At 53.6% G+C, this 69,483-nt stretch overlaps 7 protein-coding genes across 7 annotated transcripts; 3 read left to right on the forward strand and 4 right to left on the reverse strand.

Moving 5' to 3' along the window:
* Positions 1-4,614: 4,614 nt before the first annotated feature.
* On the forward strand, positions 4,615-7,646 carry ASPHD2 (aspartate beta-hydroxylase domain containing 2; the record flags this gene model as incomplete). Its single annotated transcript, XM_079543763.1, is given in 4 exon segments — positions 4,615-4,680; positions 4,683-5,493; positions 6,781-6,894; positions 7,537-7,646. Coding segments are annotated over 4 exon segments (1,101 nt in total).
* A 3,217-nt stretch (positions 7,647-10,863) lies between these two features.
* On the reverse strand, positions 10,864-21,648 carry HPS4 (HPS4 biogenesis of lysosomal organelles complex 3 subunit 2; the record flags this gene model as incomplete). The annotated part of the gene is made up of 13 exons (XM_079544041.1): positions 10,864-11,035; positions 12,440-12,548; positions 13,193-13,325; positions 15,879-16,785; positions 17,247-17,334; positions 17,940-17,973; positions 18,606-18,678; positions 18,990-19,084; positions 19,231-19,347; positions 19,733-19,840; positions 20,729-20,872; positions 21,233-21,323; positions 21,617-21,648. 13 exons carry the CDS (start codon positions 21,646-21,648, stop codon positions 10,864-10,866), a joined length of 2,103 nt encoding a protein of 700 aa, XP_079400167.1.
* A 128-nt stretch (positions 21,649-21,776) lies between these two features.
* On the forward strand, positions 21,777-23,466 carry SRRD (SRR1 domain containing; the record flags this gene model as incomplete). The annotated part of the gene is made up of 6 exons (XM_079543672.1): positions 21,777-21,898; positions 21,965-22,163; positions 22,256-22,354; positions 22,420-22,574; positions 22,811-22,856; positions 23,086-23,466. 6 exons carry the CDS (start codon positions 21,777-21,779, stop codon positions 23,308-23,310), a joined length of 846 nt encoding a protein of 281 aa, XP_079399798.1. The 3' UTR covers positions 23,311-23,466.
* An 881-nt stretch (positions 23,467-24,347) lies between these two features.
* On the reverse strand, positions 24,348-30,589 carry TFIP11 (tuftelin interacting protein 11; the record flags this gene model as incomplete). The annotated part of the gene is made up of 12 exons (XM_079544085.1): positions 24,348-24,703; positions 25,017-25,182; positions 25,444-25,586; positions 25,903-26,146; positions 26,334-26,502; positions 26,736-26,842; positions 27,156-27,665; positions 28,356-28,508; positions 28,988-29,115; positions 29,289-29,445; positions 29,970-30,123; positions 30,393-30,589. 12 exons carry the CDS (start codon positions 30,587-30,589, stop codon positions 24,348-24,350), a joined length of 2,484 nt encoding a protein of 827 aa, XP_079400211.1.
* A 1,338-nt stretch (positions 30,590-31,927) lies between these two features.
* On the reverse strand, positions 31,928-35,517 carry TPST2 (tyrosylprotein sulfotransferase 2; the record flags this gene model as incomplete). The annotated part of the gene is made up of 4 exons (XM_079544084.1): positions 31,928-31,957; positions 32,575-32,625; positions 33,623-33,821; positions 34,682-35,517. 4 exons carry the CDS (start codon positions 35,515-35,517, stop codon positions 31,928-31,930), a joined length of 1,116 nt encoding a protein of 371 aa, XP_079400210.1.
* A 5,476-nt stretch (positions 35,518-40,993) lies between these two features.
* On the reverse strand, positions 40,994-42,588 carry CRYBB1 (crystallin beta B1; the record flags this gene model as incomplete). The annotated part of the gene is made up of 5 exons (XM_079543841.1): positions 40,994-41,174; positions 41,262-41,404; positions 41,472-41,604; positions 42,240-42,358; positions 42,448-42,588. The coding sequence occupies 5 exons, from the start codon at positions 42,586-42,588 to the stop codon at positions 40,994-40,996; spliced, it is 717 nt and encodes a 238-aa protein (XP_079399967.1).
* A 2,693-nt stretch (positions 42,589-45,281) lies between these two features.
* On the forward strand, positions 45,282-46,224 carry CRYBA4 (crystallin beta A4; the record flags this gene model as incomplete). Its single annotated transcript, XM_079543935.1, has 5 exons — positions 45,282-45,320; positions 45,418-45,536; positions 45,604-45,745; positions 45,841-45,983; positions 46,077-46,224. 5 exons carry the CDS (start codon positions 45,282-45,284, stop codon positions 46,222-46,224), a joined length of 591 nt encoding a protein of 196 aa, XP_079400061.1.
* Positions 46,225-69,483: the final 23,259 nt, after the last annotated feature.

The following is a 69,483-nucleotide window of genomic DNA, read 5'->3' on the forward strand; positions in this document are numbered from 1 at the left end:
TCATACATGTCTGTTTTTATAAGAATAATGTGAAAATTGCTGGGATTAAATATTTTTGAACATGATCAAGTACTTCCGTGGGAAGCTGTAGTGTTCGGTGTAACCTTAATACAACTTGTGCTGTGTTTTTAAATGCCTGGAGTCACTCTGCAGCGCTCGGAGCTGCCGAAAGGCAGTGGCATGGCCTCGTTGTGCTGTAGCAATGGGAGTGGGTTGGGGCTGGGCACAGCGCTCACCTTGTTGCCTGGTGATGATGCCCCAGGGGCCAGATCCTGCCCTGGTGCAGCCCCGCATTGTCACCAACAGCCCGTGTCCAAGGGACAGAGCAGTGATGGCTCCCTGTAGGGACAAGCTCTGAGCTGTAAGCCCACGTGTGGCCGCTCTGTCACAGCCTCATTGGCTGGCAGCACCCCTGGGACCCTCTGAAACCTCTGCCTTGGGACTCCTGGGACCCTTCTGAAACTCTCTTTGGACCTCTGGGAATCATGGGACCTTGCTGAGACCCTTCCTCAGATCCCAATGGGACCTCTGGGAAAGTTCAGACCCCCCTGGGACCCTTCCTTGAGACTTCTGGTACCCTGCAGGAACCTTCCTTGGACTACCAGGACCCTTCAGACCTCGCTGAGACCCCTCCTGGGATCCCTGTGGGACCTCTGGTAATGCTGGGACCTTCCTTGGACCCCTTCTGGGACCCCAGGAACCCTGCTGGGATATTCCTTGGACTACCAGGACCCCTGGGACCTTGCTGAGGCCCCTTCTGGGATCGCACTGGCACATCTGAGAAAGCCGGGACTCCCCTGGAACCCTTCCTTGAGACTCCTGGAACCCTGCAGGGACCTTCTTTGGTCTTCAAGGACCTCTGAGACCTTGCTGAGACCCCCTCTGGGAGCCTGCTGAGTCCTCTAGGAATGCTCCCCATGGGATCCTGCTGGGCGATGTGCAGAAGGGCAGGAGGAGCAGCTGCCTGGGTTCTCTTGCAGGGGAGGGGGACGGAGACACATAGCCCCACGGGCAATGCCCTGTGCTGAGGGATATGAGCCCTCCCATGCATCTGTGCAGCTCCACACGCAGTCAAATGACATCACCACATGCTCTGAAAAACAGGCTTTTAAAAAAGGTGATGATGTGCCACGAGCTAATAGCTTCATTTAGTAGCTGTCAGGCTAATGCACGGGAGGGTGAAGGAGCCAAAGCTCTGATGCGGAGCGCTCCCCGGGGTGGAAGCTTGGGTTATTTTTGGACGGAGATGGCAAGAGAATGAAAATGAAGAGGGGAGAAAAAAAAAAGAAAAAGAAAAAGAACCTCGATGCTGCTGCTTCTCCCCGATGACGTAAAGCAGGAGCCAATCTCTGGCCTTCCGCTGTGTGCCACGGCTTGAGCTCTGTCTGGGTGCAGCAGCTGTGCCCTCCCCAGCATCCCTCTGCACAAAGGATGCTCATAGAACAGGCAGGGTTCCACGTGGCCATCCCGTGGTCTGGGGCCTTCCCAGAGCACTGGGTATGTTCTCAGCAGGAGCTGAGAGGGTTGGGGCAGCAGGACGTCCTCTCCTCTCCCCCCTCTCAGCTGGGGGAAATCTCCCTCGCAAACTGGTTGCAGCACGAAGAGGAACTAGGGAGGAAAAGGGCAAGCAAGCAGGAAGAAGAAAGTCTGAAGACAAATTGTTTCTCCCCCAACACTTAAGAGTCAGTAAGAGACACCTCCGATGTCCTCTTCTACAGCCGACCCACTGAGCTAGTCTCTTCCATAGGGCTAAAGTGTGGAAGCGTTCAAGTTCCGTTTAGGAAAGGAACTTTTGGAGAGGAGTTGCGCTGGATGGAGCGGCTGAAAGGCGTGCTCTGCTGGGCAGCACCGACAGCGGTCCCGTTGTCACTTACGGACCGAGGGAGCAGAGCTGGCTGCGGGCCCCGTGTCCCCAGTGGCGCCCAGAACCCAGCACCCCCTGCTCCCCAGGCTGCCCGCATCCCGGTCACCCACACCCTCGGGGAGCAGCGGCTCCTGCCGCCTCCCCAGCGTCCTGTATCCCTGCAGGCGGCATTCCCTCCTCCCGAGATGCCCACATCCCTGGAGCTTCACACCGTCGCATCTCCGAGCGCCTGCCCTTCTGCTATGCATGGCACGACCCCTGGGGCCGGGACCCCCATCCCGCCCCCCGCATCCTGACTGCCGCAGCCCCGTCCCCTCGGAACGGCCCCCATCCCCGCCTGCCGCAGCCCCGCCGCTCCCGGTGGCGCGGTGCGGGGGTTGCGGTGCGGGAGCGCGGGGGCGCGGCGAGGGGCGGGGGCGGCCGCAGCGGAGGGCGGGGCCGGGCGGGCGGTGCGTGGCCCGGGGCCCGCAGGCTGTGCCGCCCGGCGCGGTGCCGGCGGGGGCGGCGCGGGCCCCTCCTGCCCGGGCTGCTGGGAGTTGTGGTCCGAGGAGGCGGCGAACGAAGCGGAGCGGCGGCCCCGCACGTCCTCGCACGGCAGCAGCAGCAGGTCGGTGCCGCCGCATCCGGCGCGGGGCGGGCGGGGCCGGGCGCTGCGGGGTCGGGATGCGGGGGCCGTTCGGCGCGGGGGATGCAGCCGTGCCCGGGGCTCCACGGCGGGTGACACCGCGGGGACGGGTGCCGCCGATGTGACACGGGCGCGCCGCAGCGGGCGATGCCAATTGGGGTGACACCGTCGCAGCGAGCGGCACCGTTGGGGTGGCACCGAGCTGCCTGGCCGCGCTCCAGCTCCGTAGTAGCAGCCCACGGCCGGCCTCGCCCCGGCACTCGCGTGCCCGCAGAGCAGAGCGCGATGCCGCCGAGCAGAGGCCATCCCCGCCGCTCAGCCTGGCTGCTGGGGCACGCGGGGTGGGGATCCCGGCCCACAGCCGCCTCTTTCCGGAGCTGCCGGTGCCCTGCGAAGCTGTCAGGATGTAACTTGGTGCTGCATCGGAGCCTCTCTGCTTCATTACGTAACGCCGCTGCTGCCTGGCACGGAGCTCGCCTCCACGTCCTGCACAACTTCGGGGCACCGGGGAATTGATGGGCGCTATTCGGGACCGACTGCCGTTTGTTATCAGCTGACGATGCGTGGATCTCAGCTGCGTGCAGTGGAGCTGCGTGCTAAAGCTGCGTGCAGTGGAGCAGGGCATCTCCTGCATCCTGGGTGCCCCTTGGGTTGGGGCGCTGCTCTGCCACACACCAGCACAGCCGTGGGGCTGCCTGTGTCAGCACGGGAGTGAGCTGCCGGGCTGCATCCAACCCCATTTCCCAGCCTTTTCCTGGGGAGTCGGGATGGGTGCTAGGTGCTTTTGGTCTCTCATTGTCTTGATGGCTGCCCCATGTGAAGTTCTGTCTGCAGCCCTGGGCCGGCAGAGGGGCTGTGCCTATGGTGGAGGCTCCCAAGAGTGTCAGACCCCTCTAGGCAGCCTCAGAAAGTCCCTAATGCCAGTCTCCCTGCTTTGTTCCGGAGCTGGATTGCTGCTTTGAATGCCACTGGCATTGTGGGGTTGTGCCACGCTGGGGAACACCCCTGGCATTGGCCCATGGTGATGCTTGGGAAGGAGGGGTGTGCTGGAGAAGCTGGAGGGACTCCAGCCACCGGGGATGGAGGGAAGCTGCCTTGAAATTTCCAGGCAGCTCCAACGTGCCACGTGGACTGCAGGGCCCAGGCAGAGGGTGTGGGGAGGTGTGCGTGTCTCTCCCATCTGAGCAGAGCTGCCCCTGCCTTTGGGCTGCAGCTGCAGGAAGGCCCCTGCCACTGCTCCACCAGCTGAACCGCGTCCCCCTTGCCATCTGTGGGGAAATGTGCATAGATTAAGGAGCTGCAGGACCTCAGCAGAGAAAGAAGGGAAAGGCTGGAGATCTTTCTTGCCTGATAAACCCATCCTGCACCTTCAGGTCAGTGCTCCTACAAAGAGACAGAGAAGTGCTGGGGATGGAATTTGGACTGGGCACAGGGCATGCATAGCTGCAGGGAGCAGGAGTGTCACTTCATCCCACTCCTGCCCTAAAAGCTCCACCAGCCTGGAGCCTTGCAGGCATCTCTGCTTTGTGCTGCACCTTAGTGAAGCCTGCAGGGATGGGATGTTACGCTGCAATGGGTGCGAGCCCATGGGGCTGTCATAGGGAGCCTGTGGAGGGTGCTGGCTTCAGTGCTGATCGCAACCCCACTGTCTGCAGGGACAGAGTCCTTTAGAAGGAGAGTTGTTTCAGAGCATTTAGATCAAGATGATAAATTGATGAGTAGTGAGATAGGGCTGTTTAGAGCTTGGCCCGTGGCTGCCTTATCAGCTGGATTTCAGGCACGATAAGGGACTGACAGAGAGGAGAAATTTGGAGGAAGAGCAAAGGAGGAGGTGGGGCAGTGGGAGCGAGGTGGGAGGATGGCTCTGCTGCTTCCCTTGTGGCTGGCATTGAAATCCCTATGGGCGATGCTGCTGGGAGTGAGTGTGGACTTCTTGTGGAACCACCCCAGGCTGCTGGGCCACTGTCCTCTGCCAACACCCCCATAACACCTCTGGGTTTGTCTCTTCAAAGCCCCCCAGCACTGCATTTCAGGATGAGGTGGGCACGGTGCTGCTGACCCCCGACTCCCGGGAACATGCCGAGCTGGGCCCGGCCGCGGCCCCGCACCCCCATGGCAGTGCTGCATGGAGTGGGTGCCCCTTCAGAGCACCAGGACTGAGCTCCGGGCCCCCCCTGCTCCCTCCACCACCCCACCATGCCTCTGGTGTGGCTGCCGGACTGGAGCTGCTCCCTGGACGGGCTGCGGGATTTCATCGCCGCCGGCATCCAGTCGTTCCGGGACTGCGACGGCGGCGCGCTGCTGGCCGTGGGCTGCCTGCTGCTGCTCTTTGTCTGGTACTGCTACCACGTGGGCCGCGAGCAGCCCCGCGCCTACCCCCCCGTCAACGCGTTGATGCAGGGCGCCGAGGCCAACGGTATGCAGAACGGCTTCGTCTATTGCCACGCGCCCGAGTGCGCGCGCTGCTCGCCCCACGATGGCCTCAACCAGAAGCTCTACCACAACCTGCAGGAGTACGCCAAGCGCTACTCGTGGTCCGGCATGGGCAGGATCCACAAGGGCATCCGTGAGCAGGGCCGCTACCTCAACAGCCGGCCCTCCATCCAGAAGCCGGAGGTGTTCTTCCTGCCCGACCTGCCCACCACCCCCTACTTCTCGCGGGACGCTCAGAAGCACGACGTAGAGGTGCTGGAGCGCAACTTCCAGACCATCCTGTGCGAGTTTGAGAGCCTCTACAAAGCGTTCTCAAATTGCAGCCTCCCGCAAGGATGGAAAATGAACAGCACGCCCAGCGGGGAATGGTTCACCTTCTACCTGGTGAACCAGGGCATGTGCGTGCCCAGGAACTGCAGGAGATGCCCACGGACGTACCGCTTGCTCGGCAGCCTTCGCACCTGCATTGGCAACAATGTCTTTGGGAACGCTTGCATCTCCGTGCTGAGCCCGGGCACCGTCATCGCCGAGCACTACGGCCCCACCAACATCCGCATCCGCTGCCACCTGGGTGAGTGCCTGGCGGGCGGGCTTTCTGTGGGCTATCCCTGCTCCAGGGCAGCGTGGAGTGTATCCAAGCTGCTCCTGTCCACCCCGGGGTCGATTCTCACCCCACTGGATGTTGCTGTGCACCCAGAGTGGGGCCGGGTGCCACCCTGATGCCAGACCCAGGGCAGGGAAAGGGCCGTGTACCGGTGGCTCTGGGTGTCCCCTTGGTGCTCCCAGCCCTACGGGTGCTGGGGAGAGCCCGTGCAGCACAGATGGAGGCGGGGGAGGCACCGCACGGGCGCTGCTGGCAAACAGTGAGCGTGGCTGCTCTGCCAGCTCCCTTTGGGTGAGCGCCGGCGGTGGCTGCCTTTGCTTAGAAGCAGGAGATGGTCTCAGAGCTGATCGGAGGGTGCTTCAGAGCAGCCAGGGCAGATGCGCTCTGTGGAGGGGCAGAGCACAGAGCAGGCACAGCTCAGCCAGGTCCTAGCTGTAGGTGCAGGCAATGTGGGTCCCTCCTTTCTCCTGCTCTCCCCTACATCTCCACCTGCTTCTGGCTGCTACCCTGCAGCCAGGCTGCAGTACTCCCACAGACATCCCCACCTGTTCCAGCTCCTGCTGTGCCCACAGAGTGGTTGCATTTGAGCCAAATCCCTTCCAGGTCAGCTGCTCTGCAAAGCAGGACAGCACTCAGCATAGATGAATCTTTCCAGGTGTTTCCCCAGACCTCACTGTTGCTGTGATGAATCCAGGGGCCACATATATCATCACCAGTCTTGCTTCCCCAGGGCTGCCTGCCTGCATCCAGACCCATCCAGCTGGAGCTACTGCATAGGGAAATGCATTTGGTTTTTGTAGTCTTTGAAACAGACATTAGAAACACCCAGCAGCTTTTGTGCTTCTGGCTCTCTTGGGCAGCTGCAGTCCTTGCTATGCTTGCTTGGATTTGGCACAGAACTCTGCTCTGCTCATTTGCAGCATTTTTACCATTTGCAGGTCATGGGAGCACTGCTCCTTTCTGCACCTCAGCTGCATCCTCAGGGCAGGTGACTGCTCCAGCTCCAGCTCCAGCTGCTCAGACGCTGCCATGGGTGACATTGCTGCTGCACAAGATGGTGTTAACAGCCCCCAGGGGCCTCTGCCCTGTGCTGAGCTCAGCATCTGCTGCTCCTGCTCCCTGCGGGGAAGCAGCCCCTTGACACCCCTCAGTCTCTTCTTTGCCCACAGTAAGCAGCATGGAACTCACTGCTCATGTTTTGGGACTGCTCCCTGCAGAAACTGACCCACCTTTGTCCTCTGTTTGTGTCCAAAGGTCTGAAGACCCCCAGCAACTGTGAGCTGGTGGTGGGTGGTGAGCCGCAGTGCTGGGCTGAGGGTCGCTGCCTGCTCTTTGATGACTCCTTCCTGCACACCGCCTTTCATGAAGGTAAGCACGGGGCTGGGGGCTGCAGTTCCCTCCTCCCCCAGTTCTACCCCAGCTTCCTCCCTGTTTCCTAGGACTCCAGCCCCAGACCTGCAGGGGCTGCCCCCCCCAGCAGACAATTTGCGCATCCTGTGGCAGCATAGTGCTGCAAGAGGGTGTAGGGTTGGCTTTGCTGCCTTGGTGCCTGCTGGAGACTGTTCTGCTTTGCCTCTCCTGCCTTAGCCAGTATTAGTTGCCGATGGCATGGAAGAATGAAGCAGAGCTGCTTCATGCAAAGAAGCAGGTGGGAGAACAAAAGCTGTTGCTCCCACATATTCCCTGCTATGGAATTAGGAAAGGCAGCTTATTTCAGAGCCACGGGGATGGGCAAGGGCAGAATAGCGCAGCAGAAGCTCTGAGCCACAGCTGCAAGGATGGCACTCAGCACCACATCTGCTGCCCTGCTGTCTGTGACTGCAAAAAAGCAGCACAGGGGCCCTGCAGGGAGCACCCTGCCCTGTGAGCAGGAGGCATAAGGCAGCAATGTACAGGCGGCGCTCAGTGGAGGTGCACTGTGCTGGGGTGCACGCAGCAACCTCGCCAAGCACCTCAGTGCTGCCAGCAGGGCACGGAGCAATGCCTCACCCTCTACCTCATCCCACCCAGGTCCACCAGAGGAGGGTCCCCGTGTGGTCTTCATGGTGGACCTGTGGCATCCCAACGTGGCAGCTGCCGAGCGCCAGGCACTGGATTTCATCTTTGCCCCAGGACGCTGAGATCACCGCCGCGCTGTCAGGGTGAGGGCACCACAGCTCCAGCACCGCCTGTGGACGCTGCCCAGGGCAGAGGCTTCCTTACAGTGCCGGGGTCTCCTCCTGTGGGTCTTGTAAATGGAACCTTCGACGTGTATCTGCGGCATCTCTCTCCTTCCATCAAGGCTTCAGGGATTACTTTCCACCATGGCGGTGCATTGCCTTCTCTCCGTGGTTAGATGCAGTCCCACTCCCATCCGTGTTATGTTGCTCGTGTTTTGCAGTGTTCAGAAGTAGAGTTACAAGGGTGTTTGTTTGAATGTAATAATGTAAAGTTTCCTGTGGTCACCAAAAGGACAACGCTCACATGCCCAAGACAGCAAAGCGGGGCGAAGTGCTGCGCTCAGCCTGCCCCTGCCCAGCTTGCAGCCCCCATGCTGACAGATGGATGGACAGACAGAGGGCAGAGGGCTGCAGTGGCACCACAATGGGACAGCACCCCATGGGATGGTACCGTGATGCCCGCTGGCTTGGCTTCCCATTGCCCAGGCAGCACACCCACCCTGCTGAAGGGACGGTGCACGGCCAGCCCTGCTCTGTAACCTCACCTGAGGTGTTACCAATGCCTAAGTGTCCTCCCTGCTTTACCTGCAACCCTTGGTTCTCACAAGTCGAAGCCGGGATGCCCGCAGGGGCAGGTGGCAGTTCAGAGGGACTCTGGTTTGCCGCAGAGAGGGCAGAGAGGAGTGGCAGCCAGCCCTCCTGCTGCTGCTCATCCCTATCCCACAGCCAGGGCTGGGATGCAGTGCCCACGCAGCTGAGAGCACAGCAAAGGTTTCCAGGCTCAGCATCACCCTCCTCCCAGCCCTTCCTAGGGACACAACTGCACTCGAGAACGATTTCTTTACAGATTTTTCAGATTGCAAGATAAGGCAGAGATTTCAAATACATCCGAGATATTTTTTACACCTGTCTTGTTACAGAATATCTGAAGTGCATGATTTCTACACGCATTGATTATTTGGAAAGAGGCTCTGAGGAAGCAGGCTGGCTTGGTAACTGTCTGACAGTTTGGTAACATTCCTACAGTGGATAAGTAAAGATTATCAATAAACCGTTGTGCTGAAAACAGACCAGACTCTGCCTGCTTGTGTAACTGTTCCAGGGTAAAGCAAAACACAGAGGATCTGGATCTTTTCCTGAGCTGGCCCCAGCAGCTCAGCTCGCTGTAAGGAACAAAGCATTGGAAATAACAGGAGCTGCAGAGTGGGAGGAGGTGATGGGCTGAGGCTGAACTGACACGCAGCAGCGAGTGAGGGCACAGCCCCAGCCCCCTGCCCTTGCTATTAGGAAGCACGATGGGCAGCTGCCTGGCAGCTCCCTGCATTGATCCCACCCCTCAGGTCCCAGCTGCCCTGCAAAGCTGGACAGCTGACCCCAGCCAGCCATCAGCACTGCCCCTGCCAAATGAGCACCAGGAACCACCACAGAGATCCAGCGCTCTTCAGGCTTGACAGAAGGGCTTTCCAAAAGGAGAAAAAAATAAATAAATTCCCCAATCCACATTTTGGAAAACATTTGCAGCTGCCTGCAGTGACACATCAAGGGCAGCAAGCAGCCTCCACAGGAGCAGCTCTAGGATGCCGTGCTGCCTTTCACACAACATTTGCCGTCCTTCTGCACAAAAGCCAGTACCCAATACAACCCCTCCAGCCCCAGGGCAGCTTGGCACTGCTCAGCAACAGCCCTGACCCCATTAGAAAGACATGGCCAGGGCAGCAGCTGCTCCTCATCATTGCACTTTAACATGACCCTTCTAAACATCCTCTCTCCCATGCAATCGTTAAGCCTAGAACACTTTACTATCCTACCATAAAGACCGTGTTCCTCTTAAGCAAAGCCCTGGAGGCGATCCTGGAGGCCAGATGCAGCTCAAGCAGTGGAACACAGCGGAACCAGCCCAGCTGTTCACTGCTAACAGACGGCACAGCAGATTGCAGCAGAAGATTCCTGAAGGCATCTATACTGTGCTTTGCTGCTGTGCCAGAACTCTCTCCCATCCCTCTCAGGCTTTTCCTTCAGCTCCATGCCCCCTGATGGAGCACAGAGCATTGCAGGAGCTCAGCCAGGAGGGAGCTGACAGCACCATTCAGGTCACCCAATCCCAACATGAGCCACAAACAAGGCAGAATGAGCAGGACTCTGGGCGCCGACACAGAGCTCTTGGATGAGTCTCAGACTTTTATTTTCACAGTGCTGTGCATGTACGTAGCAGCAGCAGCCTCAGAACACAGCACAGTCATGGCAGGATTCATCACTCAGGGCTAGCAGCCACCACTGCCTGTCCCACCTCAGCAAGTCACTGACCAGGGGATGACAAGCAGAAAGACAGCAAGTGCCAAGGAGCTACAAAGCCTCTTTGGTCTCATCAGCTTAAGGGGCTGGCCCCTACCTTCTCAGCCAATGGAGTGCAAACAAACAGAAAGCCAGGAGGTGAAGCATGGTATTCCAACAGGAGGGGAAGGACATGGCTGGCTGAGGAGCAGAGGGTTGTAGTGCATCCAGAGGTTTGCAGCACCTTTCTGCTTTCTGGTGGGCAGCTTGGAGGGAACACTGAGCAGGCATGGGCAGAGGGACAAGGATTTGCCAAATGCAGCTACAGAATAAAACCTACTGACAGCTACTGGAGGGGAGTAAGGAATTTTGCAGCACTTGTTCTATTCCAGTTAGTCAGCTGGCAAGCCATTAATCAAGATAAGGCACTATGTTGCAGCAGGGAATCATTTCTGTAGATAAAGAGGTATAAAAAAAGCCCCAGTCTTACTAGGACAAACACAGTAACAGAACTCAAGGCGAGTGCAGGGTTTGAAAGCAAGCACTGGCCAGTAATTCACTGTTCTGTGTAGCTTAGAGCAAGGAGAGGTTCTACTTTTGGTCAAGGCACTTTGTAAGCCTGTCTGTAGTGGCAGAGCACCACAAGGAGTCCTACAAGTCAACGTAAACTGAACACCCCAACACAGCTATTTTCTATCTTCAGTCTTTGGTAAGTGCTAACATCAATGACATCATGCACAACATGCTGCAGGAGCAGGGCAATAAGAGTGCTCCTTCATCAGGGCAGGCTGGAGACCACAGTTAGCACAGAGCATGGTGCTTACAGAACAAACGGCTTTGAGAATTTGGTTCCCGGAGATGAACCAGCTTTCATTATGGCTGAGATACGCTGCCTCGGTGCATCAGTTCAAAGTAGGTTCACTCCATGCTTCAGCAGCTTTTGCTTGGCCTTGTTTGGCAAGCTGAAAGCACTGTCCTGAGGGTTGGGAGCACCCGAGTTGCGGAGCGGAGCACCCAGCTGCTGGAAGTAGGTCTCCTGGACGGGGTTCCGGCAGGCATACACTGCTGTGGAGGCATTCCTGGTGAGACAGGAGAGAAAGCAGAAGTCAGGACTTACAGTTTTGTGATCACAGTGCTGGGCACTGGAATGCTCGTAGCACTGGACTCCCACCTAGTTAGGACTTCAAGATCCATCTAAACCCTGCAAAGTATTGCCAGAAGGCCACAGGGAATCAGACTCTCCTTCTGAAAGGACTAGATCCTAAAAGGAAGGGTCATATATCCCTCACGGCCTGTGATCAGCTCAGCAGCACTAACACCTGACTCACTGCTGCTGTCCATAAGCACATCACCCTGCAGCAGGAACCACATGAGGTTATTTAGTCACACCCGTGATGAAACCAAGACTCTGTTCAGATACTGTAACCAAACAGGCTCAAGTCATTGAGTAAAAAAAACAGCACTCAGTGTTTACCTGTGAGAGAGCTCAGGGGAAGCAAAGCAAAGAACTCTGCATTCCTCCTTGACAGCGGAAAGCAGCAACTGATGTGTTTGCTGACACCCTCCTGTGACAACTCTCCATAAGAGAAAGCAGTTTTAGTCATCTTGTTACTCAGTCTGATTCACACACACAGTTGCTTTTTTTGGGGCAACACAGAATGCGCCAGCTTACCCAGTATCAGATTTAAGGAGCCAGTCAATCTAATGCTAAACAAGGAGTCTCCAGCACTGGAGTATATGATTCACATTCCCTTGGCAAGCATCATAAAAAGTGAAGCAGAAATTCCCAGAAGCATCTTTATTTCATCATAATTTGGACAAACAAGCATGACCAAGCAAGCAGAATCTCTGCTCACACAACATAACCACCTTCCTTGAGGATGCAGGAGCATAGAGTGCTGCAGCACAGAAGCAGCCTCAGCTGTGGCTGCGTGGAGAGGCTCTGACTGTGATAAGACCATCTTGCTTGGCGCATCACAATCGAGTTTGCCACGCACATTACTGTGTGTTTCCAACTCAACAAGCCGTACAAGAAAACAAAATCTAGGTTGCCAATTCTGTGCGCCTTTGGCTCGCAGCCGAGACAAATTTATTAGGAACAGCTATATTTAAAACTGTCTCTTAGAACCTTATGGTGCCAGGATCTGATAATATTCTAGTATTATATCTTAATCCAAACCCATGGCACAACTCAACTGTGCCTTCAGCTCACTCACATCAGTGCCACTTTAGCTTACTAGCACCCAGATCACACTACAGGCAGAATATGAAGCACCCTGCATCTGAAGAGCAGAGTGCTTAATAAGAGAGAAAGAGGGAATAAGGTGACACGACTACCACTGGTTAGAGACTCCACTGTGATGACTGCACTTGCCAGACCTCAGCCAGCAGTGCCAGAGAACACTGATGCAGCACTCACCTACTTCATACGCTACACAGCAGCTCTGTGCCTAGAAGAGGGGGGAGTAATGAACACACCTTACCTTACAATCACTTCTGAAACAGTTGGAAGCTGATTGAAGTCGGAGTGGATCAGCGTGGCAGCCCTCAGGAAGTGCCGATCCAGTGGGCCAGGTGGATGGGGCACGTTGGCTGCAGGACACAAGCAGGGGGGTGTTAGAAGCCCGTGCTATGAAGAAGAGTGCTCCTATTTTCCAAGCAGGAAAATGCTGTGGATTTCTCCTACATTCCCTGTGTATCAGCAGAGCAGAGTGGATGACACCCTAAGTGCCAGTGTGACCTCAACATCCAGTAGCTGCACATTGCTCAGCCACACACAAAGCCTGGGGTGCTGGGGTGCCCCTCTGCCTCTGCCCACGTGTACCCAGACTGCAGGGGTGCAAGGAAGACCTGAGGAGTGGTCACCTGCAATCACTGGGGTTTCTCTCATTCCCTAGGGTGATTCTTCTAAGCTGCAGAGAGCCAGCCTGCTGTCTGGGAGGCTGCCAGGAAAAGGGAAATATGAGAATGAACAGGAGCAGTTTGTGCATGAGGCTTCCTGCATGCACATGGTCTGCCATCAGCCCAGGACAGCATTCTTTCAACTGCTTGCTACCAGCAGCTCCCAGATCTTGCTTCTCCCAGCTAGAAATGACTTAACACTGCTGTACCATCACTTGGGGCCATTTCTTAAGTGTCAGCTGCACCAACTTAGCAAGCAGCGTGTCTGAGAAGCCGTCTGAAATATGAGGAAAGGTTACCACAAACCCCAAACAGTCCATCTAGTGCTGGCTTACCTGTGAGCACATTCTGGATGCAGTCATAGTGAGTGAAGCTGTAAGTTGCCTTGGCTGAGGACAGAAAGTCTTTGGGCAAAGTCTCCCTCAGATGAACCTCGAGGCCATTCAGAGAAGCCAGACTGCTGTGGTACTGTATACAGGGTAAAAGGCATATGTTAGAGCAGACGTGTAAGGAGGCAGTATAGGGAGCATGGTGACTGATGCCCATGTCACAGGGATCAGAGCCTTCCTGCTGCTGTCCTGGCTCCCACCAGAACTGTGGTAACATGGGCAGAAGGAAGCAGTGAGACGGGGACTCAGAAAAGGGCACCCCAGCCTGGAAACAAGCCATTAAATCCCCTGATGCTATCTGCAACAGGAAGACACCATTAATTTTATCATCAAACATTACCCATCCGGGGCTCATTTTTATATCCTGCCCATGACTTTCTGCAGCACAGAACATTGCTCTGTTGTTCAGCTTTATACCAGAAAGATACAACACGACATGCAGACGTACACGTCTGGGATGGATTTAGGTGCCTGCAGGGTTTCCTGCAGCACTCTCTCTGTACCCCAGATATATACTCCTAATGCCCTCTGCCTGGGCATGGAGGCTGCTGGCAGGCACTGGGTTATCAGTAGAAGGGAAAAAGCAAATAAATGCATAATTTACCTGAAGGCAGTGACAGCCCAGCAGGGAGCTACAGACCTGAGTGAGACACATGCACACATCAATGCACACAAGGCAGGGGATGGGAGCAGGGCAGCTCTGTGAGGGCCTGGTGCTCCCCACAAGGCTCTGGGCCAGCAGTAGGACTGCAGCCCCGGTGCAGCAGGCAGATTAACTTCATTATCTCCCTAATCCTCCACCTTGCTCCCTCCCCAGCTATGTAGAGGATCAGGCCTCCACTCGGCACAACACAGGGCCTGCCCTTGACCCCAGGTTGCAGGACAGATCTGCTTTTCTATGCAATGAAGAAAAGGGATAACAGACTAGAGCCTACACAGCCACACACCAGGACAAGGCTCCTGCCTGCTCTGCAGCGAAGGTCTGCGCTAGGAACCACTCCCTGGGGTCTGGTCTCTGCTGCCTGCTGCCTGCAGCTGCACAAGTAGCATATTTTACCCTTCTTTGGTGTCATTCAGGGACCTCAAAGCACTCGACAAATTAACTACAACTAAGCTTTGACAACCCTGTGAGCTGAGGTTCATTTTTAATCCACAGATAAACAAAGGAACAGAGAGGCTGAGGTGGTGCCTCATGCCCAAGCACGATGCCAGCAGCAGCCTGCAAGGACCCAGCTCTGTGACCTGGAGCAACGCGCTGTTCCTCCTGAGACAGCAGGACTGGCAGCACATCTCCTCCAGAAAGCAGCACTTGAACGAGCTGAGTGACAAACTGAGCCAGGGTGGGCCCACTGTGCTCATTGCCAGTCATTCTCAGGTTTTGATGGGGAAAAAGACATGCAATGCACGCCTGTCACCAACAGTACTAACCCAATCTGCACCAGGAAGGACCTCCAGCTCTCAAGCCAGCAGTCCCTACCTGCTCACAAATCGCAGCCTCCTCCCTTCACCAGAGCAGGCACGGCACAGCAGGAGCTTTGCAGCCCTGTTCCAAACAAGCAGAATGGAGACAGGGCAACCTGACACAGGTGCTGCAGGAGGCTGGCCCCTGCAGTAATCCTTCCTCTAGCAAGGCAACCCCTCTGTGCCGTGCACCCCTCTGCATACAGGGGTAACAGACACAGCCCCCCGGGTCTCAGAGCTCAGAAGCAAAGAGTAACCTTGAGGCTCTGCCAATGCTGGGAGGCAGCATTAGTCTGAGCTCTCCTCCACCTTCCAGTCTGACAACTAAAGAAATGAGGTTGTTCCTATGGCAACTGGCATATCAAACAGGCCTCTGCAGCTTTGACTCAGCTCCCTGGCTGAGGCAGAGGCAGGGCATCGCTCTGCAGACGAATACTTCACAGGGAAACGCCAGGAGCAGGCACATCCTTCCCCCGCACCCGTGAGCAGCTCATTAACTGCACTGCACTGCTCAGCAGGGAGCTGCACACAGCAGTGGAGGCATCCTGGATCGCTCCAGTGCCTCACCTACATCGATGCGTGCTCTAGTGGCACCCATCACTCCTGCTGCAGGTTCCTGGGTAGGGGGAAGTGGAAGCGAGGGGAGGTGAGGAATGATCAGGCAGGTGGGGAGGGGTCCAAGCAGGCTGGGAGGGGATTCTAGGCAAGCAAACTCATCTAGAGAGGAAGCACTACTTGGAGCTGCTGCCAGATACGTCTTGCTGGTGCCTCCAGACAGAAGCTGCGGCACACAATGTGGAAGTTAAACAGAGAACATACCTTGCTTTCCAAAAAGCACTACAGAACTGTCAGTGTTTCCAGCAAATCCCAAAAGCAGCATGGCCCCCTGGCAGCCAGCAGGGCTGTCTCACGCTTGCACTGACACGTTCTGCTCAGGAGTGTTGCACGGGTGCTAACACACAATAACAGCTCTGGGTGCCACCCGTGACAGCGCTCCCACCTCTCAGGCTGGCTCCTCACGCTCACTAACAGATCTGAGTTCTCTCTGCTTGTGGTGACTGCTCAGCTAAGTGACTTTGCCTTTCATGCCACAAAGGGTGTAAGAGATGCAACCCTACCACAAGCCCAGCAGCTGTGAGATCTGCAGGTGTGGAGGATGTTTCCTACTTACCACATCCTCAATTGAGCTCTGGTCATCTCGGAAGCGATCTTCAGCTAGCAGAGAGAGCACGAGCCCCTTGATGCTGTGGACATACAAGCTCATCTGAATGAACTTGCAGTTCTTGTCTGACTCCGTGCCCTGAGCCGCCAGGCTGCCTGCCTGAGGCCAGTCCTGCTCCCCACTCTGAGTGCAGCCTGTGTTCTCTGCTGGGGCACTGGGCAGCCCCTCCTGAATGTCCACAGCCACTGACTGATTCTTGCTCCCGAGCTCTGACTGTGAAACAGGGGTTGGGCAATCCAAATTCCAACTACCACTGGCTGCATCACTTTCTGCACAGATGCTATTTTGGCTCAGAGTCCCTCGTTCGTCTTGTTCACTCGACTTCCTTCTGCTCAGCTCTCGGGCAGCAGAGCAGGTAGTTGAACCGGCACTGTCTGCAAGACAGCTCTGAAAACTGTGTTGTTCAACATGAACAAGAGATTCCTGAGTGCTCTGACTTTCCTGTTCCTTGGCATATGGGTTTGGAAAGGAAAAACCTTCCAGATATGAATCTGTAGTTTGAGCATACTGAGCAGTCTGGAGATTGGAAGGGCTCAGCAGCTCTTTCTCGTGTCTGTCTGACGAGAAGGATGCTTTTCTACTGAGCACTGACCTTTTGTTGCCTGGGTTGCTCAGTTCTGCTGTTGGAGAACTCTTTTTCCTGGCTTCCATTTTGGGGGAGCCCTTCAAAGGAACTGTGTCTGCAAAGCTGCCTGATTGCACGACATCTTCTGGTGTGGCCGTGCTTAAAGCTTGCTCAGTGAGCACAGAGATATCATTCAGGCCTTGGTTTATGTGAATTCCTGTTGATTCTGAAATTGCTGGGGAGCTGAGAGCGTTCTTCTCTCCTCTAGGGCTTGCTGGGGCCATGGTTGATCTAGCAGGAGATGACAAATTGATTAAACTACTGCACTGCTCTGTTTGGACTTGTTACATACCTAATAATTTTTATCGCTTCCAGCTACAAAAGAACATCTACCTTGGTAAAGGACAAGGTATGTTCTAACACAGGTGAAAAGCATGGGTCTCTTCCATTGCAAACTCCTAGGAATGTTACTCCCTCATTCACAGCACACAAAGTCTTAAAGAACAGCACTGTGAATCGAGAAACAACAGAACGGTTGGTCTTGGAAAACAGTTTTGCTTTAGGCTGCTTCACAGCAGACATATGGATACCTGAAATCCTATCCAGCCTCAAAGGCCTCAGGCAACTTGAAAACACAGATGCTACAGCCTGAATTAAACGTTTTAGAAAACAACAGCAATGGCTGTGAAGATACGGCGCCACACGTAGCCCCTTGTCCTAAAAGCCTCTCTATGATCACGCTGCTCTCCTACCCATTCATCCACTCCACTCGGAGCACTGAGATCTCATCTTCTGTCAGGAACACAGGGACGATTCGGACACCCTGCGGCAGCGGAGAACCTGCAAGGGCAACGGAGGTCTGAGAATTACATTAGCATGCCCTGTCATACAGAACAGAAGCTCGACTCCACCCTGCGTTCTGGGGCATCACAAGATGACTGGGTCTGACTAGGCGGTAATTTCCCATTCTCTTCATCTAGTTAGTATCTAAAATGACACATTTTTCCCTTTTTCTTTTTTTTTTTTCCCCTCTCCAACTGTCCTGGCAGAATATCTATTAACCGATGCTCAAAAGCAACAACTGAAGGCTTGGACTGAAAGCATCAGCCATCTGTTTTCAGGGTTCCATCGGTGGCCAAGTAGACACATGGGTAACTGGAATAAAAGCAGGCATGTTGGGCATCTGCAGAACTCACAATTAAACTCAAAAGAGCAAACCTCCTTTGTTTAGCTGAAGGATCTAGTTCTGATTACACAACGCCCACTGGCACACGCTGACTAGCAGCAGCAGTACCCCCAGGGATACGCTCATGCATTCAGCAAGAGCTTTGACACAAATCCCAGCAAACTGCCTCATACTCTCACTGCAGGGAACACAGCCTAGAGGGTTGCCATACTCTGCTGCTGGGCGCTTGACTATCAGCACTCCGCAGCTGGATGCTCACCAGGCTCCTGCTGCTCCTCACCTCCAGGCTCACTCTGAAAGAAAAGTCAAGAATCAGCCCTAGGACAGCCCTTTCAGTCTCCTCACAGAACAATGAGTGCCCTGTTTGCGACTACAACAGACCCTAAACCACCCCCTTCAGCAAATGCAGTCATCAGTTTACCAGGCTTGGCAATGGTTTGCTCTTGAAGTAGCTCTCAAAGTCAAAGAGACTTCCCAAGAAACAAAATACAGCTGGGAAAAATACCATAATCTCCCATTACTGCCTACTGGAGAGCATAAAATCTTGGTTCTCTCAACCTGAGGGAGAAGAGAGGTCTTCCTCATGCTCAGTCTTGATGTTTTTGGAGATCTTGAGTCCTATAATTACCAGTGATAAAGGCAATGAGAAGCGACCTATTTGTCAGTTTCAGATACTCATTTTGGATACTGAGCACTAAATTCCCAAATTTGGGTAAAACATTAATCAAAAAAAATCACATAGATGAGAATTCATGGACTCAGATTGAAAGCAAAATTCCTAGTGCCATGAAACCTTACTCAATCTTAATAAAAGCTCTAATCATCAGCATCAATATGTTCTTCTCCATAACTCCACATAAAAATCTGTGTGACGAGCTCCTAGTTTATCTACACAAGCATAAATGTTGGCAGAGAATGCTCTTACCTGGCCTGAAGACTCACTGCCTTGGAGGAGAACTTTAGCAGTGAGAGGAGGTGGCAACTGGGTGCTCACAATCCTAGAAGAGCCAAACAAAGTCACACATGAGCAGAGTCATACTTGCATCTTGCTGAGATCCATGTTCTGCAGATCCTCCAAAAGGCCCTGAAGGAGGGGAAGTTTCACTCCAGCACAAAGCCCTCTGCAGCACTGCAGTAAGGCTCAGAGAACACTGACAACGTTTGCTTATAAAACAAAGAATTAAATCCCATGCAAACAGAAGAGCAGCACAGCATGATGCACTCTGGGAACACAGTCCTGAGAAAGCATGGATGGAATATGCACATTTAACATGCAGGTTAACTCTCTGAGTCACACCTGGTTACTTACAAGCCTTTGTAGATAATGCAGCCTGCCAAGACGTAGGGAGACCGCTGGCAAGTCTGCAAGATGAGAGCTGCTTTCAGTAAAAGCAGTGGGTCCACCTAGACACAGAGAACCAGAAGTCATGCCAGAAAGCTCTTGGAAATACTCCAAATAGCAAAAAAAAAAAAAACAAAAAAACAAACCAACCAGAAACATTAGCACTAAGGCACTGATAGAGCTGTGCACTGCAGAGGACAGGCTTTACCTTGGTTTTGTCCAGATTCCAGAGAGAATTGAAAATCTTGTGGAGGTCACTGGTGCTTTTTTGGATATACTCAATGTATTTGTCCCACAGCCTGTTTAGCTCCTCCTGAGAGAGCTCCTATGGACAACAAAAATTCACATGGCTATCAGTTCATTATCCTCACTGCACTCAAATGGCTACATGTGATCAGTCTGGGACAGCATCTACAAATGGCAAAGCTTATGAGCATCAGGAGGAAAACAACATGGGGAGAAAACTACCTCATGAACATCTAGTAAACATCTTGCAAACATTTACACAGCCATAGTGGAATAGGAGGATGGGCCTGCACATATCCAAGGATTATGATGTGAAAAGTGTGAGCTTAGTCTGATCCTTACAAGTAGGAAGACTGTAAGGGAACACAACAGAATGTCTGCATGAGGACAGAGCTTGGCCAATATAGAAAGGGTCAGAGATCTCCTCCTAGCCACAAACATCACAGCTACTGATCCTTAGTTACCATGTAAGCCTGGTGCACAGATCCATTGTAGAATGTGAAGAGGCTGATCAACTGCTCCAGAAACCGTCTACAGCTGATATCAGGGAGATCAACAGCACAGCCCAGCACCTTTAATGCAGAAAGCATTGAATGATGAGCATTCTCTGGGAAAACCCACAGACAACAGATGAGAATAACTTATACTTCTCTCAAATGAGTATCAAAGGTACACAAGCAGTTTTGTAGCAGGCAAACAATCCCCAGGTTCACAAGTCAAATGAAAAGGAAATCCAAAAATACCCACAGAAGAGCTCTGGCACAGACAAGGTGAGTGAAAGAAGCTGGCAGAGCAGTGTTTTTACACACCCTCCCTTTCCATCACATGTCAGATGACCTCGCTCACTGCTAAGTAAGCTGAATGGCACTGCCAGTTAAACAGGTTCAACTGGCCTTAGTCCAGTTTCCCAGGGATGGTTTAGGGCACTTTTGTCATGGCTTTACTGCACACAGCTCTTTACACACTAAACATCTGTTAACGCTGACAAAGCCTTGCAGCAGGAATGCTGAGGGTTAGAAGGTCAAACAGCAACACTTCTACACGGGGAGACCAAGTCCTTTTTATGAGCTCTGGCACACAGGCTTCTGTCCAGTCGTTGCCAACAGCCCATAGATGTAACTACAAAATATAAACTACAAAAGCCTCTCGTTTTGATTGACGTTGCCAGGCGCATATTAAGAACGCACGTTGGTTGTGAACACACAGATGAGGTACGTGAAGCTTTTTAAGAACAGCTGAAGTGATCGCCCTTACACGTGCTTACACGCTGTGGTAAACAAAACCTAAGTTACCTTGCAATGAAAAGTTGTGCATTGCAAGTTCACACCCTAGCTCTCCCCAGGTCTATCTGTGAGCAGGCCCATACCCTGAAAAGAAAAAAAAACCCTCTTAGTTTCACACAGCAGTTCAGTCCTCCTCCCTGCGTTAGTTCTGTAGTGCCTCCAGACCCCAGGACTCACCCAGAGATAGTCTCCATCCACTATAACTGCAAACTTGAGCTTTCTCAAGCGAATAAGGCTTGGAGGAGCTCCTGAAATCTCAGTCATGCAGTGTACCACTCCAGCAATCTGTCCACACAGCAGCTCCTGCTGGTCAGGGAGAGTCTAAAGGGAGGCAACAACAATTTATTGTCTTCCTTTTTAAAAGGGACTGGGAAGGAAAAAAAGTCACAGCTACATTCATAAATTCAATATCAGATGCAGTAGCAGAGGCAAATCTCAGCACTGCTGGCAGCTGCAGCTGTGGAAGCAGAGTGTGGGTATTCAGCAGTGCCGTGGGCAGCTCTGAGCTCCAGGCTGCGCTGCCCTCTCACCCAGCTCCAGCCCCAGGAGGTTTTTGAGAGCTTTTACAAACACCGAATGAGAACTAAGCCAAAGTTCCACCTGGAAACCCCGAATCAGAATTATCAGCATGTTTTCACAGAGGCACCCACGTACAGGAGCCAAAACAAACACAGCCCTTACCTGAGAAGGATAAAAATAACAAATCCCAGCACTCGTAGGATCCCCCTCCTCCTTAACCTTGGAGCCATCGTAAAGGAAGAAGTAATTCCACCTAGAAAACAAAGCATTGGCACAGATGATTGAAACGCTTGGAAAGCACCACATTTCTTCCCCCCTCGCCTCAGGTACAGCACAGGCTGGTACATGAGGCTGTTACTCCTCACAGAAACACCGAGATGGAAAAGCAGCACAGAATAGTGCCACGTTATTAAAAAGGTCCCCGCAGGGCAGGGCATTCCCCAGATGAAGAAGATTCGGCCCGCCCGGGTGCCGCCCTGCGTGGGGGCAGCGGGCAGCTCCCCCTCCGTTCCCGCACTCCCCCTGGACCGCCCGCGCAGCACTCACCACGGGGCCGGGCCGTGCTGAGGCCGAGCCATGAGCGCTGCGGCCTGGGGCGCAGCACCGCCAATCATATGACCCCACCACGTGACCTCAAAACTACGGCAGGCCGAGAGGGGCAGCGTGATCACGTGAGCGCGCCCCTACGGTGGCCGGGAGGGGCCGCATGGCGGCGGCGGCGGCGGCGGGCGGGTGGCGCGCGGCGAGCGGGCGGCGGCGGCGGAGGAGGGCGAAGGAGAAAGAGGAGGATGGCGGTGCCGCGGTGCTGAGGCGGCTGCGGGACGCGCGGTGAGTGCGGGGCGCGCGGCTCTTCCCCCTGCCGAGCCCCGCTGATGGTCGCGTTTTCCCCCGCAGGGACGAGCTGCTGAGCTCCGGCTTCTGGGCGGCGAGCGCCGGTGTGTGCAGGGCGGCGGCGGGAAGAGGAGGAGGGCGGGAGCCGTTGGGCTCGGGGCCGGCTTGGCGCTGCGTGTGCTACGGCCTGGGGCGGTTCGCTGCCTGCCCCGCCGCCCGGCTGCAGCTCGCCTTCCTGCTGCTGCTGCTCGAGATGCTGGCGGTAAGCGGCCACCGTGCGTGTACCGCCCGCGTCCCGTCCCACGTGCCGCTGTCCGCGCGTGTCCCTGTCCCACGCACGTCTGTGCCCCTCAGGTGCCACCCAGCAGCTGCTTCCTCTTCGACCCGGCCTTCTCAGAGCTGGAGCTGGCAGCGCTGGAGGCACTGGGGCTGCGTCTGCTCCCAGAGAATGAGGTAAGGACCCCATCCCAGCCCCGTGTGCCTGAGCTGTGTCCGCACCGTGACCACACCACCCCCAGGAGGGCAAGCACAGCGTAAATGGATCGCCGACGCTGTTCTACATGGTGCACTGCGGCAAGGCACTGTACAACAACCTGCTCTGGAGGAACTGGTCTGTCCACGCTCTGTCCAACATGGTTATCATTGGCAACAGCTTTAAGGGAATCGAGGAGAGGTAGGTACAGCAGGTACAGCCCTACGACCTGCCTCCAGCATTGTTTTCCACTCCTTGCTTTCTTAGAACACTTCTTTCTAATGCTTCCACGAGAGACTTCCACGTGGTCTTCAAAGTTTTGCCCAGTTTCAGCTTGCTGTCACAGTTGCAGTCATCAGCAGTTTTTTCTTACCTTTTCTTCTTTTCATGGGCACGTTGTGATTCTAATGCTAGTTTACCTCTTTTTTTATTAATAGGTTGTTATCAAGAATATTGGAGAGAGATTACTCTTACATTGCAAAGGTAGGAAGCACGAAAGCTTTTTAAACACAGCAATATGTTTTGCATTGAACAAGAAGGAACATTAAATATAACCTCAAAGATGAAGGTGGTTGTTTTTAAAGTCCGGGATCATTTTATTATCTGCAGAACACACTGCAAAGAGGGCTACAGTTAACACAGCACTCCCATCCTCACATAAGCTTGCACAAAAGTTCTTTTGCTTTGTATGTGTTTTCCCAACTGCTCTTAGATCTTAAAAGGGGTGGAGGAAGTTGCCCTCCCTGCTCACCCTCGGTACTCGGATACCTTCAATGACACCTCCATCCACTGGTTCCCTGCTCACAAACTGGAGAGACTCTCTGCTGAAGTTTGGGAGTTCGTGGAGGAGCCGACTTACGAGGAGTGTGACGACTTGGAGATCATCAGGAAGGGGGAGGAAGGGAGCCAGCACGGCCCTGCCCCAGTGCAGCCTTAACTGCTGTCTCTTCCCTCAGTCATCCTGCACAGCTGAGGTGATGCTCAAGCACTGACAGTGCCCTCGCCATCTGCCCTAAGTGGCAGCACCTGAACACTGAGCTTGAAGGGACGTTTTTGTATCACAGTGATTTTTTAATAAAAGTGAAAGCTCTGCTTCGACTTACCCTCACTCAACTACAGCAAATTCAACCAAAAACTGCCTTTAAACCATCCATACTGCATAACATTTGCTCTTTTGATTTCTTTCCTTTCCTGAGCGATTCAAAGCCCACGCCTATGCTGTGCACATTTTGAAGCATCCAGAAGGGCAAAGAGAGTTGTGGGATGTGTAGCTGAAAGCTTTAGAAGCTAGTTCTTAACACAGACTTACAAAAGCTTTTTCACAGGCAGGGGACTTCAGCTGTTCAGTGCTACTAAAAAAGCTCTTTAGCCATTCCTCTGTGAAGAATCAGGCCGTTTCCCTCTAGGAAAAAAAAGCCTCAGTCACCATTCTTGCCTACCATCCCTTGAGCTACTGAGTTCCCATGGCAGATTTTAATGTGCTGGAAAGAATTTCCCTTCCACCTCTGGTTGGATAGGGCTGAGAGGCGGGCCAAGTCCTGGTGGCATTCGGTAGAGAAGGGGCTGTTGTGTGCAGGACACCACTGAGACAGTAATTACCACTGCCAGGGCAGTGCAGCTGTCAAGGAGAGAATCTGTTGGTGGAGCCTTTGAGGCTGATCTGTGTTGGCCCTGCTTTGTGCAAAGAACAAGTGCCAGCAGTCCCTTCTAGCCCTCATTTGTCTAGTGGTTTGAAACAATTATTGCTGAGTCTGTACCACAAGTGGCAATTACACGAGCATCAGAACTGCTTGTTCCTCCCTTTGCACCAGCTTCCATGTATCACTTCACCTCCTGACACTGTTGGAACAGCCAAGAAAACAATCCTGACACACAGCTGAAGTTCCACTATTTACAAATCTGCAACGTCTTTATTCTAAGACAGTAACACTAAAAATAGGAGTAAGATCACCTTCACAGTTCCAAGCAGGAGCCTCACTTGGCCATATCAATGAGACTCTGGAGAGAGGTTGGCACCCAGGTCTTTTCTCCTTGTACAAATACAACACCTCTGTCAATGTAAATCACGATCCGTCCAAACGTGTATAACTGCTTCCCTTCGTGCCGCTTTCCGATCACAGGCATGAAAACAATGTTGTGTTCCTCTGCTTTTGTCTGAATTAGGTCCTTAAAATTCATTGGCACAGAGCTGGCAGCCACTCCTATGCCTCGCTGAGCCATGTTCTCAGCCTCTCGCCGCTCCTGCATGGCTTCGTACTGGAAGTCTTTCCTCCTCTCCGTGTGAGTGAGGTATGCAATGTTCTCCCGGGCACCTGGCTGCATGTAGCCACCTGTTGGGGAGAAAAAAAAGTGTGAAAACCACATGCAAAGTCCATGGGGAAACTCCAGTCCAAGATGCAAAAAGTATTAAGTGCAGGGAGGCTGAGCCGCAGTGTTCTGAATCATCCTTCACACGTTTTTATTGCTTGCATTTACAGTATTCATACAAAGTTAATACAAAGACTACCTTGATGAATCAGAAAACTGTAGCTACAGTTACAGGATCGAATAGGTCCCACACTGAATCTCAGCATGCACAGGAAAGGATGCTGCACTGCTACTGACAAAGGATGAAAGCAAATACGCCACAAATAAGCCACCTACCAACACTGGAAGAGACAGCCCGGTTCATGATATCAAGAGCTTCATTAAATTTGTCTTTGATTGATGGATGTGCCAACACTTGGTCTGAGAACATGGACTTCCAGCCCAAGTACCACTTCGTGATCTCCTCGTAATTGGGGCTATTACTAAGCCATGAGCACAGCACCTGCAAAACAACAGGGTGGGTATATTTGTGGAAGCCCTTATTATTAGCTTGTTCATGACTCAGCTTTCACTTATAAAAATAAAAAATGACCATAGCAGTCTTAGAAAGAAGCCTGGTCTGATGCATATGCAACTCTGATGAAAACTACTCAATTTAGCAGTTAAACCATTTCAGCAGCAGAACAACAATTATTAGGTCAGAGTCACTGAAACACTTTGCTTTGAATCACGTTTGTCAGAATTACTCAGCCTTGTTCCTCACCTGCAGCCATTTTGGGAAGAAGTGTTTCTCCAGCAGCCCAACAAGACTGGAAACAGAAATCATTCCCTCCCAGTCAATCACCCAGTAGAAGGCATCCATGTGCTGCTGATGAGGGTTAATTATAAGTTCATTCAAACACATCCCTGGAAAAAGGGCAAGAACAGTTACAGGAGTACCTGACTTACCAGTGCCCTGACCTATCTCATAATGATGTAAATGTGAGGAGCAACTGTACTGCACTGCATTACCTCCAGGATCTTTCAAATGTTTGGCTGATCCCTGCCACCAAAACAATACAATTCCATTTCCCTCAATTACAATCTACAGCCAAAACTGAGAAACTTCAAACATTCAGCTTTTTTCTTTGGACCAGACTGCAGAGCTGAATGAGGAATTGCAAATCTCACAGTGAAACCTTCAGCACAGGCAAAGAATTAAAACGCCTCTCCCTTGTCTCACCGAGTTTAGGCACAATGTTCTTCACCATGAAAGCCTCCCATGACCCGGGTGTGAACACATCCTTCCAGGGCTGAAGGATAAGTTTGGCTGAGGAGTCACTGGGATGCCATTTCTGCAGTGCGTTCGCCAGCTTGTTTCTGATGGGAGAATAAAGAGGCTCCAATCGTGCCTGCATCAGGGGAAGCCAGGGGTGGATCCAGGAATGGATTGGGACTGTGTCTGTCAAAGGATTCCAGTTTTCAACCTTAAGGCAAAACACAGAAGAGATTTGATTTCCTACTGGCACAAAGACTTCCCAGATGCAAATAACCCCCTAACTCCAAAATACATTGACAAGGGCAACAAACTGGTATTGTGGAAGCTGCAGTTGACTACAGTTCCAATAGTGGTTCAAAATAAGGTTTCATTCTAGTACAGCTCTCTTCACTGACCTCTTTCTGTAGCTTGGGGAAGATGAGCTGATCCAGAATGTTATCCAGTATCCACACAGGAATGATGTGTACCCAACTATCCAGGAAATCCACCATTGACCCACAGTTCCTTGGCTGCCACTGTGCCACTATGTTTCTGACATATGGCATCCAGATTTCCCACATCAATCTGGAAAAAATAAAGAAATCAAAACTAAGCTTAGAGCTCATCAAGCCTCAGGCCTATGGAAACTGAATGGATAACTTATTTAAAAGCCTCTTCCTTTTATATAGCTGGCAGCTGGATTTTAAGAGACACCTGAAGAGAATCATCTGGGAAGTACACTTTTAACTGTTCTTCACCATCACGAAGGAAGCAGCATTTAAAGATACTAAACAAAATACAGTTAATTTGTTATTTACCTGTGAAAAGCATCTGTTGAAAGGTCCTGCCCCCCGTGTGATAACAGCTGGTCGTTTTCCAAAAGGCTCTTCCACTTGGCTATAATCTCAGTGCCGTACGTACAGTCCTGGAAATGATGAGGTTAAATGATACGTGGACTTAATTGGCTTTTCATTCATTTCAGCTGAAAATGACCTGGAGCAGGGCTGATTGCATGCTCTGCTACAGGCAGCTTTCTCACATGTTTCTCTCACTATTGGCACGAACACAGGGTTCTATCAGGAGCCTTCTTTTCTGCTCTCACGTGTGAGGAAAGGTGGCTTTTTTCATTTCCTCTCCCAACTAATCAAGGAGTTTGGGCAAGGAGAGGGGAAGGCAAGACAACGAAACAACTTAAAACCACGAAAAGGGAACTGCGGATAAATCACACTAATATTCACCTTGAGGGGATCCCAGTTCTTGAAGTAATCTTTCATGAGAGGATAGACTATTGCTACTGCCAAGTCTACCCTGTCAGACATTCTGTACTCTTCGTAGTACTTGTCTTGAAGCGTCTCAAAGATCTTGGCACACTCATCCAAGGTCAAAGGATTTTCACAGCTGGGTTGCATCCGTCTCTCGCACTCCTCCACCATGTCCAGGACTTTGCTGAGATTGCTGATGGCCGTCTCCTCATGGGAGAGAATCTCAGACATCTTCTGTATCTCATGGCTTAGGTTGACCACCATGTCCCTCTCATACTGCAGCTGACGGTCGCTCTGGATGATCTCCTGCTCCGTGATGTCAATGAGAAGCTGTAAGTTGTGCTCCAGCTCAGGCAGGGCAAATCCCTGGGGCTTCGAGTCCTTGCCCAGCAGCTGCTGAGGATTGTCATCGGGGATATTGTGTTTGTGGCTAATTTGACTGTAGCTGTAATAAACCTTTTGCTCCCGTCCCGTCATATCTATAACCTTCCAACAAACAAGAAGAAAAGTCGTCTTAAAAAGTGCAATTTGTGTTTAAAAAGAGGAAATACCTTGTTCCAAATTGAAAATTGGTGATTGCCAATTACTCCAGCAGGCTGATGTGAAGATCTAGAGTAAGTGAAGAACAATTGGAGGTCGGAGCTCAAAGATTCTACCTCTGATCTCAGTTTTGCCATTTTGCTGAGTTAATCTAAGAACAGCAATTACTCATAACTAATTACTTAGGTAACTTTAGACTTTTTTTATGGACTTGTCAATTTAAATGAGTAACTTCATTAAGAGCATTAAAGACAAGTTCCTTGCAGTTTGAAAGCTTTTCTACCTATAAAGTACTATGTGTTTAGTTGCACAGTCCCAGTATGGACAGATGTGCTTACAGAACTGGGTGAGCTATGACAAATGAGAAACAGTTAACTTACAGAAGCAAACAAACAAGAAAACTGATCTGTATTTTCTCAAGATCAAGATGTTCCTCAAGGACAAGTCCGATGTTGCAGGCTATGTTGTGGTCTATTAAATGATTCAGTAATGAATCTGAAGCCTTGATTTGCATGAGGCTATGGACAACAGAACTAGCTTCTGTTAAGGTTACCACTTGCCTAAAAGCACTCAACACTAATGCAAACAAACTGAATTGCTTCCCAGAGATGCCATCGCTTGGTTTATCAGCCTTACCTTGACTTGAGAGAGCTCCTTCTGAGGGGTTGAAAGCTGTTTATTAATCCTACCCTTGGCTTTCAGTTCTTCTACTGTCTTATAGCTGTACTTGGGCTTTTTCTTGCCTCCATTAGGATCCTTCCGCCACTGACTGAGTTCTTTTTGAAATTCCTAAATAAAATCAGGGAGAAATTGCAATTGCTCTTCTCAGTCACGCCTCAAATTTGCCTGTTTTCTATGAAAAAGCAATCATCAGATCAATGAAGAATGCCATGCAGCAGAACAAAAGGGAAAGTGACAAAGCAGAGCAAAAACTGGCTCAAATGCTGAGGTCCAGTCAAAAAGCCTTTTCTCACCATTATCACTACCAGTACGTTTCTCATCTTTCTTTTTTTAAACACAAAACAAATTATTTATCTGGGGGAAACTGAGGATGGGATTCTAGCAATGCTACTGGAATAAAGTGAGACAGAATCAACATAAAGGACATTACAGTAACACGAAAATACGTCTAAATGAAATTCATGCTTTGTGCTCTTAGTTCCTTATCTAAAAGGAGATCAATTTCCTCTAACACAAAAGCTGACACTAGAACTGAATTTTGCACAACACAACCAGGTAAATGGATGTACCAGGAATCATACAAATACCTCCTCAGCTTCTTCTTCTGAGTCAACAACAGGGAAGTCTTGCAAAGACTGGCTGGTTCTTTCAGAGCCATATGCTCCCACAGCTCCTTTGCCTTTTCTTTGCTTGGCCTCAATTGGATTAATAATACCTAACAAGAGACCAGTTAGATCAGAAGGAAGAAATTCAAACGAGAGAGAGCACTTGGCAAGAGAAGCAAGAGTTTGTCTATAAGCCACTTCAAGTTGCTAGTTCTTAAACAATGCAGTCTCTTCTTCAAAGTATTAGTTATTAAAAAAAGAACCAAATACAGGATCACAGTACCTTGAGCATTCTTCCCAAGACCTCTTCCAGGGACATAACCCATCTTCTGGAGAAGTTTTTGCCCAATTCCCTTAGTGTGTCTCTCCCAGCTGCCAAAATCCGTGAAAGATTTTGTGCCCCCTACAAAGCCTTTCTGACTGGGCTTGAAATTTCCACCCTATTAAAACAAAAACACAGAAGATTTTTAAGGTGCTGTGGAACTTTGCTCTGACACAAGGTACTTCCTCAAAGCAATTCAGCTGTCAACACACTGCACTGTTTCCTATGTCAGAAAGCCACTTTCGTGCCCATGGGAGTTCCCTGCCATTGAAGAACTTTCCAAGTGAGATGTCAATTTTTAGGCTCTATCAAGAACTTTACTCAAGCTGCTTCCCAATTGTTTTTGTGCTTGACAACTGGAAACAAGCCCACAGCGGAGTGCCATTCCTAAGGATACACAACAATACATCCAGATATCCATGAAAAGGAAGAGCAAACACATCCCTCAGCTTCACGCTGTACCCCACGTGCCACATCAATGTTAACTGTTCCTCCCTTTCCTTAGTGCTCTAGTTGGAAGCACTGTTGGAACTGACTTTTTCTTGGAGGTGCTGGTGGGTTGGTTGGGAATTATTCCCAGAACTCAGACTGCTCTCTGAGCTGCACAAACACATTACAATGAAAACGTTCTGGATCACTCACTGTTTTCAACTTTTTTGGCACAAATTCTTTAGGGATCTCCTCCTGTTTAACGGGCTTCTCATCTTCATCAGAGTCCTCATCTGACACATCCTCAGCTGCTGACTTTTTCAGCCCTGCACTGATGAAGTTCACGGGGGCTGAGTAATCCCTAGAGCTGAACCAAAAACAGGACCTGTAAGTCTTACAAACCGCCGGGCGGCATGGAAGTAAAAACATTACTGCTCACTCAGCAAGAAACATCAATTCTTCCTCCCGGTGACCGTCCGTACCCCCATCAAGCGCTGCTGGCGGGGCTTTGGGGCTGCGGGACGAGCCCCCGCCCCATCCCCACTCGGTCCGGCCCTATCCCCGCTCTGCTCGGCCCCATCCCCGCTCTGCTCGGCCCCATCCCCGCTCGGCCCGGCCCCTCCCCGCCGCCCGCACCGCTTGCCGCCGAAGCTGGGCCGCTCCTCGTCCGAGTCTCGCTCGGCCCACACGCCGTAAGTGGCTTCCTCCTTGGTCTGCCGGTGCCGATGCCGGTGCGGGTTGAACTCGTTCTGAAGGTCCCAGTCCGACACCTCGAAGCTCTCCATCTCCACGCCATCCTCCCCGTCCGTGCCGTACAGGTGAGACATGGACATGGCACCTCCGAGCGCCGCCCGCCCCGCTCCAATCTACCGCTACTACCGCTCCGCGGCGGCCCGGAAGCGAACCTCGCAACTTCCGGTGACGTACGCATACGCCATTTCAGCCCCACCCCCAACCATAGAGACGCTGGCTAGAAGGAACGGCTCCGCTAGCGCCCCCTTTCGGGGAGCGGCGCTTCGGGCGGCGGAGCGCACCGCGGCACCCTGTCGGGCAGCAGGGGGAGGGGCTGCGGCACTAAAACACTGCTCTAGTCGTGGGAAACGAGTAAGTGCAGCCAAGAGTGAAACGAATGACCTCATATATTAATTCTTAAATAGAATCTGTCAATGACAAGTGATTGAAGAGGGAGTCCCGGATTGTCACCTGTACAACAAATGCTCTACACGGTTATGACACCTATTCTGATCTGCACGTTAAGGAACAGCATTACGAGACACTGAAATACGGCTCTAAAATGTTCTCCAGGAATTGAATAGAAAATCTCTTTCCAATGCACTTTGAAGGTTCAGTCGATCTTCACTTCCACAGATTTTTCACCACAGAGCATCCAGCAAAGGGAGACGAGTGGTATCGAAGTGTACAACGTTTGGCCTTTGCAAATAAATGCAAATACATTCCTCGCACGGCAGTCATTTTGGCAATATTAGCAAGCAATATGCTTGGATAACAGATCTCCACCGGTGCAACTGCAAACTCTTCTTTGCAGGGCCACCCAGGGCCGTTCGCAGCAGCCTGCAAGGGAAGAAACAGTCTGGGCAGTCAGGCAGTCCCAACAGCCACATGCCAGCAACTTTAAAGCCACTGAGATACAGCAACTGTTGGATACTGAGTTCCAACTCAGGCGTGATGGGCAACAGCACCTGTTCATACTCAAAGCCTTTGACACGCTAACAGCTGCTGCTGCAGAAGTCAAGGAGAGCAGGTCTGTTTTCCCAAGCTGGCAGCAAACACAACCATCCCCCTTCTGAAATGCACACAGGGCACATCCTTGCAGCTGTCGGGACTCAGCACAGATACACGTCGCCCCCTGCCCTTTCCACATCCAGTAATAACACCCCCAAGTGGCTGACTGTGATTTTGCTGAAGTAATCCCGTTCCCAAAGCTCAGGGAAAAAAAAGAGATTTGACAAATCGTCTCACGTAACAGTATTGCTCTGAAAACCTAAAGCAACTGTGAAGGAGATCATTGACATAATGAGTATGCCTGGAGCAGCCGGGGCAATCCACAAGCACAGGAAATTATACAAGCAAAATGCTAATCCTGCAGCAATGCCAGGCAGATTTGTGTGGATCCCAAATTAAAGTACAAGGTCTTACCTGGAAATCATTAATTAGTGAGAAGATGACGTGTTCTGAGTCACCTAGAATAAGCAAGAAACAGAAGGATCAGTTTTAAGTCACCTGCAATTCAAAGCATTCCCAGTGTGTTCCCAGAAGCAAGAAAAAAGGGAAATGGTCAGGACAGAAAGTGTTACAACAGCAGAGAAAAGGCAGCCAAGAGACCGAGCCACGAGTCTCTCACTTCCCTACCTCATGTGCAGTGTCAGCTACTCAGGAACTGCAAGTGACACCTCTTGCAGGGAATACATGTGTGTGCTTGCTGCACTAGCAGCCTCGCTTCCTCATTCTGGGATTTGCTATGCGTGTTTTCACATGCTGGCAATGCAGTCCCCGTGTTGAGCAGGTAAAACCAGACACCCTTGATCAAAACACTGCTGATAATCAATGCTAATCTACTGCATCTCTTATTCAGGCAGGTGGCCTTATCTGAAGAGTCAATAAAATAACATTTAAGTCTGTATAAATGATGGCTGTTTGACTGCTCTGTGTTGTATAAGATGGAAATCCCTTGCTCTCAAACAGTGCTATTTAGGAAGGGAAGTGGGAGCAGATGGCCTTTAAAGGTCCCTTCCCATTCAAATGATTCTATGAATAACCACACAGGGCAAAGCACTCAGACATGACATCAAATTCTTACCTGCAGATGGCCTTTCAAGTTGGCTGGCGTTTTATAATCCCCCTTTAAAACCTATGGAAAAAAGAAAAATAGTGATCCCTTCTTGGACAATGACTGTACGAACATCAGCAAGTGCACATCGTTAACTGCAGCATATGTTCCAGGATACGTGAGCCAGCAAAGACCTGAGGAGCAGCTGTTCTAGCTCATGCTAGGATACTGGGACAACAGCAGGAGGTCTCTCCCTCAGTGACTGCTCACCCAAATCATCTGTGTCCTGAAATGGCTCAGCAAGCAGAGACAACAAGGAAGAACTGCAAGAGCCCAGTGCGCTCAGACCGTGACCAGCTCCAGGGTAGCTCCTCTGATCTGCCAGGTTTGTGCTGCAGCTCTCCACTCTGCACACACAACAGGGAACAGCATTTTCTGCTCCCAGAAGTGTGGCAAAGGGCACTGTGTCCAAGGGCACTGCCACAGGGTCTGCACACAGGGAATCCGACCTCAGTTTGGGGAAAACTGGTCCATCCCAAAGCATGAAAAATTCCCTCTGTCTAGTAACTGCTGCCTGTGGCTCTGCAGCTTCAGACACTTGAGTCAATATTCTAAAAAAAATTCTTCTGGTTTTGCCCGTATGCATTACAAGCATCCAGTCACATCCCTCGTGGGACTCTGGGAGTGGCTGCTGAGCAGCACACAGACTCAGCACTGCCTAAGATTTTCCTGAGGTCAGACTGGAGTTTCTAGTGCCAACGACTTTGTAACCAGATAACATCACAACCAGTAACTCCCATGTCTGGGTTCAAGAATGGGGCTGGTCAGGGAGGGAGGGACAGGTCAGTATCTGCCACAACAGAAGAAACGAATACTGCCACAAAATCACAGGGAGCAGAATCAATCTGAGCCACACCAGACTCAAACTACTGCACGTAACTGTTGGGAAATCATCTCAGTGGAACTGAACACCCATCGTTCACAGTTTCCCAGAAGGAAGAGAGCTTTTGTTTCCCTGCTGCTTCTTTTTGACCCTGGCCAGAGCCCCTCCTGCTCTGGGGATGGCTGTGACACCCACCCTGTGCGTGTTGTTGACAACAAGTGGATCTGGGTGGCCATAGTTGGGTGGATTGGCATATGGGTCATAGCCGAGCCTGGCAAGCATGGGTGCTATGTGGGCCATGTCCTGCAGTACATCCCCTGGAATGTGTCCAATCCATTTAGATAATGCCTCCATGTTCACTGGCTTGATAACCTGGTCCGTTGATCTTTCTATCCTGGAGAGAAAAAAAATCAAAGAAAAAAGCAAAGCAAGTTGCTGTCATCTGGTTTCACAAATACACTGGGCTCAGATAGAAGTTGTCTTCAGCTAGCTTAGCTGCCACCTGAACATTCTGCTTTCAATGCCTGAGACAAGCACACAGCACACACATTGCTCCATACCCTCCGTGCACGCAGGCACAGCTGCCAGGGCATGGCGGTGCTGCTGCTGTGTGAGGTCCCTGCAGCCCTGGGCTCAGGTCTCTGTGTGACTGCAAGGACACAGCACTGGGATCCATCCTGTGCTAGGGTGGCTGCTACCAGCCACAACCGACTACATTTTGCTAAGTCAGTTGGTCCTAAGCCTCTCTTAGAAAAGAAACAGCATGGGAAGACCAGGAGAAGGTGGGAGAAGCCAAGCACCTCCTGGAGCACTAAAACAGTCTGCCAAGAGGGAGTGCTCAGGTGTGTCTCCATGGGAGAAAGCACTCCTTTTATTCTGCAACACCAGCACCAACTTTGGCAGGAATTACTGCCCACCCCTGAAAGTGATTCATCAGCAGCAAAATTGCAGAAAGGAGATCTGAGGATGGGTGGAGAAAAGAAGCATTAAAGAGCTCACGTTTCTGAGCAAGCAGTTCTTTTCAAATTAAAGATCCGAGCCACTTCTGCGCTATCAAGAGAGATGAAATAAGAGTCACTTGCTTCCTGCTTGTCAGGCTGCTCTATTGCATACACCAGCTTGCTAATATTCAAGCCCTCATTTACTCAGAAACACAAAACTGACTGCAGTAAAGCTGAGTGTGCTGCTACTTCTACCTCTGAAAAGCACCCGCTGACACAAGCAAGCAACTCCTGCCCCCCAGCACACACTCACTTGGAAAGAGACACTCCGCCAGGCTTCCCTATGAGCTCCTCATGGTGCAGCACGGTGTCACTCCAGGAGATACCCAAGAACTTCATGATGGCATGCATGGACTGCTCGGGGTGCAGCACCAGCTGCTCGTAGTAGACGGGCAGGCAGCGAGAGCGCCCGATCTCCAGGCATTGGGAGTACATCACCTCGATGGCCTTGTTCCACTTGGTCAGGCAGTCCCGGTAGCTGTTCAGGTCAAAGCCTGCGATTGTCACCTTCCGTGTGATCATGGAGTGGACCGAAGCACGGCCGTCTCGAACCATCAGAAGGAACTTGGAATTGGGAAACAGCCTGGACAGGTAGACAGAGGACTTCAAGGTGAATGGGTCCTTGTTGCACAGATATCTGGCCGGCTCGCCGTGCTTGGCGATCACCTCCAGGATAAAGGCTTGCATGGCAGCATCCAACACCTGGTCCGTCACCCCGGCCTCGTCCAGCCGCATCTTCTCTCGCCCCGACTTGGACCAGGCCTGCCGCATGGCCAGCACGCGGGGGATGATGCGGGTCTCCTCCCCGCAGCGCACCTCTGGGTGAGCATCCAGCATGGCCCTCATCAGCGTGGTGCCGCTGCGGGGGACCCCGCCGATGAAGATGAGGGGCATCTCCTTGCTGTAACGGTACTCCACGTGGTTGGAGTCCACCATGACCAGCTCCTCATTCTCGGGTCTCATCAGCCTGTGCCTCCTCTTGCTCAGCACCTGCTGGCACTCCAGGACCTGCTGGCCGAGGTGCAGCGTCACCATCAGGGCCACCACCGAGCCCACCGCCAGCAGCACCCGCCGCATGGTGACCCGCATCCTGTCCTGCTGTGCAAGGACTGCACACCACGTCACCACGCTTCAGTTTTCAGCCAGAGTGCGTTCAACCCAGCGGGCATCTGCAAGACAGAGAGCAGCTCTGTGAGCAGGGCCGGCTGCAGCCTGGCCCCAGCAGCTCCCGCAGACGCCCACACTGTGCCGGGCTGTCGTCATCCCTTCTACCTATCAGCAGATTTCAGGCTAGGTGCCTTCTGCCCAGAATGTAATTAAAGCCCGCCTCAGAGCACACCCAAAGAGATTAGTTCTTGGCTGTTTCTGTCCCCAGAATCTCAGGTTTGTGGCCGGAGCAAAGCTCGGTGGAGTTTTCGGAGAGGAGGGGTCCTTCTCACTCAATCACTGCACCGTGCAATTTCGCCTTCTTCCATTTACTCCTTTGGATCGAGTGTGTATTAGGCAAGGAGAAAAAAAAAAACCAGCAGCTTTCTTTTCACCCAGTTAGGAGTCTCTGGGGTTTGCTCCGTCCTGGACGAAGCCCAGCCTCCCAGGGCAGCTCCTGCGCTCGGCACGCTGCCCTCCTCCCCTCCTGCCAACCACCTGCCCCCCTCCCACATCTTCTTCAGTTTTACATACGCTGCCGTAGGGGAGGGTGGAAACTGAAATAAACAGAAAAACAAAAGCAGCTCACGCACTCCTCGAGGCCTAAGTCAGAAAGAAGCGATTACCCATTAGAATGAAACAAGCTGAGAAATTAAAAGGGTAACACATCAATAATAGCAACGTGTGTTGTGTTTAACACCTTTCTCCCCCAGCCTGACCTTACACGAAGCCCCCCCAGCACTGAGGCAGCGTCTGCTTGCAGGACACGGCTGCAGAAGTGCTGTTGTGCAGTGCTGTGCTGCTGCCTGCACGGCTCCCAGGAGAGCTGGCACTGCTCCCACCCCTCCTCCCCTTCCCCCCGGGTTTGTGAGTGCAGGTTTGGCAATCCTACCCCAGGGTCACAGCGGGATTTCAAGTTCTTTGTGATTACAGGGCTCGGGTGAGTGGAAGGAACGAGATGTCCGTGCGCTTTATTTCACTGACAATCAAAGAACTGCTTCAGAAAAGCTCCTTTTCCTCTCCACTCTTTTCATCAAAGAGCTCATTTAGCCAAGCGCCTTCAAGTGGGGAGCAGCCAGCAGGGCCTGCCCGGTGCCAGCCCCACGGCATACAGCCCTCCCCATTACCAGCCCATGCCAGGGCCCTTCCCACCCCAAGGTGACATGGCCACCAGCACTCTCCCTGCAGCATGCAGCCCCATGGCTAACTCCCCGACCAGCTGCTCTGTCATCCCACCAGGATCCAATGGTTTCAAATGCACGTCCACATGCTGTGTACGAGCCAAGAAGTCAAATGGTGATCTGTTTGTTTCGACCGGACGCCACACGGAACAACAAACAGCACCCTGGCATTTGTCCAGCCCCAAGTCAGGCCCATTAAAAAGATGAGCGCTGTCCGCTCCACCCTTCCATCTCCATCTGTCTCACTCATGTAAATGTATTCAAATGCTCACCCTAAAAATAACTGCTAACGGCCACGCAGACCCATTGCAGCAACGGCGCATTCAGAGCGCTCAGCACGTCAGGGCAATTGGAACCACTGCAGCCATGCAGGAAGAAGAGAGGTTGGTGGGGAAGTGACAACAAGGCAGTGACAAACAAGGACACCAAAGTTCCTGCAGGCAGAGGGCCTTCCGTATTTACATGCTGACAGGACCTCCACAGCAACAAGGCTGCAAGCTGGGGAAGTGCAGTATTAACAGAGCACCAGCAAAGTGTGGACAGATGGATGAAACATCCATCAGTGGACTCTGGGTGCCACGAGGGAACCAGGTGCTGGGAGCTCCAGGCATGCCTTACCTGCCCCTTGCAGCTCATGGTGCTGCCAGCCAAGCTTCGTGCTGAGATGCAGATGGCCGTGAGAACACCTAGCAGGGAAGAAAAATCACAGGGTTGATTTGTTTGCTGATCACAGGCAGCCCCCACCCAGCTGGTGGGGCAAAGCTCAGCCCCACAGCAATGTTGAAGCACGTGGCTGAGATCCTCCTGGTGCTGGTTCAGGGGAAAAATCCAGCTCCAGTGCTGCAAGCACCCACTGTCACAGCAGTTACCATCTCCATGCAGCCACAGCACTGAACCCTGAACTGCCAGCACCCATCAGATCAGCTCTGCACTGCATTAAGCAAACCTACATGCATGGAGCAACCCAGGCACCACGCTCACTGCAGGGCTCCTGCCAGCGTCCTGGTGAGGCCACAGCTGTGTCCCTGTGTGCACAGTGCTGTTCCTGCACGCATGGCCCTGTCCCAGCCCTGGAGGATGTTTTTGAGAACATTTCAAGTACAGACACTAATTGTTATTCCAGCCACCCCAGATCCTCCTCCTCGCCTGCCCAACCAGACGTCACGCAGCCCCTCTGCTTCAGCACTGATGGGAAACCAGAGGGAAACTCCACCCAGCACCAACTCTGCAACGGAGCAGAGCTCATCTGCAGCACATGCATCGCCTTTCATCCTCACAACACTTCCTGCTCCTTTCCTTCAGCCACAAGATCTACCCTGGACAAGGCTGCAGGGCGCTGAGCAGCACCCACACACATCTCAGAGCTCCGTGGTGCAGTGGTTTAACAGCTGCCTTGCTCCGGAAACTCCTCCAGCTCTCACCCTCACAAACACAATGTGCACACACACACACATATACAGACTTGCAGACTTCCTTCCTGCTGCAGCACAGGGCCGTGCTGTGCCATCGCCTGGTCACAGCAGCATCTGGGCACAGGCAGCACCCAGTCTGCAACACAGCACTGCCTCCGGCCCATTCTTCAAAGCAGAGAAGCATTGCAAACTATTGCAAACAAGCGACAGAACCAGTAAGAAGCATGATGTGACGCTAAATTAATTTTGCTTTACACCATTCCCAGAAATAGATGCTAGTGACTTCCTGAAATGACAGAGGTGTGGCATGGAAAGTTTTAGCTCAGATCCTTGGGCTTAATGAGGGATGAGGAAATGTGAACATCTTCACGGAGGAACAGCAGTAACTGTGGCCAGCAAGATGCCGATGGACCTCATGTGCATCTTTCTACAGCAGCAATGCTTATCCTGCAGCACTTGGGGCTGCAGTACCTGGCAGCACCCAGCAGCACGCAGCAGCACCCAGGGGTGCAGCCCCAGGGCAGCACTGCAGGAGGGGAGCAGGGAGCCAGGGGTAGAGCAGGGCCCACATCATGAAACTGTTCTGCTCAAGGGCACCAATGGCATTCAGAGGAAAACACAAACAGTCGCTTTCAGGGCCCCACGTGACAAGAGCAGCACCACGCAGAGCAGAGCATTTTTGCTGATTCAAACTAAAGATGTGATGTGGGCCACAAAGCCAGACACAGTAACAGGAACCAGAAGCCAACCCTGGTACAAACACATGGATTTTAGACTACTTGTGGGTCACGAGGGCCTTTGAAAATCCCCAAATAGACCAAGCAGTGCTGCGGTTCACATTTGCAGCAGCAGCACCACCCGAAGTGACAGAGCCATTGAAAGGCAGCACCAACGCCAGCAACCTGCAGCCAGCTTGTCCAGGAGGAGGAAAGGCCCTGATGTGCTATATGCTACCCTTTTGCCTCTGTTCCCATGTCCTGGTGGCAGCCCTCTGCGTGCCTATGCACAAATGGAGCAGAACAAAAGACTCACCACGAGCGTGGGTGGTCAGAGCGTGCTATGCAACAGGGAGAAAAAAAACATCAAAGGTACTGCTAGAAAAAACACTCCCCATCTTCAAAACAGTATTTCCAAATCCACATGCCAAAGCATAAGTGTTAATGAGCTCCATTCCCGCATGCACAAAGATCATGGCTTTGCAAAGTAAAGGTTGTTTCTGCAAGAGAAACCCCAAAACCTCAAATTTGCTTAGGAAACATAATCAAAATATTTTATTTCCCAGTGATGCAACACCAGAGATATTCCTGCCCCAAAGGCACTGCTGAGCACAGGCTCAGGGCATGGCGGTGGCACCATAAAGCAGCAGGGCATGGGAGTTCACTCATACAGACAAGCTCTTTGGCAGATGCTCCAACCTCCTGGGATGCGCACACAGCAGCCTGCTGTCTGCAATGCACAGGGATGAGAGGGTGAGAGCAGGTACCCTAAGAGTGCCCTGGGGGAAAGCAGGGGCAGAGCAGCGTGCCTCTGGGCAGGGAGCAAAAACCTACATGGAGTGCCCTGCACTGAGAATCATGCACTGCCCCGTGCACACTGCAGCACTGCATGCACTGAGCGCCCTGCAGCGAGCATCCTGCACTGGGTGCCATGCACCGAGCACCCTGCACCGCCGCCTTGTGCACACTGCTCACTGAGCATCCTGCACTAAGCAGCCTGCACTGAGCATCCTGTGCTGAGTGCAATGCACTGAGCATCCTGTGCTGAGTGCCACATCAGACTGCCCTGCAATGGGTGCCACACACTGAGCACCCCGCACTGAGCGCCATGCACCGAGTGCCCTGCACCACCACCTCGTTCACGCTGCTCACCGAGTGCCACATCCTGAACACCTCGCACTGAGCACCCTGTACCGAGTGCCCTGCACCGAGCACCGCGCACTGTGCGCCCGGCACCACCCCGTGCACCCTGCACCGAGCACCGCGCACCGCGCTCTATGCACTGAGCATCCTGCACCGTGTGCCCCCGCATCACCCCGAGCACACCGCTCACCGTGCATCCCGCACCGAGTGCCACACACTGAGCACCGCGCTCTGAGCGCCACGCACCACCCCTCGCACGCCGCTCACTGCGCGCACTGTGCACAGCGCTCCCCGCACCGCCCGTCCCCGCTCCCACCTGCGGCTGTCGCTGCGGTTCCGGTGCCGCCTCTCGGACCGGGCCGGGCCGCGCTCCCCGGGTCCGCCGCCGGCGCGGAACGGAGCGGCGCTGAGATACGGCGACGTCACGCGCAGAGGGGCCGGGATCCCCGCGCCGCCCGCCGCCCCACCGCGCATGCGTCCCCTGGCGTGCACGCGTGTAGCCGCCTTGCGCGTGCACGGTGCGAGCGACTGGACGTGCGCGCGGGTTGTGCAAACGGCACTCGGGGAACGGCGCGTGCATGCTGCCGAGGCCGCGGCTGCAGCGCTGCACTGGGTTGCGCGCCCGTGCCGTCCGTGTGCTGCGTGCCCAAATGTTGCGGTCAGGGTAGTGTTGCATGCACCCAACACAGGGGTGGGGGAATGCAGGGGCTGCCCCTGGGGGAGGAGGGGGGGGGTCTCGCTTTGAGGTTTGCAAGGAGGGAATGGAAGACGAGCCCGAGGGGAATGGGAGAAAAGGGAAACGAGGCGACGGAGCGCGCCCTGGAACGCACGCAGCAGGCAGCTCCATCGTCTGATTTTTATTTTTAATTTGCCTCACAACGTCGAGTACACGCGGCGGCGGCGGCGGTGGCGCGGTCGGTAGACACGGATAGTGCAGGGGGAGCGCGGGGCGGGCGCGGGGCAGCGCTCAGTTGGAGGGCGCCTCGGGGGTGACAAAGGTGCCCTTCTGGTCCCACTGCATGTCCCGGATGCGGCGGATGGACTGGATCTGGGGCTGGAAGGCGCACCATTCGTTCCAGTGCCTGAAGTCCCCGGTCTCAAAGAGGTACTGGTAGCCGCGGTACCCGGGGTACTGATACCCGACCCAGCTGCGGGGAGAGCAGACGGAGCACTCAGTGCCGTGCCCAAACCCTCTTTCTCCCTCCCCGGCGCCCCCCGCTGCAGCCCCAGCTTACGTTCCGCTGGGCACCTTCACGCTGCCCACACGGTCGCAAAAGCCATAAGCCCAGAGGCTGGGCACGTCGTCCTCCTGGATGTCCATCTTGTTGCCCTTGAAGTCAGCGGACTCGTACAGGGAGATCTTGTGATCCTCGGCCTCCTGGGGGGGACAGCGGCGTTGGGATGGGCGGATGGTGCCCGCAGCACGTGGGGTGCTGAGCACTCACCATTCGGATGGGACGCATGGACATGAAGCAGTCGCTGCGGTAGCTGCTGGACCAGGTGTCCCAACGTGGGTACTCGCCCTTCTCCAGGATGAACATCTCCCCGCGCATGTTGGCTTGTTCATAGGCCACCCAGCTGGGGATGGGCAGGGTATGGCACATCAGGAGCCCTGCAGCACTACAGGCTCTGCCTGAAGTGCAGATCTGCTGCAAGGCCCCGGGCTGGCACGCTGTGTGCCGCGCTCATCCCTGTACTCCCAGTGCGTTTGTTCCACTTTACATCATGGAGCACAGGACCAATGTTCCCAAACAACCCGCTGCACTGTGCACCTCCAGTGTGACCCAAGCTCAGGGCTCAGTGCTCACACAGTGGCAATGCCACCTTTTTGGCCACCTTGTGGCAGCCAGCACCAGAGGATCCCCACATTCACTGCTGGTTGTTTTCTTCCAACGTGGAGCTATTGCTGCAGGGATTTTCCTGATGGCAGGGGACAGGTCAGAGTACTGTGAGCACTCCAACCTTACACTTGGCTGATTTTACTTTTGTCTTTCCCTGAGCAAAAGCTTTGGGTGCAGTTCCACCAGTGGCTGTCCAGCAGACCCTGAGGGTTTGGGACCTGTCCCCCATTGACCTTGTGTTCCCAAGTTTCTACCCTTACTAATGCTTCCCAGGCCTCATCCCACCTCCCCAGTGCTGCTTTGGCCCCATTCCCTGCCTGGCTTTGGCCCAGGGTTGCTGGGTCCCCACTGGATCCCCACTGTGTCACTCACGGTCCAGAGCTGACGATGACACTGCGCACTCTGTCGAACCCGCAGTCTGCCAGGTTCAGGCACTCACTGGTGAACTCCATCTGCCTGCCCTGGAAATTCTCCTGCTCGAAGATGACAATCTGTGGGAGAGCAAAGGAATCAGGCCGTGAACTGCTGCTGTCTCTCTCCCTGACACTTTGTCTTTCCACTTGGGGACACGTAGGCTTACCCTGAAAGCTTCCGTGGAGGGCTCTTCCCCTTTGCTGTTGGTGACAGGAGTGGGGTCGGAGGATGGAGCTGGTGCCGGGGCCGCCTTCTCCTTGTCCTCTGCAGCCTGGCCAGGAGCAGTGGTTTTTGTGGTCTCAGACATCGCGGTGGTCAGCTCGGGTCTGGAGACAGAGGTGCGGGGGGGACTCAGGGGGGACAAGGTGCCAGTGGCGGTGCTATTGGGGTGGGGGTGAGGAGCTTCCCACGGCGCACAGGACATGGGTCCTGCCTTGGCCACAAGAGGTGCCAGCTGCCCACAATCCCCAGGAGAGCCCTGAGCGTGGCCCCATCACTGGGGGTACCCGGAGCTCCCTGAGGCCATCCCACACAGGCGTGCGTGGGAGCACAGCAGGCAGCGGGACAGCCCTGGGGCCACCGATGGGTGGTGGGGTGGGAGGAGACAGCCCTGCTTTGGCTTGACCTGCAGTGGGCACCCCACTGGTGGCACCACAATAGGGGATCCCAGGGGGAGTGGGACCCTCCTTGCACCCCCCAGTACCGTGCTGGTTCAGGGTGCTCCAGGAATGGTGGGCACAGCGTGGGCACAGCCAAAAACCCGCGTTTTCCTCTCCCCCCCTTGGGACTGGCTGGAGCAAGTGCCACCGCCCGGGGACTTTCTCCTCTTACCTGGGCAGCTGCTGCTTCTTGTTGGAGGGAGCAGGCTTGTGTTTCGGGGTGCAGCGGGGCCCCCACTTTATAGCCTGGCAAGGGCAGAGCGCAGGCGGGTACACAATGGAAGTGCCAGCTCATCAGTGTCTGTGCGGCCGCCCAGTCATCACATCCTGCAAAGCTCTGGGCGAGCTGGAAGCCTCTCCCCGGCCCTGTGCCCAGCCGCTGAACCCAGCACTTTCCTTTATCCAGCGGCACAACAGAAGACCTGACCGCGCCACTTTGCCACACGCCGACACCACGGCCCCGCACAGAGCATATATACCCCTGGAGCCCACCAGCACCTGGCTCCAGCACTGCTGCTGCTGCTGGGCATGGTACTCCAGCCCTGTGGCTGCCCCCAAGCCCAGCCCATGGGACCAGGCAGGGCTCCCAGCCCCATCTCTCTGGCCCTGCAGGTTTCTGTCCCGGCACCTTGGGCATAACCAGCTGTGCACTGAGCAGCCTGACCCTCTGCTTCCTCATTTCCCCCCCGAGCACTACATGTCTTGCTTTAAACATCCCTCCATACCTACACAGACCATCTATGGCCTTGGGCAGCTCCAAGGAAGCAAGTTGCGAGAATGCAAGACTGTAAAAAAGAATGCGAGATTGTGAAATGCTTTGAGTATTGCTTTTGTGTTTGCTTTTTAATTTTTTTTCCACAAGTGATGTGTGGTCAAAGCAGGCATTTTATGGTATGTCTTAGTCCATAAAAGCAGCATTCTCCTCTAAGGATGCCACAGCTGGCAGCCCCTGCTCGCTGTGCCCACTGTGTCCATCTCCACTCGACCGCCAGTTTTCAGCACATTGAACACGTGCTATGCTCATTTGTACCATTCCTTGTTCTCCTCTAAATGAGCTGCATGGGAGCAAATCCCACCTCAGTGCAGCAGTGCTGTGTCAGCTGCTGGGAGGCAGGCAGACGGGGTGAGGGGGGGGGCACCTGGGGGCACTCTGCCAGCAGCTGCTCTTCTGTGCCTGCTGGGAGCCTGCAGCCCCATCAAACACTCAGCAGCATCAGTTTGGGCTTTCCAGCACGGAAAATAAATCACCCATAGCTGTGCATTGGGTGAGCCCACAGCCCTCATTCAGAAGCTGCTGCTTTCGTTCCCCTCGAGGGCAAAGTGTTAATTCATAGTGGTGCAATTTCAGCAGCACCACCCGGGATGTTTCCCAAAATACCAAACAAAAAGCACTCATCGATCTCTTCTTCTCTCCTTATCGACCATGCTGTCCCCTGTGGCACTGCTGGGTGTGTTGCATTGCTGCTGCTCTGAGCTCACCCCAGGGTCCACTTCCTTACTGTCATGGTGGGCAGTTTTCATGACTCTTGGTTTTCAATTTGCATTCATTTTCGTGGTTGTTAGACACCTTTCTATTTTAAGCTGCATTTCTTCCTCTTAGAGCCAGGTGTTTTCTTAACCACGCCGCTGTGCTGGTGGCTCCTGAGTGCTGATATCCAGCCTCCACCACCCCGCAGATTCAACTCCTTTTGTCCTTCTCCTGGTTTCCTTCCCAACTTGCAGCCATAGGGGTGCTCCTGCAGCTCTAGGGGTGTTCTCTCCCCACTGCTGCCCCAGGATTATGCAGTAGGAGGGGGGTCACTATGAGCAAAAGCAGAAGGTATTTAGGTACAGTGTAGATTCTGTGGGCTCTTCCCAGGTCCCCGAGCACGGAGATAGAATCCATAAATCTTCATCTGCACCACTAGGCCCCTATAATGCCTTTGCAAATCGGCCCCTGGCTTTGCCATGCTGCTCTTCCCTGCTCTGTGCTCTGTGCCTGGGGCAGGTGGAGGGCACGGCTGGGGGACATGCACAGACCCTGGGTCATGTCACAGCCCGTGCCTGGTGTGCTGGGAGCAGAGCTGTGGTGTCCCCGAGCCCATTGCTCCCCCACGGCATTGCCTTTGTTCTGCCAGTCCCTCCTCCTGCCGTGTGCTGAGTTAGGGCTTTCTGTAATGCTCTCCTGCCCTGTCTCTATCTGGAGGCTATAAAAGCTCTGCCAGAGAGCTGCTGGCCACGCCACCTCCGGGCTCAGCACTCGTCCCCAGTAAGCACAGAAGGAGAGCAGTGCGGACCCCCAGCCTCCCCCTGTCCACCAGGGCACAGCTCCTGTCCTCCTGTCCTCCTACGCAGAGCCGTGATGATCCAGCGCCGCAGGCCGTCCTCCGGCCTCTGGAAGGTGCAGGAAGCAAAGGAAGGCTGGGAACGAAGCCCTGGCCCCACAGACAGCTGGCAGCAGGGCACCCACGGAGCCCTGATCCATCCCTGCTCCCCAGATCGTGGTGTGGGACGAGCCCTTCTTCCAGGGCAAGCGGCACGAGTTCACCACCGAATGCTACAGCACGCCGGAGCGCGGCTTCAGCACCGTGCGCTCCTTGAGGATCGAGAGTGGGGCGTGAGTGAGGGGCCGGGGGATCCTGTGGGGCTGGGGGTCCCAAGGCACTCACCCTTGGCTCCCGCAGCTGGGTGGGCTTCGAGCACTGCGGCTTCCAGGGACAGCAGTTCGTGTTGGAGCGTGGTGAGTATCCGTGCTGGGAGGCGTGGAGTGGCAGCAACGCCTACCACGTGGACAGGATGAGCTCCTTCCGCCCCATCACCTGTGCTGTGAGTAGCACCCAGTGCAGTGACGTGCCCGGACCCCGTGCTGTCCCCAACCATGGTGATGCGTAGCCGTGCCAATGCGGTGCATCTCGGTGCAGGAGCACGGGCGCAGCCAGCTGCTGCTGTTCGAGCAGGAGAACTTCCAGGGCAGGAGGGGGGAGCTGAGCGACGACTGCCCCTCGCTGCCCGAGCTGGGCTGGGACGGCAGTGCCGTGGGCTCCTTCCTCGTCTGCTCCGGCGCGTGAGTAGTGAGGCAGGGCTGGTGGCACTCTGCTGGGACCTCTGGCAGTGCCACCACCCTGAGACGTGCTCCTTCTGCTCCGTTTGTGGCCAGGTGGGTCTGCTCACAGTACCCTGGGTACAGGGGCTTCCAGTACCTCCTGGAGAGCGACAGCCATGCCGGCGAGTACAAGCACGTTCGGGAGTGGGGCTCCCATGCACAGACGGGCCAGGTGCAGTCCATCCGCAGGGTCCAGCAGTGACTGCCAGCTCCGCACTTGCAGGCACCCCCTCAGACTGTGCTGCGACGGTGGCAAAGCTCAATAAAAGCTCCATTGTCCAACATGGTGTGTTTACACTTGGAGGGGTAGGTGGGCTGGGAGCGGCAATGGGGTGCCTCAGGGGTGCCCATGTCCCCACCACTGCCAGGGGACTTGAACCAGCACCGTGGCTCCAACCAGGCAGGAAAGGATACCGTGCTGCCTGAGCCCTGCTCAGGAGGAATTAGGAGCTGCAAGGTCTGGCAGGCCACAGCTGCAAGCTCTGCCCCCTTCTTCATGCCTATACACAACTCGTCACCTATGCACACCTTGCTCCATACCTTTGCACGTATGCAAACGTCCACGCACACCCCTGTGCACTCATGTCTGCATCCCCACACCTGTGTATGCGCCCCTATAGCCATGGCAAAACCCTGCACCACCTGTGCACTTGTGCCTGTGCCCATACACACTCCTCTACATTAATGCACTACCCCTGCAGCCATGTGCAGTGTGCAGCCCTGCAGCATGGCAGTGCCCAGAGAGGAGCCACAGGGCAGGGCTTCTCCTGCTGGCCCTGTTCCGTGCTGCAGGAGATGGAAGAAGCAGGTTGCTGGTGGGGGCTGCTGAGACAACATCTTCTTTGTCTTGTGGGAAAACAGCAGTGAGCTGAAGCTGGCAATGTGATGGGGAAAAAAATAATGGTTCAGAAATATTTCTCATTTCAGAAGAGCTCTGGAGAAAAAAAGGTTTGATGGCATTAAGATGTCCCTTTTCTGGCATTTGCAAAAGAAAGACCACAGTGGAGACAATACTTCCCTGGGAAGGGATCCTCCTCAAAGGACATAATAATTAAAAATACTGAATAGAAGGAGAAGCAGACAGTGTGGGAAGGGCTGAGCGAAATCCTCCTGCTGCCCCAGAACAGCTGTGGCAGCACAGCCTCCACAGCTCCCATGCAATGTGCATGGAGCTGGGCAGTGCACCTACACGTGGAGTGATGCCACTGGGGACAGTGGGATGGCCGGGCACTGCCCTTGGGTGCCTGCACATGATGCACTGTGGCACAGTGACACCCCAACACCGCAGCACCCACAGCTGTTACGCTCTCCCCAAGCAGCAGCCATTGCTCTTAGCCCCCTCCTGCTCCAACCCCCACCCATCACTTGGGGCCAACGGGAGGGGGGGAGGGAGAGATGTTGCCTGGGCCGCATCTCCAACATTAACATTTCATGGGCGCTGCAGCATCCTCCTGCATGTAGGTAGGGCTGCGGGGCCGGCAGGGGCTGCGGGGGAGGAGTTTGCATGGCAATATCTTGCACAGGGAATCTCTCTGGAAAGCTCCAGCACAAAGGAGCTGTACAGCGGCCAAGAGAGCACGCAGACCACGGTCCCCAAGCCGGCTGCCACCTGGAAGCCAGGTAATGCTGCCCTTCCTTTTCCCTCTGCTGTTTCCTAATGGGAACGTGGCTTTTCTCCAGGCCCAGGGTTTTGGGGCATTGGGTGCAGCCCTGGGAGCCCCCCGGTTCCATGCCCACAGCCCTGCACTGAGTACCAGCACCAATACTGATGGATGCACCGCTTGTTCGTGTTGTTTTTCAGAATCCTCATCAAGAATAGGGCTCGAGACAGGTAAATGGATTCTTGCCTCATTTTCAGTGCTCCTGGAAAGGAAGCAGGCAAAATGCTGGTTTGCTTCTTTGTTTTGAAACCACCATTTTCCTCCAGGCCTGGTGATGTTAGGTGGGGGTTTTAGAGGAGAGAGGCTGAGGGTAGCTCTTCCCTCCGCAAAGAGTTAATGTGACAGCTGCCGCCAGGCTCCTTTTGGGGAGCCATTTTCTCTCCCTCATTGTTTCACTGCCTTTGTGTACGCGTCCATCTCATCCAGGGAGCCAGGAAGAATGAGACCCCAACGCCCTGGGGACCCTTCCCCATTACAGCTCTGCTTCAGAAAGCAACGGCAGAGCGGTGCGGGCACAGAGGGTGGCAGTGGGGGTGGGGGACAGCAGCGGGGTGGGAGAGGTGGAAGGGTGCTGGGGGGGGGGGGGTTAGACTGGAACCACTGCTGCGGGTGGAGGGAGGAGGGATCATCCCAGCGAGCAGCAACAATGAACCTCGGGCAGCAAACGGCAGCTGCTCGGCAGCTGAAGTGCGCAGTCATCGCAGAGCGGCCCCGCTGGGGCTTGGGGCCATTGTTGCTTTTCCCACATTGGCCCCACGCTGCTTGTTCCCAGCGGGACGCAGCCAGGTGGGGATGTCTGCCTCTGCTACAGCCCATGAGCAGAGAGGTGCGGGCACAGCAGTGGGTCTGAGGGCACTGCAGGGCCCTCACTGCATAGCAGTGCCACGCTCCGCTGAGGCAGTGCTGCAATGGGGACCTCGGTGCTGATCCGACAGCATGGTGCTGCTCCTTGCTCTCTTGCTGCGTTGCTTGCTTTCTTTTGCAGCTGCTAATGACTGACCTGAGGTCTGTTCACACACAGTCCCCTGCGCAGCCCTCGCAGAGGAACAGCCGGACGGGATGGGGGACGCTGCACGGTGCCCACGTAGCCAGATTGCACAGGTAGGACCCCTGTGGGTCAGGTGGGCACCCCTTGGTATTACCCAGCCCTGTGCTTGCCCTGTAGTCTGAGAGCTGGCACAGGTCTGTGCAGCCAGGTTGTGCTGCCTGCACTCGGGGCTGCTCCTTCCGCACCTGGAGCAATGCTGCCCTCCCCGGGGTCCATGAGTCACACCATAAGGCTGCGTGACCAGGGGCTGCTCCAAGAGGTGTGTGGCAGTGAGATGGGGTCTGCTCATAGGTGCTCACAGCATCTCTGCTTCCCAGAACCACCAGCCCCATGGCTCTGCCACAGCTCTCACCCGAGGGCACCGGGGCACAGGGACGTGACAGCCACCTGCACATGGACACTGGAGCTGCTGGCCCCAGCGAAGCCACCTGATGCCAGCCCGGCTGCTGTGGGAACAAGGCTGAAGAGATGGTGGTGGCAGTGCCTGAGGACATGGGACTGCCTTCACATGGTTCTCCAGGTGCTGGGGTCCTCTTCTTCCTGCAAACACTCTGGCACCGATGAGGCCGTCCCCTCCTTGGAGTCCATTTCTCATCCTCATGGTGCCAGGGCTGCACATTGCAGGGCGTACTCAGGCTCTGTGTGCCTTACCAGCACGGTGACAGCAGCAGATCCCCACCAAGCGTTTCATCTGGAGGGCTGCATTGCGCTGACCCATCCCCTGACACCTTCCCATATCCCATAACCCAGTGGCAAAGCCCAAAAACGTCTCCTGCTCTCCAAAGCCATGCTGCCTTGCGCGGGGACTAACCGTGCCCAGCTGTGCATGCGTGTGCTCTGCTCCTCTCCAGCACTAACCAGGTTCCCCAGGCACCGTGTGCCCCTTGTGATCACTAACCCACTAACACACCCGCGCATGCCCTACTAACAGCCCCGCTCTCACTAACAGCCCACAGGCCTTAAAGGGGAACGGAAAAGCTGGGTAAGTACGGGGCTGTGTGGGGCAGTATGGGGCTGGAGAAGCCAGGCAGCATGTGGGGCAGGCAGGACAGGATGGGCAGCTCCTCTGTATGTCCCCTGCATGGGGCTGGTCTCTGCAGCAGTGGGGCTGCGATGCCAAGAGTGCTGCATATGGTTCTGCTGCTGACTGGGAGCCCAAAATGGTTTTATCAGCAGAAGCTTTTCAGTTCCTTTTTAAGCCAGTGGATCTCTCTGTTACTAACACATTCCTGAACTGAATTAAACAAACTAATGGTTGCTACTTTTCTCTTCATTTCTCTTCTAGTGTATATGTTCTCTAAGTGCGACTGACGATGCCATGCTTCTCTTTACTAACAGCCTACATTAACCTCTCTTGTTTCTCTATTGCCTTTAACAGTTCTTTGCACTTCAACTTTCCAGTGCTGTTGGCCATGACAGATGAGCCGTGGTCCCTACACACCCAGTGACCCACAGCTGCTGACCCCACACTGCCAGTGGGTGCAGCACAAAGGGAGATGCTCAGGCCAGGGCTGCTTTCAAAATTTCCCTATTGGCCTGTTGTTTGCTAAGAAATTTCACGTGGTTCAATGAGGAAAAGATACTGAGTGGAATGAGGACAATGCCAAAACCATGAGCAACAGCTGGCAATTGCCACAATAAACCAGCAAAGCTGCCCAGAAAGCAGCACGATGGCCACGAGCCCCCCACCCCAGTTCACCTGTCATGGAAACAGCCTCTCCGCATCACACGCAGGGCAGCTGCAGATTCTGCTGGCTCTCTTTGCTCCCTTTTTCTCTCTGCAGTGATCTCGTGACCCCGATGCATGCAGAAAGGTGGTGCCAGCAGCGTGCTCCTAACTAACCATGAGGCTCTAAGGGCTGAGGTTGCCCATGGGTTGGTACTCACAGTGTCCTGCCAGCCACTAATGGTGACAGTGACAGTGATGGTGATGAGCTGGCCAGAGGCACTCTGCCTGGAAGAGTCAGTGTGCTGCTAATGCTGGGGCTGGGCTGCAGCCCTTGCTTTGCTTTCCATAGGTCTGAAATCAGGTAAAACTCCCCTGCATTTGCACGGGGTTGAGGCTTCAGGATCCGGCCATCTGCCCAGGTTTGGCATGCAGTGTGTGTAGGGCATTGCCAGCATGCACAGAGCACAGCTCACCCTGCATCCAGCAGACCATGGTTGTCTTTGTGCTGCCTTCGATCCCTGGGACAGGGGCCTGACTCCTGGATCTGCAGCCGAGGAGCTCCAAGCTGGCTGCCCCCTCCACCCCAGCCATGAGTGGGGAATCAGCAGCTGAAGCACCCACTGGCAAGCAGCTCCCCATCTCCTCCACGTTAACCTCTAACAATCCACTCCATGTCCTCAGGCAGGCTGTGATCAGGAGGAGTTTTTGGGCTGATGCTCATATGTTTGATCGAGGAGGGTGCCTGCTTCTTCCTGAGGGGGGAGCAGAGACATTGGCGCATAGGAGCAGAATGGGGAAGGGAGCAGGAGGAAGAGGAGGATGGCAGGAACGGGCCAGGTCCAGGGAAGGGCAGGGATCCCCTTGGGTAGTAGGTTCAGGGCCTGGGGAGAAACCTGCAGCAATGAGTACTGCTCCATCCCTACACCATGAGCACAGGGCTGTGTGCTCCAAGCCCTGCCTGCCTGGAGCTACAGAGATGCATCCTCCTTTAATCTACCCCTGCCACCTCAGCACTCCCGATCCCAGCCCTGCGTTTCCCTTGGCTGGGAGACAGTCTGTCTGTCTATTCCCATTTCAGACCTGCCTGGAGATAGGTGGTGGTAAAGAGGGATGTGGGACCCCCAGCAATGTTGTGGGCAGAGCTCCAGACAGCACCTGGCCCTGGGACACCCCATCCTGCCCAGGACACCTTGTACCAGGGCATAAGAATCTCACTGTGCGTCACCTTTCTCCTGCCCTAACTGTGCCTTGAAGGTCTTTGCGAGGGAGGGCATCAGAGCCAGACACAGGGGTGCTGAGTCAGTCAGGCATGTCCCCCAACAGCCTACTCAACCTCTGGTGTTCCTGCAATCCTGCAGTGCTGCTGAGTGCAGGGCTCAGTGCTGGCATGGGGTAAGGATGCTCTGGGGAAGAGGACGTGGGGCCAAGGATGTCCTTACTGCCTGTAATGTCTGCTGTGAACATGGCAAGTGTGCAAACACCTGTGTGCAGTGTCTTTGTGGGGCATGGGGGGCCAGGGATGCCGGAAGAGGGTGGTCTGACCTGTGGGTCCAGGTCCTGGGGAGCAGGTGCAGACATTGACCCCTCTGCAGCTGCAGGCCTCATTCTGCTGGATGCTGAGCCCCTATGCAGGAGCAGAGCCTGGGACTGCTGAGTCTCCAACTCCTGGCATTGCAGCCAGTGGTTCCTCTGCCCCATAGGGAGGCAAAGGGGGCTGGTGGACTTACACTGGAGGGCAGTTCCTGGTGAGGGGCAGTTCCCTCGCATGCCATTACACTAAGTACATGGGACTAGGATGGATGATTCTCTCCACACTCACCCCCGCAGCAGGATGCAGGGGCTGGGGCAAGAGAGAATGTGTGCAGGATGGGGAGGGGTGCTACATCCCAATGCAGCTGGGGCAGGGCATGAGCGATGCCCCTTGCCCAAGCACCGATGGAGGATGAAACTGAAGTAGAGAGACCCGTGGCACACCCAGCATGCCTGGGCAGCACTGCATGGGGGGCAATACCAGAGCTGGCAGCATGACAGCCCCCAGCTCCAGCTGATAGCAGGGTGCTCACAGCCGGTGCACACCCACTGCATGGGTTTGGGGCCGAAGAACTGTGGGCAACTGGGAGGGCTGCAGGCACGGAGCTGCGGTACCGGCCGAGCCCGATGGCAGCAGATGGAGCTCGTGCTCCGCTAACCGACAGCAGCCCGCCGTAAGCAGCTCTGTGCTGCCGCGCCGTTGCGGTGACGGTCCCGCAAAGGGCTGTGCGCGTCCCCGCAGGGCTCAGCCCGGACCCCCGAGCAGCAGCGGAGGCACTGCGCAGGGACACCGCCCGCAGAGCGGATGCTTTGGGGAGCACCCATAGGCTCGGCTCCCGTTCGGGTGTCGGTGAGCACGACCCTCACCTGGCCGCTGTCCCCATAGCTTTTGGGCGGGACAGCCCCATCTGCAGACCCTCTCCCTTCCAGGCAGCTCGAAGGGGAGCAGCCAACACGCTGCGTTTATTCCCCCCCCCCCCCCCACTAAGCAGCATTTTGACGCGTCGCCGTGAGTCTCTCAAACACGTGTTGACAGAAAATGCGTACAAGCAAGAGAATGAACAACGTTTGCATCCAATTGCCACGTGATTCTGTGAAACTGAGATGTGGCGTTTCTGCTCGCGGCTGCAGGTAATGCAGGTTCTTCCAGCACTGCCAGCCAGGAGCCAGTGAGGGTTCCCAGAGGTTCCACCAGTGGGGCCCTGAGTGCATCCCACGTCCCAGAGAACCCCGGTGCCAACCACAGAGCTGCCACTGTGCAGGCAGATAGAGCACTGACCCTGGGCTACTCCTCAGCCCCAGGGCCCCTCTCCCTCCTGCCCAATCCCATGGGGACAGTTGGAGGTCTCTGGGGATGCCCACATGTCCCTTTGGGTGCCCCTGTGCCTCACAGGGCTGCTATTGGCAGTCTCTGCTTGGCCCAGGGGGTTGCAGTGCAGATTGAAGTACAACAGCACAGGCAGCCCCTTGACCTGACCTCATTAGAAAGGTGGAAGTAATGCTAATTAAAATTATGAAGTCCCAAACTGCACTTCTCTCCCGGTATGATTTATTTCTGGCCACTTCTCATTCTCACAACTAATGCTCCACTGAGTCAATACCCTGAAAATGTTAAGAAGATGAACTGCGCAAAATGGAACATTATCAGGGCTTGGGCCTTATAACAGCACTTACACCCAGGGCTGTGCTGGTGCCAGACCAGGAAAAACATCTCCATCAGCTCATGCTCTGCTCCCTGCAATGCAATGCTCCATTTGTGGGCAAAGCCTGCAGCAAGCACTGGGAGCAGTGTGGCACCTACACTCCAGCAAACCAGGTGGTGGGAGGGGAAATGGAAAGGCCCAACTCTCATTATGTGGGGAACCCACTGCTGACCCTGAGCATCACGGCCACCATGGTGCGTGCAGTGCTGGCAGTTTTAAGGCTGCTGGTGTGCAGTGGGGGCAGCACCCATTTGGGCAAAAACCCCATTCCTATCCACTCAGTGCACACTGGTGGCCCTGGAGGCTGCTGGCACATCAGGAAGGACTGCAGGGGATCCCCTGGCCCCCAGTGTCCCCTCGGCCCACATGTTCTCATTAATACGTGGGACTGGGAGATGATCCATAATGAGATGCTAACTGAGTTTTCTCTAAGTTGGGTGAGGGAAGGTCAGGAAGGTAGAACTGGAGTCAGCTTATTGTTATTATCAATCAATAACCTATTTATTTTCCAACATTCCTATTAACCTCTGCGAGCCACTCGCTGTTTCCATCTGGAAGGGCTGTGCAGCTCGCTTTGCTGAGTGGACAACTCTGATTGAAAATGTAACAGTGACCCGACCCCAAAGGCAGAATCCAATTAAAATCATTTTCATTTGTAGATGAATATTTTTTAGCATGTTCTACATTCCTTGCTTCAGCATTTCACACCGGAACTGCCACCTCGTTACACGAGCAGCTCATATCATAGTGTCATACGAAAATAATTACAATTAATTAGGCTCAGAGACAATGGGATCATCCCCTTATGGGGAGCGAGGGCCGCGTTACCTGTGACGTGCCACTGAGCAGCAGGGATTGGGGCGCTCAGCTCCCCATCGCACTCACAAGCGGCCAATGGCTTCCACAAGGGATGGCAATGGGTGAGGGCATCTGTAGGACACCAAGAGCCCAAGGGATGCTTTGGGCACCCCAAATAGCCCCATCCAAGGGTCACCGTGGGCTCCCGGTGATGGGCACATCATATGGTGGCTGGCTCTGACCTGGTGCTGAGCGGGGCCGGGCACCGCCCTAATGGGCTGATGAAGCCAGGTCTTCATGTAGAGTCTATTATTAATAATAATGTGACTTTGATAATAAAAAGATTAAAATTAAGTTTATGGTTTGCTGACTGCCCTTTCCACACTGTAATCATCTCTCATTCATATTCATGAAGCACTCATTAGTAACCGCTGCTTACAAGCGGGCTCAGCAGCCAAACCGTTTGGCAGCCACCAGCTCCTTAACTGCTTAACTTGCTCACTGATTACCAACATCAAATTAACTCTGCAGAACGGATCTAATAAGCTTCCCGGTGGCTTCAAACCTCCTTGAAAATTGCTCTGATGTCTCCATGGGGCCCTATTAAAAAAAATTCTTCCCCTGTGAATATTGCACTTCTGTGGGCGGTGCTTTGGGGCCGCAGCTCCGCAGCACATGGAGCAGCCTTGGGTCCTGTGCCCCTTGCTGAGTGCCATGCAGCACAGCTCCTGCTATGATCGAGGCCACGCATCCCATTCCCAGCCCTCATTAAACACTTCGGAGCTTTAATTTGACTATCTGGTCGCTTGGGGCTTGCATCATGAAAGAATAAATAAGGACGACCTTTCCGTTTAATTACTTTTTTCAGATGGGGAAGGTACCTCAGCGGTGTGGCAGAGCACTGCAGGGAGGTTTTGGTGGCAGTTGGGAAGAGCACGAGGACCTGCTCCACACCTGGGGGCTCTGGGAACACTGGGGACATGAGGACCGCTGTGATGGCATGGTGCTGGGAGCTGCCAGGCTCAGTGTGGAGGGTGGGAATGGCTTGCTTGCAATTAGCTCTGATTAATATTAATATTCCATCGTTGGTCTGGCCACGGTCGTGCCCACGTGAAGGGATGGATGCTCGGCGCAGAGCATGGTGGGAGCAAAGCCAAACCTTTCAGTCTCATTGCCATGGCAACCGGAGGGAGCAGGCTGCCCTGGGGCTGCGGGTGTTGGGGATGCTGTGATCCCTTGGAACAATCCAGAGCTGTCTGAATCCCCATGGATGGATGGGTTGTCCCTGGCAGGATGCTGCTGCCACACACTCTTTGCGGACCCACTGCGTGCACCCAGGTGGAATGCAGGGAGCTCTCCCCCTGCAGAGGGGGTCAACCTTATGGGAGTGTGCAAGGGCAGGGTGCACACTTCCCTCTCCCCACGCTGCCCCGTTTGCCCCAGCACCCACCACTATCCCATGTCCACGGAGTGAGGGGAGTGGCTGCAGAACCCCACAGCTGGCAGAGATGCTCTGCATGCTGGTGAGCGCGCCTTGCAGCAGGTTGGAGACAGGTGAGATTTAGTAGGCAGGATGCAGAGAATTTGTGGATCGAGCTCCTGCCTTATGGCAGAGTCTGAGAGATGGAGGGAGGCAGCAGCCTGCATGGCACTACAGCCAGTGCCCTGAGCCAAGGCGCCTGCTGCCTGGTCCTGAGCCATGCACCCCACATCTCCAGGGCTCACACTGTGCTGTGCCCAGGGGCAGCTGCATCCCCTGAGTGCACAGAGCAGTCACCAACCATCTCCTGCCCCAGGGTGGGAAATGAGCCTGCATCCCCACTCCACCCTATCCCTACCCCTCGTACCCATCACAACCCCACTTGCCCATGGAAGAGGCGCAGGCCATGTGGTCCGTGGAAACCCCAGCATCCCTGCACTGCAGAGCAGGAGGGATGTGGCCAGGCATGCACACCACAGAGGGCATTTCCACCGGATTTTGAGGAGACAAGAAGGCACGCAGATGCACAGTGTTTTCACAGCCCCAGGAGACCTTTCATGGTCCAACCCCACCACTGCTCAGGTGTGAGCGACACCGGGCAGGCAGAAGCTGGTCTGCTCCTTGAGCCCTTACCTTTGCTCTCACACAACCCCTTGTTCTCATTCCTTGCATATTCTTCCCATATTCCTCTTGGAGCTGATATTAACGATAGCTTATTTCAAGTTTCCAACCCACTTTCTCCCCAAAAATATTTATACTGGGCTCTGCTTTCCATTTCTTTTCAATTACCGCCGTGCCTGATCACTTCCCCACAACTCTCCTCTTTAGCCATAAACACAAATCCTATTACCTTTTCTCTTTCTGTGTATTTGCCCTTTGATTTAAGCCGCATTTTCTCCCGTTTTCATCAGTTCTGGCCCTCTCCCGCTGTATATCTCCCGCTTTATCTACTTTCCAAAGGCCCCCTCCTATTTCTCAGGCCCTGATCAATACGGCTGCGGAGCCTCTGGCAGCTCCTCTCCTCACCGCCTGCAGTTTTTCTTGGGGGACTTGTCCACTATTTCTTGTTAAGCTTCTGTCTCGGCTTGTTCCATTTCTCATTAGGTTTTAGCACTGGCATTGTAGTATTTCTTGTATTTCCACGCTGCCCAGTGGATCTCTTGTAATTCTTAACAGCGAGGCTTAAAGTCTCGCTCTCTAGTGGCCTCCGGAGCCCGTTCTGCCCGGATTTGAAGTGGCAAGTGCTGTGACACTTTTATTTCCAGGTGGAGAAAAGCATGTCTCTGCTTCCAATCCAGGCCATGATTTTTTCTAGCAGAAGGGGCAGCGGGGATTACTGGTGCTTTACAGCCTCATTGCAAGGGATGTATTTACCGGGTGGTGGGGGGGCACAGGCAGGGACACCACGAGGGCTGGCCAGCACCCAGCCATCCTGGAGGCTTTTTCCTTCTCCTCCATCTCCAAATGATCCTTCGGAGAGATGCTGGGTTTAAAATACACCCCGGCTTCCCAGCTGTCAGGAGCCAGCAAACGTATTGCTCTCCGTGGCTGCATTTCTGAGCATTACACATGACGCGCAGCAGCCGCTGCACAATATTTCCTCAGATGCCACTGCACCGCAGGAGCCAAACAGTGTCCTTTAAAATAAAACCAATTTTTCCTGTCTCCTCCACAGAATAGTCTTATTTATATGCGCTCAAACAGCTGTTACTGCAGGTTAACCAAAGGTTGTAAAAACATTTTTCAAATGCCCTTAACTTCGCTTGGTTTGTTATTGAAATTGTTAATCTCAGGGTTAGCTCCTTCCCTGTCACACTGGTGCAAAATAGGCAAAAAGGAGCCCTCCCCCAGCTGTGCAGGGCTCCCATGGCACCTCCTGTACCACTGCACATTGCAGACTCCCAGTGTGTGCATGCACATAGCTCCGCTGCAGCTGTGCCAGGCCCTGTGGCAGCTGAGGATACTCTGGTTTTTGCTGTTGAGGCTTTTCTGACCTTGCAAAACTCTCCTGGTTACATCAACATCTTCTGCTGCCTTGATTCTCCTCCAGACCGGTGCAAACAGGTTTTGCAGCAATTAGAGCTACTTTTAGCATAGTTCCAATTAATACTGCTTTAATACCTGAGATGCGCTTACAGCTTAATTGATCTCATCAGATCACCTCATCCGCAGGAAGCAAACTGAGCGGGTGCAACAGCATGCAAACATCAGTACTTCCCTGGTGGGCAGGGTGCAGAGCAAGGCTGCTTTTCTGCCCCCCCCCCCCACAGTGCTGTGCAACTGGATCCAGTGCTGTGCAATCTGATCCAGTCCTGTGCAGTGCTGTGCAAACTGATCCAAAGCTGTGCACGGCTGTCCTGTGCAACTTGATCCAGCATTGTGCAGTGCTGTGCAATTTGATCCAGTGCTGTGCAACCGGATGCTGCGCTGTGCAATCTGATCCAGTGCAGTGCAAATGCTGCCCAATGGCGTGCAGTGCAACGCAGCGCTGGGCAATGCGATCCTGTGCAGTGCAATCTAATCCAATCCAATCGACTCTTCCCTCAGGTGGCCTCTTTTCCTCCCCCAGTCCCAGAGCTCAGGCTGCTGCCATGCACCCCCTGCCCCCTCCGCAGCCCCCACTACTACCACAGCTGCCCACACCCCTCATTCCCATTCCACCACCAGGTTCCATGCCCCCCAGCCACCCCCACCTCACCTTGGGCTGCACAGCAGTTGGGTGTCACAGCAAATCGTGCCCAATCCAACAGCTGACAGAGATGTATTTTTAGGCACTGCGGCACGATTAAGTCTTCTTGTTAGTCTCAGGAGGAGAAAAAGGTTGTTGGTTTACTTGCAAATGCTTGAGGTAATTCTCTAATGGCTCCCCCACCATTACACAGACACTGTTTTCAATCTCTTATCATATGTAATCCCTAATGATTTCTCTGTTATGTCCTGTTTTATTAAAGCGCCATTGAACTATAGCCTATTGATTTAGATTTCACAGACAATTGAAATTTAAATTGACTCCAAATTGAATGTCTCCATGCAATCTGTGTTCTGTACTAAAGATAGATAAAATGCTTCTATTTTTGATAACAACTTCCAGCGCAGGCACATTTTAATTTCAAAAAGTGTGGAAGGGAACCGTGATTGCCGTGGCAATGTCAGCAGCAGCAGCCCCTGACCCATGTGGGCATCACCATTGGCTCAGGGAGGGGAGAAGGTGGGGACCATCGTGGGGTGAGCACCCCACTAGGTCCCAAAAGTGGGCTGGGTTTTGTATGGGCCACTGGGTGAGCACGGCCACCCCACCTCCATCCCCAGGAGCACGGCTGTGTTGGTATAAATAATAAAGAGTTACAGGCTGCTATCTGCCATGGTCTGCACTTCTATACCTCCTGCCAGTAATAATGTCCACCTTACAGCCGACCTTAAAGCCAGCAAAGATAATTCTTCCAGCATAATGAACTGTTTATTAGCTGATGGATGCAGCATGGCCACGCAAGGCAATCCACACTGGCATGCAGCAGAGCCACCATGGCCAGAGCATGCTATGCCAAAGAAGAGTGACAGCCAGTGGAGTAGGGGCAGGGAGCTCCGAGAGCCACTGCAAGGAGATGCACATCCTTGCTGTGCCACATCTCTGTGCCCTCATTCCCAAAGAGCTGCAGGGCTGAGCGCTGCCTTGGGCTTCAAACGGCCCCCATGTTTGCATGCATGGTGATGTGTGTGGCAGGATGTTGGCTGATGATGTGTGCTACATTCAGGGCTTTTAGAGACATCTATGTTTAATCTCCAATTTAACATTTCTAGTGGGAATACTTCATAGCCAAAGAATGCTTTCCCCGAGCCTTGATCATCATTTCTGACATTTCACCTGTCATATTACACGCTTTTTAGAGGAGCAAAATGGCAGCTTACCTCCTTAGAAGCAATGGACACACTGTTTGTAAACAAGTTGAGCTCCAGGAGCAGTCCTGTGCTCATGTAGAAATGAAACTCACCTCAAATGAAGGTTTCAGCAAATGAGGTGCCTTGCTGCTTCTTCCCAGCTGCAACCATGGGCAGGGTCCACTTGGGGCCAGTGACACCAGAGCTGTAAGGATGACAGTCATAGAACAGCCTGGGTTGAAAAGGTCCACAATGCTCATCCAGTTCCAACCCCCTGCTGTGTGCAGGTCACCAACCAGCAGACCAGGCTGCCCAGAGCCACATCCAGCCTGGCCTTGAATGCCTGCCAGGATGGGGCATCCACAGCCTCCTTGGACAACCTGTTCCAGTGAAGGGTGAGGATGAAGACGAGCATGAGGACAATGTTGAGGATGAAGATGAAAACAAGGACTAGGATAAGAATGAAGATGAGGTTGAGGATGGCACTAAGAATGAAGATGAGGGTGAGGCTGAGGATGAATTCTGGCCAGTGAGTGGCACCATGTATCCCTGGGCACAGTGCTGGTGCCAGGACATGGCCGTGCAGCTCACCTCACCCTACTTGGTGCTGGGAAGAACTGCCCATCTCAACACCTTTGGTTAAAGAAAAAAAAAAAAACAACTCATTTCTTTAAAGCCCACCTAAACTCCTACAGCCAGAGCTGTCACCTAATTTATCAGGTTACTGCGGTTTTCTAAGAATGATAGACAGTAATTAAAACTAAGCTAATAACCTCCTCACTCTTGACATTTCTACAGGGGTTTTGTTCACCATTATCTACATATAGATTAAAAATTGTAATTGGACCAGAGATGGGGTTAGAAAAATCAACCACCTTCCAACTGATAGTTTGCTGGTGAGTGACACTTCGAAATTTTATTTAATCTGAGAAAATTGAGTTGGACTCAAGCAAAGTTGAGTTATCATGAAGTACCTGTGCTGGTTAGGAAATGCACTTCATTGCCCCACCAAAGCACCCAGAGCTGCTCCAGCCCTCCTGCAACCAAATGCAGAGCTGTCCCTGTGTTATTTACAGACATTTTTATCCCAATCCGTGGCAATTCGTGATCACTATAGACACTTAATTATTGCTGCAATAATTATTATAACATGGTATTAGTAATGGAGTAATGACAGCATTTATTTTAAACCGTGACATATTAACTAAGCGGGGCAGTATTAATTGCGACGGTGAATTATCCTCATAGACACTATTTCAATTATTGTTTTGTCACTATTACGTTTATGACAGTAATAATTACATATCTAATATACTCATTATTGTTAGATATACAGAATAAGTCTGAATAAATGCAGCAATTAAGGGATAATGTTCCTGGTGGGGAGTTGAGGAGCAATAAACGACTTCCGTGGCTTCTGTTAGAGCTGGAGCAAAGCATGGACCCTCCTGGCTGCAGAGGACACAGTGGTTGCTGCTAGGTGCCCCCAGCACCCAGGTCCCTGCAGCCCCACAGCCATGCTGGGTCCATGGTGCTCCTCAGATCCAGGCCTCACTCAGCACTGCTGCTGCTTCCCTCTTTGCTGCTTTTCTCTTCCTCATCTAGGCTCTTCTAATTTTGTCTCCAAGGAAGCGAGATGAGCTCCAGCAGCATCCCCAGCCAGTTTCAGCAAGCACCCCAGGAGCAGGAATCACCAGCACCGGGGCCTCCAGAGGGTGTTCCTCTTTTTAAAGCCTGTCTCTTGCCCAGGGGAAAGGAAATAAGCGGTTTGTTAATGGAAAGCTTTGCTTAATACTCAATATTTAAGATGCTATAACTGCATTCCTTCTTTTCTGTGCCTCTAACAAAAGCCTGATGAGATTTTTAACGTTGCCAGGGGACTGAGCCAGCACAAACCCTGGTGTTTGAACCCTTTTTGCCAAGCACTCACACACTGGTGGCTGCAGCCCAGGACACCCCTCCCTCCATGAGCCCTTCATAGAGCTGCTGCCCCAGGAACCCCCCCCCCCCCCCCCCGCCATGCCCACCGCTACAGCGCTGTCAGAGCACACGGTGCACGAGGAGCAGCACACAGCACAGCGGCACAAGGCGTTGCAGCCTGCACACACAGCATCAAAGCACACAACGCTGCATCCGCGCCGCGTAAGGCGTTGCAGCACGCACTGTCGCAGCACGCAGCCTTGCAGCGCGCAGCCCGGCGCACAGCAGCGGCAGTGTCCCCACACGGTGTCCCTCTTCCCCCGCTGCACGCCGCCTCCCGCCCTGCCTGTATCACCGCCATCCATCACCGCCGCCCGCTGCTCCTCTCGCAGACAATGAGGGAAAATCGGCCCTTTCAGGAGAGCCACTTTGTTGTTTATACAAAGGAGTTTGGCTGTTAACACATGTAAGGTAATGGGATCCCCCACCGGCTGCTTCCAGGGCCTTGCGCAGGGTCTGCCTGATGGATTACCCACACCATTCATCTAAATTATGTCACAGGCAATAAGCAACTTGCTTAATCTGTCTAAATGAAGGGCCCGGTTGGCTGCCGCCGCCACGTGCTTGGTGCTCCCTTCCTTACACCTCCACGCCTGGCCCCACGGCACTGCAGGATGCGGCCCCTGTGCTGCTCCCAACACCAAAACAAGCCACAGAAAAGGGATGACAGGGGCTGCCAGGAGGCAGCGACGCAACCACTGACCAGGGACTATTTCTATTTGCTCTCAATCTTCTTTTGTGTTTGTCAGGATTTGAAAGGAACGCAAGCTTACAATGAACAAGATCCATAGAAAGTTTTCAAAGTTTTAGAACACAGTAAATGTCAAACAGGGGCTCTTAGGGCCAAATTACTCATCCCAGTAACCGGGATGCTCCCAAATGCTGATCACAGAATGGCTCAGGTTGGAGGGGACCTTAAAAATCATCTGGTTCCAACTCCTTGCCATATGCTGGCTGCCCTGGGCTCATCCATGGCCTTGGGCTCTTCCAGGGATGAGGCACCCAGTTCCACTGCCTCAGTACCCTCTTGTGTAAAATATCACAGAGGACACTGTTCTGTTGCAGCAGCTTATACTGCCTCCTTGCCTTGCTGCTAAAATGCATCTCTGCTCCAGCTAATGAGATGCTGAGGTGCAGAACAGAGCTGGGCACTGGTGGCCCCATTGCCCCTGAGCCCTCCCCAAAGCCCCCAGTGGTCACAAGACTGGGGCAACAGAGACCTTAGGGAGATGGAGAAAGAAGGAAAACAAAGGAGAGAAGCAGCTTCTCCCCTTCTTTGGTACCAAGGTGGCAGACTGATAGCCAACATGACCCCATGATAGTTGGCTATTAGAATTTCTTCTTCTAAGGAGTGGTCAGGAAATGGCACAAGCTGCCTAGGGAGTGGTGGAGTGACTGCTCCTGGGGGTGCTTAAGGTAAGGGTAGGTGTAGTACTTAAAAGCAATATTGGAAGTGGGTGGGTGGCTGGACCGGGTGATATCTGAGATCTTTTCCAGCCTTCATGATTCTATGATTCCATGGTGATTAACTTTCTGATCAGTAACAATGGATGAACTCTGTTACAGCCATCTACGGGTGAGTAGCTCTGGGTGATCATCCAATCAAACATTCAAACTATGGCAAAGTAAATTGCCTAATAAAGCAAGGGACTTGCTAAATGATTTGTCTTTTAGCTATCGCAATGGTGCAACACAATGGAAAGTGCAACATTGACAGCAGAGCATCAAAGAACCAGGCTGCAGCAAGTGAGGACTTGCTCAAATGCAACAGCCACTAGAAATGAAACAAAGGAAAAAACTTGCTTACCTTCAGAAAGCCTCAGGTAGGCAGGCATCTCCAACAAAATACTCTCACTGCCAACCCTTAAATGAAGTCTGGGAAGGGCTGGATCCTGGGTCCTCCCCTCCCAGTCACTCAGGTACATTGCATGCACCTGAGTTCCCCCGGGTTGGCCCTGCCTTCCCACCAGGTGCTCAATCACTGCTTCAGGCCATAGCTTAGCATCTCTGCTACAATTAGATTTTTTTTTTAAACATTGCTTTATGTTGGAATGCAGAAATTATTACAAGTAATTAGAACCATTTCGATTCAAATCTCTGCTTGGGCTTGACATATTTTGCATACTTTTAGTGCGCATAGCAAGTCAGCTCATCAAAATGCAGCAGCTCACGAGCTCAGGCGGGAGTGGAGGTTGTCTAAAGCAGCATAAAACTGCTTTGCTTTAGCACGAGGAGGGGAGATCTGACACCTCATGCATTGATTTTGTCTCATTAGGGAGAGGTGAGGAGGGAGGCTCTGTGCTGCACGGGGCCTGGCTGTCCAGCTTTCACCAATGGTGAAAGAGCATTTTGCGTTGTAACCTCAATCCTTGGCCATCCTGTGAGTGTGTGCAGCCACTGGTGGCCTCGAAACATGTGCTTTTCCACCTCATCTCCAGTGCAGGTGTGTTTCAGCAGAAAGTACCCAACGATGCTGGCTGCCTGCTCCTGGGGACGCCTGCCCTGTGCACAGCCTTGTACAGAGGACGTGCTGAGCAAGAGCTGGGCAAACCCATCCCATTGACGCAGGGATGGTTGGGCTGCAGAATGGGGCAGTGCCACAGATCTGCGACTGACAATCAGCTGGGATCTTGTACCGCAGCTTCGTGCATCGCGCCCCGTATGCAGCATCTCTATACCAGATCTTATTCTTTCTATTTGTCTTGTTTGAAAGCCCCTGTGTAAGAGAGACAATTTTTTAACTGTAAGATGGATTGCCTGGAGCTGTGCGACAGCAGGGCAGGGAGACAGGGGATGATGGATAACGTACAAATGATCGGAGGACAGGCCGCACAAATTCCAATGGAGGAAAAAATGCTCCCAGAAGCGCAATAACGCCCTTCGGTGCTCAGTGCTGTGCAAGCAGGTGGCTGCTGGGCTGCAGGAGGAGGTGGGGATGGACATGGACTTGTGCCACTGCGGTGCCAACAGGTCTGAAAAGGATTGGGAGCAGCAGGAAATCACTGTACCGAGGTGGGGAACCCCTTGTGCTGCTGCATCCCCCATGCCAGCCTCCATGTGCCCACACTGAGGACACGGGGCTGGCACTCACCCGAGTCAAAACGACTGCAATTCCAGCACTGTGAGCTGCCTGCAGAGCTGCACTGGGCTCCGGGCTTCCTCCACCATCTCATTAATCCTGATTTACAGAAAAAGGCAGCGGGCTGGGGATGCTTAGCAGGCTGGCCAGGCCGCTGATCTGCCTTTGCTGAAGCCAACGGTGCCCCCGAGACGAGGCCACACTGAATTATTCAAACCAGCATCAAGGAAGGGAAGCGGCAGGCAGCAGCATGGCAGCGCGGCCGCATGGTGCTGTTGCTCCTGGCTGCACCACGGCCGGTGTTCGACCCAGGGACGGGCACTTCCCATCTATCTGCACACCGAATACAGATGTTAACATCTTATTACACCTCTGTTCAGCTATTTTTCAACTTAAAGGGCTAATAATGCCTTAGTAAAACTGTTTAATTACAGGAAATGTCTTTTATTAAACATAATTACCATATGGTTGCGAAGTACTTATGGCCACATTCATTATACAGGGAAGGAAAGCTTTGCTGGTGACTCTGGCGGTGTCGCTTGTGTGGCTGCAATGCCATTATTTCTTGGAAAGAAAAGGAATGTGATGGCAGGGGGCACCCAGGCTGCCATCCCATGCAGCGGTGGCATAGCTGACCCTGTGGTGGCACAGCTGTCCCTGCTTGCTCCCTAGTGCCAGCAGGCAGTCGGATGGCAGCGGGTGCTGGATGTGATGACAGGTCCCTGTGCAAGGGGGAACAGCAGTGGCAGAGCCCCCTCCCAGGATCCTGTTGCACACTGGTCAGCAGCGGCCAATTAATCTATTACCTAGAGATACATTTTCCATTAGCTGCCGAATCACTGACTTCAAAGCAATTAGCACAAGTAATGAACTTCAGCGCAGCAGCAGTGAAGGGAGCCGTTAACTCCTTCTCCTCCGGATGAGGCAACCAGAGGTGGGGCTGATGGAGACCCCTGGACCTGGATCCCGACCCCCTTGGAGGCAACTGTGGGGCCCCTCATGCACAATGTGGGCATCGCCCTGTGGTACCCAAGCAAGGCTGCCCGCTGGGCTCAGCGGTGCTGGGGCTGCCTTGCCCTTCATGTCCTCAGCGAGGCTGGCTGCAAACCTGGAGGAGAATGAACAGCGCTCATTTTTCAGCCATCGCAATTTAACCTGTAATTAAGTTTATTAATTGTGTATGTCAGTGATGAAATGGAGACACACGACCGCCAAAGGCCGCCTCGGCCAGCATCCTTCTCCCATCCCTCCTGACCCACGCATGGGGCAGCTCCCTACTACCAGGGGGAGCAGCTCCTGTATGCCACCATGTCATCGTGTCACAGGCCCCACTGCCATCTCCCTGTGCTGGGCAGCACACTGGGCCCAAGGGACGTTTTCCTGACCCTGACCAAATCAGAATTCCTTTGGGAGAAGTCCTCAGCAAGAGCAAGTCAGATGGGGACGGGGACCGCCGGACCCGCATCTCTCCATCTGCTACGTCCTGCATGGCTGGGGAGCTTCGCTGCTCTGCTTTGGTGCTCCCAGGTTCTCTTTCCGTTTGGAGCTGCGCTAATTGCTCCTGTTTGTGCTTTACCCCCCGGCAGCTGTTTCCGATACCATTCATCAGACACAACATCATAATCCATTTGTGCTAACGAACCGCTCCGCGAGGCACTGCTCTGCTCTGGGAGCAATGAACCCGGATGGTCTGAGGAGGAGAGGGGCGGTGCGAGCGCGGGTGGGTGGGAGACAGCTTGTAGCACCCACAGAAAAGCCAAACACGATTATTATTCATCATAAATAGACAAAGCCTGTTAATTGCAGCATTAACCTTGCAGAGCTGAATAGTCCCCCGGCCCGGTTTGCAACTCGACTAATTAACAGCCTGGTCCCTCTCCCCACCGCTGTCATTGCAGGGCTCTGGTTGGGGATCCGGGGCTGTGGGCACACAGCAGCACTGCTGACAGTTTCTCCTCCTGCCTCTCACCGAGGTTCAGCCCTATTAGCGGTTTGCTGATCTTCATGGCCCTGGGTGAAGCCAGAGGCTGAAAAGTCCTCATTTAACCGGCGCCAGGATCCCTGCACACAGTGATTAGCCCTCCATGCAGAGTGCTGCCTGTTGGTTAGATGCTGCCTTGGCCTTTTGTTCTGACTGGGTTTAGTTTTTTTGCCACTAAAAAAAAAAAAAAGAAAAACAGACAAGAGACAAAAGTGTAAAAGCAAAGATGCTCAGGGGCTTGCTGCATAATTTGCACTAACTGGCTCCCGGCCCCCTCGGCACAGGGGCTGCTGCCACAGCTTTCCAACAGCCTCCGGCTCTGCGGGCACGCAGCTGGGTGCAGGAGGATGCCTACACGTGCTGTTTTGCTTGCTGCAGTCAGGGCTGCAGTGGCAATGATGGTCTGCAGGAAGCCCTCCAGACCCCAGTGGGCATCTGCATTGCCCCCTTCACCCCGCTGCTATTTCTGCAGTGCACGCCGGGCGCTGGGCATGGGCTCTGTTGGCAGTGGCAGCTTTGCAGAGCACATCACCGTTGGTTTTGGTGAGCACCCCAGCAGTGCTGCAGAGCCGCACCTCAGAGATGCGGGGCCGATCCCAGCCCAGGGAGCTCACTCATTCTTTCCGTGACGTGCAATTTGTGAACATCTGGTTAACATTTTCTAAACGAAAAGAGTTCTTCTTTGTTAAAAAATGGCTTTTTCTTTTTTCTTTTTCTTTTTCTCCCAAAATTGCTGGGATAAGGGAAAAATCGTGTGGCTTTTTTTTCTTTTTTTTTCCTCCGAATTGCACTCTGCTTAACCTGGTTTCCCCAAGGAACCTGCTTAATCAACCATAAACCACTTGTTAGACTTCCCCCAAGAAATCCTTTCCTATGCAGCACCCACTCCTGGGAACATGGCCCTGATGGAGGCTGGGCTGGAGGAGCAACAGCTGCCCCTTAACTTTGGCTGTTGGGTTGGGTGGGGTGCAGGACATGGATTATGGGTTGGGTGGGTCAAGAGGTGGGCGATGGGTTGGGTGCAGGACATAGGTATTGGGTTGGGTGAGTGCAGAAGGTGGGTGATGGGTGAGTAGAGCACAAGGGTGATGGGTTGGGTGGGTGCAGGAGGTGAGCGACGAGTTGCGTAGGGCTATGGGTACCCCCCACCAAGACTGTGCCCATGGGGTCCCTTCCATGAGGCCAGGGCCAAGGTGGCTCCACAGGTCCTGTGGCACACAGGAACAAGTGTGTGGCCACCTGCACTACAGGGATGGCACCGCTTGCCCAGAGCCCTCCTTCCCACAGAGGAAGCCAGGCCGGTTGCTGGCTGCCCTCAATAATGGGATTCAGGAGGTGTCTATGGGGGGGAGAGTTTGCATTTTTTCCCTTCAAATTTCCATACCTTGGATTTGATCGGGCCCTCTGGGGACCGCAATGCCGTTTGATCTCATTTTGTGTTCCATTTCTGATGTTACACCTTGTCATGGCGTATTAAGTGCCATCAAGCTCCGTAATGCAGTGACACGAGAACCTGATGCTACATGATCGACAAAAATATGCCGGTCCCCTGAGAGATGCTGACAGTGTCATATCTGCTGCCTCTTCCCGCCATGTGCAGGAGGCACAGACCCGCTTTCATGGCAGTTCCGCGCTTCTGCCTGTACATCTGAGTGGGGAAAGTTGAATTTCGTTAAATCTGATGTCCTGGAGCCTGACACCTGCATAAAATGAGGCCCCCAATTAGAGGCAGGAGCTGCGCTCACCAGGTGCTCAACCCAGCCCAGCGGTGAGGAGCAGAGCTCCGGGCCATGGATGCTCCCAATACTGCTGCCAGGACAGCACCGCGGTGCTGCAAACTCTGCAAAAAAACAAATGAGGCAAATGCACGGCACAGAATGCAGCAGGGAGTCCTCCCCAGGACATTCCCCAGCAGCATCCCCGCTTCTGCACAGCCAGGAGAAGTGATGCGGGTGGCACTGAGAGCTGGATGCAAATCCCGACCCCGCCGGGCTCGCGTCTGCCATCATCGCCCCTATTTCACTTTGCAGGGATTTCTTGACAATCGCAAATGTGCATGCTGCCTGATTTTCATGGTGATATGCTAAACAAGTGCTTCTCTCCGCAGCGATTCCCGGCTCATCCGGAGCCCCCATCAGGCACGGTGCACAATGCTCCGATGCGGTGAATGCGGCGTGCCAAAGTAATTCCGAGTGAGATCCCCAGGGATTTATGTCAAGGACAAAATAGTGTATCCCATGGGTAAATATAGTTAGCACAGCTGCAAAACAGAATTTATTTCTTGTTTGCGATATCATTTTTAAAGTATGGCGTAGGGAAAGCTTTAAAAATGAAATTATAGCATGCAATAAAAAAAGCTCATAGGCACTGTATTCAAATTATGCAACAGTAATATGTCGAGTTCATAAATAAACATCTCTTATTAACCCTTCTCGTAGCAAAATGGTATTTTTCCCTCGGAACAAACAGTCAGAAAGACGGGGAAAACATCAGCCAAGGATGGCTGTGAAGGGTTGGCTTCCTGGCACGGCCCTGCTTGGTGCCCACCCCAGGACCTGGGCACTTGGGTATCACCTTGCCCAGCATCCGCCAGCCCCATAGGAGCTCACGTGGTGGTGGCTGCTGTCCCATAGCAGCCCCATACCTTCCCACAAAC

Source organism: Tetrao urogallus (genome assembly GCF_951394365.1).
Source record: "Tetrao urogallus genome assembly, chromosome: 17".
NCBI lineage: Eukaryota > Metazoa > Chordata > Aves > Galliformes > Phasianidae > Tetrao > Tetrao urogallus.